Source organism: Odocoileus virginianus, unplaced genomic scaffold (genome assembly GCF_023699985.2).
Source record: "Odocoileus virginianus isolate 20LAN1187 ecotype Illinois unplaced genomic scaffold, Ovbor_1.2 Unplaced_Scaffold_21, whole genome shotgun sequence".
NCBI classification, from domain to species: Eukaryota; Metazoa; Chordata; class Mammalia; order Artiodactyla; family Cervidae; genus Odocoileus; species Odocoileus virginianus.
The window spans coordinates 765,779-828,467 of record NW_027224283.1 but is presented as its reverse complement, the minus strand read 5'-3'; the positions used below and the strand labels follow the sequence as shown (position 1 = coordinate 828,467).

The 62,689-nt window shown below is 36.3% G+C and overlaps 3 protein-coding genes and 2 pseudogenes across 4 annotated transcripts; 4 read left to right on the top strand and 1 right to left on the bottom strand.

Moving 5' to 3' along the window:
- The first annotated feature begins 4,512 nt into the window (after positions 1-4,512).
- Positions 4,513-5,098, top strand: LOC110124473 (olfactory receptor 10A7-like; annotated as a pseudogene).
- A 1,793-nt stretch (positions 5,099-6,891) lies between these two features.
- Positions 6,892-9,528, bottom strand: LOC110124472 (heat shock protein HSP 90-alpha pseudogene; annotated as a pseudogene).
- Positions 9,529-27,664: 18,136 nt separating this feature from the next.
- On the top strand, positions 27,665-28,603 carry LOC110124278 (olfactory receptor 6C4-like). Its single transcript, XM_020872786.2, has one exon. The coding sequence runs from the start codon at positions 27,665-27,667 to the stop codon at positions 28,601-28,603; it is 939 nt and encodes a 312-aa protein (XP_020728445.2).
- A 12,972-nt stretch (positions 28,604-41,575) lies between these two features.
- On the top strand, positions 41,576-42,511 carry LOC110132819 (olfactory receptor 6C76-like). The gene has a single exon (XM_020886368.2). The coding sequence runs from the start codon at positions 41,576-41,578 to the stop codon at positions 42,509-42,511; it is 936 nt and encodes a 311-aa protein (XP_020742027.2).
- Positions 42,512-55,559: 13,048 nt separating this feature from the next.
- On the top strand, positions 55,560-59,476 carry LOC110124745 (olfactory receptor 6C74). Of its 2 annotated transcripts, XM_070463019.1 has the most exons (2): positions 55,560-56,458; positions 59,467-59,476. In XM_070463019.1, exons 1-2 carry the CDS (start codon positions 55,560-55,562, stop codon positions 59,474-59,476), a joined length of 909 nt encoding a protein of 302 aa, XP_070319120.1. The 2 variants fall into 2 exon arrangements, with proteins under 2 accessions (XP_070319120.1, XP_020729040.1); XM_020873381.2 differs by lacking the exon at positions 59,467-59,476 and having other exon boundaries at positions 55,560-56,498.
- The last annotated feature ends 3,213 nt before the right edge of the window (positions 59,477-62,689 follow it).

Here is a 62,689-nt window from a genome sequence, read left to right as displayed (position 1 = left end):
TAAAATAGCCTTTGAAATTTCAAGGAGAATACATTCTGAGGATTAACAAAACAAAGAAAGAACTGTTTATCACTTTATGACAATAACCATGTTAGTTATTATAAGATATTGCTTTCATGAAACAGTATGTGAATCTTGGAACTGTTTACAGTTTTCTCATGGTTAAACAAAGCTGTAGGCAAACTATTTGCTGTATAAAACAATAAATGCATACCAATAATCATTTTAACTTGCACAGTTTAATCACTTAAAAAGGTTATTACTAAAAATATATATTTAAAAATAAAATTTTAAAAATGAATTAAAAAATAAAATTTTAAATCATTTAAATTTCAAGGATGTTGTACAAATATATTCTATCATTTTGTGGCCAAAATCTATCCTACAAAAAATTCTACAGGGAAAGCTAAAATCTGTGTTCCTCACATAGTCATGGTGTATTAATAATTGTAATCCCAAGAAATTGACCAGTGTGCCCTACAAACCCACCACAAATAGCTATTATTAAGAAATTCATATTGAATTGAAGCCATTGTGACTTAAAATATAAACAATTTCTTGAAAATTCGATATTCTCCCCTATAAGGTAAAACCGTTGTTTAATTAGCAGCAATCCCTTCTAATATCCCAAGGATCATTTTCCCCAAGGCCAATCACTCTTAAATACTATTATTGGAGTATATCAACCATTTAGTGCCAATGCAAAGTAGGTTAACCTGTCAAAGTTATCCGCTTAATTCTGAAAATTTGAGATGTGACAGATTTCAAGATCAGTTTACAATTCTCAGAAGATATTACTTATCTTTAAAAAATTATTAAACTTCAAATTCAGAAATATGAAGTTTTATTTGGTAAGATATAGCCAGATATTTCTGTATGATTTATTTTGTTCCTCAATTCTGCACTACCCACCCCCCCCCCCCCCCAAGCCCCGGCAAAAACTATTTTTATCTGTGCATCTATATACAACAAAATCATCTTAAGAAAAATGAACCTATAAGCTTATTTATACATGAAAAAAGGAATAGCTTGATGCTTTATTAAGTAAAACAAAAGACAATAGATTGTTTTTTTTTGTCTAGAAAGCTATAGAATTCTGAGGAAGAGAATATTAAGAAAACAATGGTTGTCTATTTAAGAAATTATGTGTATTATAATCATGAAATGTATTTTCAATTCAGGTATGAGGGTTATTTGCTTTCCAATTTTTATTAATTTATATTTTAGGTTCTTAGAATTGCTGTTGCAGTTAAAGAAGCTGAATGATTTGTAAAGATTTTTATGAGAAAACATATATTTATGAGAAAGCTGGCATATTTTCCAGAAAATTTTGAAGCTGGCCTGCTTAATAGCAAGTGAGAAACTCTTTGGTCTCAAAACATAGTCCAAAAATTAGTGGACTTAATTAAATGTCATTAAAATTTTAGAATTCCATGCAATAAATAAAATAATACATTCTCTAGATCTATGTAGCAATCCTGATAACTCATCTACAGTTTACAAGTTTTTAAGAAAGGTATCACTATAAATTTGTGGTAGTTACTGTGGCATCACTGCTGATAAATCTTTTGATTTTTAGAAGATATATGCAATGTAAACAGTATTTTTTTTTTTTTTTTTTTAGGATATAGAAAGAGGGGAGGGATATTTGGAGGTGTATTTTGTTACAGTAAAAATCTCTAGTTCTCCAAAACTTTATTGAATTTAAATATGCCTACACAGGGTAGAATATGTATATCATTGATTATCAAATAAAGAAACTGATAATCTTCTTGTCTTGCCTTATTCCTATCTCACAGTAGAGACCATGGATGTTACATTATAGACCTTGGTCACTCCACGACTAGATATTAAACCTGTTATTGTTTTCTGCCACTTCAGTATTAGAAATCTGAGAGGCAGAAGTGGTTGAGGTATTTTAGAGATACACTAAAAATTGTTGGACTACTATAAAATCTTGATACCTTATTCAGTTCTCATAATTGTTTTCCTCAGACAAATGATGGAGTGTATTTAGAGTCACAGTGAATTTAGAATTGTTACAAAATGCTGGTGAACATGATAATGCATCTGAAACTATTATGCTGCTGGTGGTTTATAGTTTCTCAGTCCTGTCTGACTCTTTGTGACCCCAAGGACTGAAGCCCACCTGGCTCCACTGTCCATGGGATTTCCCAAGCAAGATTGCTAGAGTCGGTTTTCATTTCCTTCTCCAGGTGATCTTCCTGACCCAGGGATCGAACTCACATCTCCAGCTTTAGCAGGTGGATTCTTTACCAGTGAGCCACTTGGGAAGCCACTGAAGCTATTTGTAAGTTTTTCTAAATATACCAGGAATACTGTTGTTATTGTTACTGTAAGTGTGAATGGTATTGAAGCAGAATTTGCAATAGTGGTGAAAGGTAGTGGTCACAATCACGGTCGGGTCTCTCAACCTATTATTCTGGAGTACCATCGGTGTGGGCAGCCTGGGATGACCAGTTCCTTTCCTTCTGTTGTAGAGGATATTGGTTTGAGAACTTGTGATATGTGAAATAGGTGACATATTACCAAAGTACATATATCATTGGAATAGAATTAAGACAGAATTCTTCAAATAGTCTGCATTTTCAACTCCTTACTTTCAGAGAAATCTGTGTTAAACCTGATTTGACTATAAAATAAAGTAAGATTTTTAAATTAAATTTGAAAAATGTTTTATAAAATAATTGTTCTAATACTTAGATCAGTTGCTTATCAATTTGACCTAATATCAATATTAGATCAAAATAATTGATGTAATACTTAATACTTACATAGCCCCAATATCTGAAAAGATGGAAACATTGTTCAGCTCAGCTCCAATGTAGCTTTATAAAATAGGTGTTTTCCAACATATATTTTTGTGATCCCTAACATTTGATATGCTGTTGTTGAGTAAGAACTGTACAGAAAATATTTATATAATTCTACTTTCAATCAAAATGATCTACTCTAAAGAAGATATTGTGTTTGAGATAATACTAATTGAATTAGTAATTCCATGAGTGGACTTTCAGTGGATACACAATAGTAAAGGACTAGTTCCCACTTTGTCCATGCAGTTTTGGAGAAGACTGACAGTCTGTTGAGAATTTAGGTAAATTAATTCATAATACTGCTGACTCATTATCGGTCCCTAATTTGCAGGGACCTTAAACTGATATTAACCCCTCCAGTGAACACTTACCCTAGATAACAGCCCAAGAGCCATAAGTAATTGTAACTTTCTGACATGATACCCCAAATGTCTTTGTTATAAACAGTCGCCCCTGTCTCCCAGGGAGGGCCTTTTCCTTGTGCCCCCTTAGGAAAAAAAACAAAACAACTCATGGGAAGCATACAAAAATTCTGCATTTTTTGGTTTGAATTAACAAATCTGGCCTCTGCCAAGGAACTTCTAAATATTCCACCTTTGGACCATAATAAAGGCAAAAACCCCACATTCGGCCTTTCTTTGTGCCTGCACTCTTGCCTTGACTTCCTCCTATAGCTCCTCCTCCAGAATCTGAGAGTAATAAACTCCATTTCACTTTCCTTTGTGATCTTTTGTTGAATCAGGGCTCACCATCCTACACCCCTGAGCTCCACTTAACATATGTTAATTTAACAAAGTCCCAACACAGTGGGAAGCAGAAATGTTTTGATGGATTGGAACTGAGATAAGTGCTGGAAGGAGGACTTCTGGATTGTAGGTTATGTTTGTTCAGAAGTTTGCTATTTTTATAAAGCCCAATTCAAATGATATGACTATACCGTTGTGCATAGTAAGAACTGGGGTCCAGTGATGTGAAATTATGGTTCAAGAAGCACCATGAAAAATCACATAAATAGCAGTCCCGTGAGGACTGCACAAGGTGCTAAAATCATAAGTACGTGTTATGTTTATTTGTTTACCTATGTTTATTTACTAAGGTTCCCTCATATATACATATATGTGTATCTACATGTGTATATAATTTATATGTGTATATACATATAAGATGTATATATGTGTATATATACTGGATGGAGTAGTGTATTATATAAGATGCACTCCATTTGATAGAAATGTACCATTTATAATCTAAGATTTAAAAAGTCAAACTAGCCCAATTTTTATCTTTTTGCCTCTTGGATACCTCTTGGATATATTTTTTTAAATTATTAAGTGATTCTATTTGAGTTATTAGCTGCTTAAACTCTTTCTACTTCATCTTGAAAAATAGCATGCCTCTGATGAAGAATATGAGCTGCAGACTATCATCACTGGTGAGAGACAAACTGCACCTCGGTGACAGACAATTAGTGGTATTCATGCAAATTATTTCTTTGCTCTGATTTAATCTTATTGTAGATATTCTGTTTTAGAGAAATAGAATGGTAAGACAACTGAGAACAAAGATACATTTATGTATTTTATTATTATATTTGATATTATATATACATTTAAAGAATATTCTTTGATCCTTTGACACATATACTTTGATTATTAGAGAGAAACTGGTTTAAGATATGATCTGTGAAAATCACACCCAAGTGACTGAATTTATTCTTTGTGGTTTTATAAACAACCCTGAGATGCAAGTTTCCCTCTTTGTTTTGTTCCTGGTCATCTATACAGTCACTTTGTTGGGTAACTTCCTTATTGTCACAGTTACCAGTATGGGTCCTGCTCTTCAAACACCCGTATACTTCTTTCTCAGGAACTTGTCACTTCTTGAAGTCTGTTTCACCTTGGTCATGGTGCCAAAGATGTTGGTAGATCTAGCATCCCCAAGGAAAAACATCTCTTTTGTAGGCTCTGGTACCCAGATGTACTTCTTTTTCTTCTTTGGAAGCTCTGAATGTTTCCTCCTCTCTATGATGGCTAATGATCACATTGTGGCCATCTGTAATCCTCTCCGCTATTCAGTCATAATGAATAGGTCCCTATGTTTGTGGATGGCAGTAGGTTCTTGGATGTCTGGTGTCCCATGTCTATGCTACAGACAGCTTGGTTGATGGCCCATCCTTCTGTGGACCAAGCACCATAGGCCACTTCTTTTGTGATGGTCCCCCAGTGTTGAAACTAGTCACCGAGGATACAACCTTGTTGTAAAAGAAAAATTAGGATAAGAAAATTAATTTGAAAACGCAAAGAGTTATGCAGAGGTGGTCCTGAGAATTTGAATTCATACTCTTTTGAATTTGAAACCCAATATCTTAACCACTGAAAATTCTCTAGTCACATTTTCATCATGATAAAGTCCCCACTTACATGGTAATTTGGCCTTTCAGGGATGAAAGCACCTTGAGACAGCATATAAAAACAAAATTAATAATTTAATTTTTGAAAAATCTCATATTTCCACTAGCATAAGGATATATTGACTTTGAATATGCAATTTATATATAATGATATCAGTTGCTCTAAGTCTTTGTTAGCCAGTGTTTTTTTTAAATTTTATAATTTTTTCTTTAAGCAATAATGACTCCCAATCATTGTTTGTCAATTCAAGAAAATTTAAAAGTCATCTCAAATTTCCAATTTGTGTTGACTATTTTAGTTTAATTGTGTTTCCCTGAAGTTTGTATCCATTGAATGTAACAGGAATTTGGGGCAGGAAATATCAGTTCCTTTAAATATTTCTCTTTCAGTAGCCTTTTAATTTCTTAAGCCTAACTCAAATATTTTAAAATTAATGTTACTAAGTTCAGTGACTCTCTAGCAAGACTATTTTGCAGTGGTTTCCTATTAGCTTTATGTGACTCAGAAGTAAATTGTGAGATTGTTAAATCTATTAAGTAGTGCATGTGTATGCATTTAATAAACTAGCATAATCAAATATAGAGAAGAATAAAATAAGCCATACATGAAAAGAATTTATGAGAACATCTGATGCATGGTAAACACTATCTGGTTGTTTGATAATATTACTGTTAGAATAACAGAAAATATGGAGTGGACCCCACATATTATAGGGTATGTTTTAGTTATGCATATACTCCCTTCTGATTGAAATGCAAATTAATTTCTTCTATAAGATGAAAGCAAAAATGTGCATAAATCATATACCTATTGCATATTCTGTGTGATTGATAGTCTACAAGTTTTTACAGAGAATTTATAATTGTTATGTTTCAAATAGTTTTATTAAAATTGATAAAAGTCACTTAACTGCAAGATCTTTACGGAGATGTTTTAAAAAAACTTTTCAGCCTCAATTTACAGGTTTATTTTTATGAAATTTTTATTTATTTATTTTGCCTGCAGTGGGTCTTCGCTGCTGCTCATGGGCTTTCTCTAGTTGTGTGAAGTGGGGACTGTTCCTCCTCGTGGTGCGTGGGCTTCTCATTGTGGTGGTTTCTCTTGTTGCTGGCTGTGAGCTCTAGAGGAGCTATGAAGCATGGGCTCAGTTGTTCCACAGGATGTGGAATCTTCCTCAACCAGGGATGGAACCCCATGTTCCCTGCGTTGGCAGGTGAATTCTTAGCCACTGCACCACCAGGGGCATTAGATTTTGTTTCTTCAAAGTTCCACAAGCTAGTTAACAAAGTCATTATTATATCTGGAGTTATAATTGAAAAGATTGATTTGATGAGTTTCTCTCTCTCTTTTTTTAAGAATTCATCTGTATTTGTTACAACTTTTTAAAGCAGAATGTGACTTGAGCACTACATTTCCATTCACAAAACTTGCTCCAAGTTACTTTTCCAGCGGCTTTACAACATGCCTGAGCAGGCTTATAATTTTGCTACTCTAAACAATATTTTTCTTTGGAAAACAAGCCCTATGTATGGACAGCGGCTCCAATCAAGTTGGTTCAGCTTAACACACTAACTTCTAGAGGCCTGGCACATGCAGTGCCAGGGGATGGAAGTTTTAAAAAGTATATCCCAGAAGATGAAAACTTGCTTTAACAAGTGTTTCTTTTAAACATCACGGTATATACTTCAGAACACTTCAGTGACAGAAAATTTTGGTCTACTAAAGAATCCGCTTGATAGCTAAACACTTCAGACCACAAAGTTAACACAGGTTACATACACACCTTACAACAAACGTAACTACTTCCATCTGTTAAAATAAGCCAACATGAAACTAGGAAAAAACAACTAGCTCTGCTTTAGTGCTAAAAGTATCACAGTATCACACTTAGTATAAAGGAATCTTATCCTCCCCTCATGTAGTTACCATGCCAAACGATTTTTAAATGTTAACAAAAATAAAGAAATACTTGAAAACATATTAGAGGGAATGGAGACAGAGTGCTGAACACACAGCAAAGTGATGCTCAGGCAGCGCTTAGTCTACTTCTTCCATGCGGGACGTGTCATCATCTCCTTCCAGGGGAGGCATTTCCTCAGTGACAGCAGCACTGCTGTCATCAGCAGTGGGGTCATCCTCATCAATACCGAGACCAAGCTTGATCATCCTGTAGATCCTGTTGGCGTGTGTCTGGGGATCCTCCAGACTGAAGCCAGAAGACAGAAGAGCTGTTTCGTACAGCAGGATGACCAGATCCTTCACAGACTTGTCATTCTTGTCAGCCTCTGCCTTTTGCCTCAAGGTCTCGATGATGGAATGGTCAGGGTTGATCTCCAGGTGCTTCTTGGCTGCCATGTAACCCATCGTTGAGTTGTCTCTCAGGGCTTGAGCCTTCATGATCCGTTCCATGTTTGCTGTCCAGCCGTATGTGCTTGTAACAATGCAGCATGGGGATGTCACCAACCGGTTAGACACAACCACCTTTTCAACTTTCTCTCCAAAATGTCCTTCATGATTTTGCAAAGGTTTTCAAATTTTGTCTTTTTCTCTTCTTGTTTCTTTTTCTCTTCCTCATCTTCTGGAAGTTCCAGGCCCTCTTTGGTGACTGACACTAAGGTCTTCCCCTCAAACTCCTTCAGCTGCTGCACACAGTACTCATCAGTAGGCTCGATCATGTAGATCACTTCCAAGCCGTGCTTCTGGAGATGCTCCACAAAGGCCGAGTTGGCTACCTGGTCCTTCATCTCACCTGTGATGTAATAGATGTGTTTCTGGTTTTCCTTCATTCTTGTGCAATAGTCCTTGAGAGAAACCATCTCATCACCAGAAGCAGAAGTATAGTACCTCAACAGCTCTGAAAGCTTCTTCCGATTTTGAGAATCTTCATGTATTCCAAGCTTAATATTTTTAGAGAACTGCTCATAAAACTTCTTGTAGTTCTCTTTATCTTCTGCCAGTTCAGTGAAGAGTTCCAAGCACTTTTTGACCAAATTCTTCCTGATAACTTTCAAAATTTTGCTTTGTTGCAACATCTCACAGGAAATGTTCAGAGGGAGATCCTCAGAGTCCACCACACCTCTAATGAAATTCAGGTATTCAGGGATTAGCTCCTCACAGTTATCCATGATGAAAACTCTGCGAACATACAACTTAATGTTGTTCTTCTTCTTTCTGTTTTCAAACAGATCAAAAGGAGCTCGTCTTGGGACAAAAAGAAGGGCTCTGAATTCCAACTGTCCTTCAACTGAAAAATGCTTGACTGCCAAGTGATCCTCCCAATCGTTGGTCAGGCTCTTGTAGAACTCTCCGTACTCCTCGTTAGTGATGTCATCAGGGTTTCTGGTCCAGATAGGCTTTGTCTTGTTCAGCTCTTCTTGATCGATGTACTTCTCCTTGATCTTCTTCTTCTTCTTCTTGTCCCCGTCCTTCTTCTCTTCCTCCTCCTCATCTGAGCCAATGTCTTCTATCTCAGGCTTGTCATCAGACTCCTTTTCTTCTTTCTCCTTCTCTTCCTCTTTGTCTTCCTTCTCTTCTGCCTCATCATCACTAACTTCTTTATCACGTTCCTTCTCCACAAAAAGAGTGATGGGATAGCCAATGAACTGAGAATGCTTCTTCACAATCTCCTTTATTCTCCGTTCCTCCAGGTACTCAGTCTGGTCTTCTTTCAGATGCAGAATAACCTTTGTTCCACGCCCCATAGGTTCTCCTGTATCAGTCCTCACTGTGAAGGACCCTCCTGCAGAAGACTCCCAGGCGTACTGCTCGTCATCGTTATGTTTGGTGATAATGGTCACTTTCTCAGCCACCAAATAGGCTGAATAAAACCCGACACCAAACTGGCCAATCATGGAGATATCAGCGCCAGCCTGCAAAGCCTCCATGAACGCTTTGGTCCCGGACTTGGCGATGGTGCCCAGGTTATTAATCAAATCGGCCTTGGTCATCCCAATGCCGGTGTCCACGATGGTGAGGGTTCGATCTTGCTTGTTTGGTATGAGATTAATGTGCAGCTCTTTCCCAGAGTCTAACTTACTGGGATCGGTCAAGCTCTCATACCTGATCTTGTCCAGGGCGTCGGACGAGTTTGAAATCAGCTCCCTCAGGAAAATCTCCTTATTCGAGTAGAAAGTGTTGATGATCAGTGACATCAACTGGGCAATTTCCACCTGGAAGGCGAACGTCTCCACCTCCTCCTCCTCCATCGGCTGATCCTGAGCCTGGGTCTCCTCGGGCATCTTGGCTGAAGGACTAGCACGTGCTCCACAGCGACGCAGCACCGGGACGCAGAGGCAACTGGAGTTTTTCTCTCAAATCAGTGCTGTCTAATGTTTTCCTTACTAACAGTAATTCCAGGATTTGTTTGTTCTCTCAGTTGTGTCTGACTTTTGCGACCCCTTGGACTGTAACCCACCAGGCTCCTCTGTCCATGAGATTTCCTAGGCAAGAATACTGGAGTTGGTTGCCATTTCCTTCTGCAGTGGAATCTTCCCAACCCAGGAATCGAGCCCGGGTCTCCTGAATTGCAGGTGGACTCTTTACCGACTGAGCTACAAGGGAAGCCCCAGGGTTTACTTTGGGCCATATATTTTTTATCATGGTTACTGTGCTGATATCATTGACTTTTTGCAGAAGACGTTTTATATAGAGTCCCTCCTTTGTTTTCAGTTTCATAGATGGCTTTCAAATATATGTCCCCACATTGTTATTTACAAGCAATTCTGGAAATATTTCCTTTAAATGTCCTTATGTTTGAGTATTAGAGGGTGTCCTCCAATGCCAAACCCAGTACACATAAGAAACGAATTAGCTAGATAGATTATAGTATGCAATCCTGTTACATATATATGGGAGCTGAAGTAAGAAGAAAAAGTGATCAAACATATTTCATATTTCAGTATAGCTTAAAAAGTTTGTGTGGTTTATTTCAGTGACACTCTAGTCAAATTAATGAATCCAATCCAATGTATAGCATAGTTTATATTTATATTTTAATGTGAAATAAAGAAAATTGTCCTAAAGGAATTTTAGATTTGGTTAAGAGACATAACTTAAGAACAATTAGCTAGTAAAAATACAATTATATAATGATGACATAAAGCAAAATTCTTAACCTCCAAAGTCAATATTACAATAACAAATACATGCACATTTATAAACGTATTATAAATACTGATAGTGAGTTCTGTGAAAGTTCAGGTAGTAGAGAGAATAAAATGTGTGTAACACAATGATTCACTGTGAAATAAAACCTACAGACTTGATAGTCAGATAGTCACTAATTTGAATTCAGAACCCAATACTGAGTATTTATCCTCCATGAATTTTCATTTCTGTCCATGTTTCTGGCAAAGTCATTTGAGTTTTTATTGTGCTATTACAATTTAATATATTCATAAAAGAGGGGACAGGAGTTATCTATAGATCACTTAGCCTCTGGACTCCTCATTTCATGATTCTAAGGACAAGGAAGAAACCATCTACCGTGGAGAAGAGATGAAGGCCGGATAGACCATGTATTACCAGGCTCCCTTATGGCTAATTTGAACATATGTAACTTAAGCTCAATTAATCATATTTTGGATTGCAATTTAACCATGTAAAGAGGTGGGGCAGTGGGGATTCACATGAATCCAGTGGTTCCCAGAGTCCAGGAACAAAGGAGACTGCAGTGACTGTGGCAGGGTGCAGTGTCCAGTACTTGGGGTGCAAGCTTAAGCCATGGCATTCAGATTATAGTTGTGCCACAGCAAGGTATTTACACAACTGATTCTGGAGTAGTAATTTAAATTTTCTCAACGATCCTGATTTTTCTTACATTTTCCTTTCCATTTGTATGTAGTAGGCTTCTAAATACGTTTTCAATATTTCTCCTATGTAAATCATCAAAAGTCAGTTTATTTTTTAAAAATTAAAAATTCTAATGAATAAAAAAATCAAACAATTCAGGAAGCAAATGTCATTTGACTGAATTTATTTGTAAGTTCCATCAAAATATCTTACACAGAAGCCTGTGGAATGAACATTTTTAAATGAGAGGCAAACGTTTTTGCATATACGCTGAGGTCCAGCCCCAGTGGGTCTAGGAATACCCAAGGCATGAGTGGCATTGGCGAGGAAGACAGACACACCCAGAAGTTTGTGTAGAAGGGGTAGCTTTTTCCTTAATTTTTAGGATAGCTCAGATTTTATAGAATGAGTGTTACCTCCCCCTTAAGTCACCACATATTACATCAGAGTTTGGTTTCATGCTTCTGTCAATATTTTTCTTTCCCATGTTTTTCCCCTATGCATTCATCTAGAACATTTCCAATTACAGGGTTTTTTCTTAAATGTCCCATACATTAATCTTCTTGCCTCAATGCCTAACATTTTCATTCTAACAAAACAATGTTCTACAAATCTCAGGTATAGTGTAAATTCTTTGGACAATAAAACAATACATGGGAAGGGTCACAGTAACATGTTTGACATTTCTGAGAATAGTACCATGAGAAAAACCTTGATATTTTTCTTTACCTAAAATTACAAAGTCTCAATTTACAATGATTAACTATTAAGCAGCAAAAACACCTCTAAAGCAGCAAAACACCTCTATTAATAGTGAGATAATGGCAGTGAAGCTGATTAACATAAATCTTCTATTGAAATCCTATGTACCCCATTTCCTAACTCTACAAAAATACCCACAATCTTCCATCTTGTTTAAAGAAAGGGAAACAATGAACAAATAGCAGCAAGGAAATAGCAATAATGAAAACCCTCTCAACCAAGGAGCAAGTAAACTGAAGCAGTATATCTACTTCTAAATCTAAATGCCTCTACTCTTTTCTATTCTAGAACATTATAATCTTTTAAGCAAGCAGCCAAACTATACCTGTGGCCTTTTCTTTTTTTTTTTTTTTTGACTTGATGTTTATGTTTGTGTCCTGAGCCAGAACCATCATGAGCATTTCCAAAAAGGCTTGGGCTTTTCCAGGGAGGCCTTATTACTATATATTTCCAAAAATTAACAGAAAGCCCAACAACAGTGAAACAGAAGGAGGAAAGGGACATACTGGGCCCCCGGGACAACCTCGAGGGGAAGAGCTGCCTTGCAGGTTCCTCTCTTGCCCCGTGACCTTGTCACCATTCGGGCATGTCCTGGCGGCTCCCGACACATATATATGTAACAATCATATATAAGAGAATTTGATTTCTCTTAAGCACTTTTGATAGAATATATATGATCACTCTTGTGGACTGACTTGTGTCCCCCAAAAGATATGCTGAAGTCCTACCTTATTTGGAAACATTTATAATCATGAAGATGAGGTTATAATGGATTGAAAGTGAAAGTCACTCAGTCGTGTCTGACTCTTTGCAATCCCATGGACTATACAGTCCATGGAATTCTCTAGGCCAGAATATTGGAGTGGGTAGCCTTTCCCTTCTCCAGGGGATCTTCCCAACCCAGGGATTAAATCTGTCTCCTGCTTTGCAGGCAGATTCTTTACCAGCTGAGCCACAAGGGAAGCTCTAATGGATTAGAGTGGGTGATAAATCCAATGACTAGTGTCATTACATAAGGAAAGATTTAGAGACACAGAGATATACAGACCTGTAGCAAACACAGCCTTGTGAAGATGGAGGCAGGAGCTGAAGAGATGTAGCTATATGCCAGGAACACTGGGGCTGTTGGCAAGTTCCCATCCTGCCCACAGCTTGATTTCAGACTTCTTGCCTCCTGATCTGTGAAAGAGTAAATTTCAATTGTTTTAAGCCACTCCTTTGTGGTAATTTGATTGCAAAAGCCCTAGGATGTACTAATATACATCACAATTTTGAAAGTAATTAGGTAATTCCTCATTAACTGTGTGGTGAGAATAGACAGATGGTAATATTCTTTAGAATGTGCTTCTTCCTCTCCATTGGAGAAATGCCTATTTTTTCCATCCTTTGAATCTAGTCTAGACCTGTGACTTGCTCTTATGAAAAGAATGTGACTATGAAAAAAATGTGCTAAAGCATAAGAGTCAAGAAACCAAGCACGCATCCTCTATGTCTTGGACCACGTGATTCTCACAAGAAACAAGACAAGGCTAACCTGCTGCAGAAAGAAAGATATACTTAAGCAGATCTCCTTTATCCCAACAGAAGCATTCTAGATCAGCTTATAGACAATTGATTCCCCCAAATGTGGGAAAATCCAGACCAGATCAGCAGAACCTCCTAGCTGAACCGTAGACTCATGAGCAATAATAGGAGTTTGCTGTTTTCAGACACTAAGTTTAGGAAAGATTTGTTATGTAGAAATGGCAAAGCGATAAAAGATGCATAACTAATTTCAGATAACGAAATTAAGAAAACATCTGTCAGAGCCACCCATATCTACCACTGAAGTCGCTTGTGCTGCGCACCATGGCACAGAGAAGCTATAAACGTTAGCATCTACAGCCACTGTGTGTGCGTGCGTGCTCAGAGGCTTCAGCCGTGTCCAACTCTTTGTGACTCTATGGACTGTAGCCCGCACCAGGCCCCTCTGTCCATGGGATTCTCTCAAGCAAACTGAAGTGAGTTGCCATGCCCTCCTCCAGGGGATCTTCCCAACCAGGGATTGAACCCAGGTCTCCTGCATTGCAGGCAGATTCTTTACTGCTGAGCCACCAGGGAAGCCCTTAGGTCCACTGTAGCAGAGCCTATTTCCTATACTTACCTTAATACTACCCACCTGATGTATTGAAATCTACCTCCCTTCATCTGTCTGTTTCTCTGAATATTAGCTCCATCTTCAAGCTTCAGATATTTTTTCTGTCTTCTACTTGGACTCTTTTACAATCTGGGTCTGAGTTTACATTGATCATGGCATGAACCACAGCTTTAGTTAAGAAATACGACAATCTCATTTACCCACAAATACTACTATTCTTAGTATAGTCTATATTGTAAATTACTTTTTAGAAAATAAAATACTCATTTACTAAGGTTTATAATAAAAAGTGATTGATAATAACTAACCAGAGATAGCATTTATTTAATTAGTGTTAGTCACTATATACTATATATTTAAAAACTATAGACAAGAAAACAAGGGTTGCACTTTGATATTGGCGTATTCATGGAAAATATGCAAAGAAGCAGAATATCAAAACATCTTCCTTTATGCTTACTATATGTAATGGAGAAATTAGAGTTGGCAGTTGATAAACATAGGTCCTCTATCCATTTCCTTCTGAATAACACTTAACTGCACAGTTGCGAGGAGAAGGCGATGGCACCCCACTCCAGTACTCTTGCCTGGAAAATCCCATGGATGGAGGAGCATGGTGGGCTGCAGTCTATGGGGTCGCAGAGTTGGGCACAACTGAAGCGACTTAGCAGCAGCAGCAGCACAGTTGCAAAGTTGATAGTTCCCTGATAGCTCAGTTGATAAAGAATCCACCTGCAATGCAGGAGACCCCGGTTTGATTCCTGGGTTGGGAAGATCCTCTGGAGAAGGGATAGGCTACCCACTCCAGTATTCTTGGGCTTCCCTTGTGGCTCAGCTGGTAAAGAATCTTCCTGCAATGTGGGAGACCTGGGTTCAATCCCTGGATTGGGAAGATCCCCTGGAGAAGGGAAAGGCTACCCACTCTAGTATTCTGGTGTGGAGAATTCCATGGACTATATAGTCCATGGGGTCACAAAGAGTCGGACATGACTGAACAACTTTCACTTTCACTTTTCCTAGTGAACCTATCTACTATGTGAAAGCCAGCTCAGAATAGAATATTAGAACTTAACACTTATATAGCACTGAATATGTGCTTATATATTCCAGTAAACTAAAGTAAATGCTAATATAATCTCCATTTTACAGATGAGGAAACTGCAGCATAGATGTTAGAAATGTAATTGTTATTTTCTTACTCACTTTTTTATGGCAAATTACCTATCAATCACTTCCTTGACCCCACCTTTCAACCCACACCCTATGACCTTATCTTCTTTCATAAGTGATATCAAACTTCCTTATTAAATACATTTAGTTTGTTTTCTAAAAAGAAACAATGCTAGCTAGTGAAAATAACAATTGTTTTCACCTCTCTTCTTGCTACAGTTATGGGAAGTGGTATGGAAGGTGTCCTGAGGCAATCTTCTACTTGAGAATGTCCACATCATAATCAGAGGGCTGTAGGTTTGCTAAAATGTTTGAAGTTAATTATTGACAAAAAAAAATTTGAAATGTGTATTTATGCAGTAGTGCAGAAGAATTGGATGCCAGCTATTATATTAGAAATAGTGTGTGGTTAATGGGGTGGTTTTCAATGAAGATAATTACAACATTAAAATGAGACAGATGTGAATATGTGATCATTAAATGTGGTACAAATGTGACATTACATGTTGTACAAATATATGAACATTAAATGTAGTACAAATGTGAACTTTAAAATGGGAGAAATATGGTGCAAAACACAGGCTTGATTCAGAGAGACCAATTAGGATATTACTGTAGCAGTTGGCACTAGTGATAAAGAACCTGCCTGCCAATGCAGGAGACACAGGAGATGCGGGTTTGATTCCTGGGTTGGGAAGATACCCTGGAAAAGGAAATGGCAACCCACTCCAGTATTCTTGCCTGGAGGATCCCACAGACAGAGGAGCCTGGTGTGCTACAGTCCATAGGGTCGCAAAGTCAGACATGGCTGAAGTGACTTAGCGCACACGTAGCACAGCAAGTGTGTGATGTCAACTACAGGTTATAGTAATAGGGGAAGACTGAAAATAAAAAGAAGAGTGAAAAAGAAATCACAAAGAAGATATTGATAACCCCTTGACTTTACAAGGCAAGAGAAAAAGAATAACAAGTATATTTTAGAGGCTAGGAAAGTAGTGGAGTTCATAACAGATTATAGGGATTATAACAGATTATAGGGATTTGGAGAACAGAGGATAGGCAGCAGTTGAAAAGACAATACATATGATGAGGCTTATAATCATAGAATTTTGTATCCATTAATATCTTTACATAAAGCTAGCCTACTTCTTTGGATACATGTATGTCCTGTGCTAAGTCACTTCAGATGTGTCCACCTGTTTGTGACCCTATAGATTGCAGCCTATCAGGATCCTCTGTCCATAGGATTCTCAAGGTGAGAATACTGAGGTGGGTTGCCATGCCCTCCTCCAGGGGATCCTTCTGACCCAGGGATCAAACCAACATTGCTTATGTCCCCTTCATTGACAGGGGGGTTCTTTACTATTAGTGCCAACATATGCATGAATATATATATATATATATATATATATATATATATATACACACTCATATATATATACATACTGATGACTTTTTCTTTAAATGCATAATATAAACTCTGTACTGAAGGATTTTTTTCCTTGTTCTATTCTCATATTTATTACTGTGTTCATGAATTGGAAGACTCAATGTTGTTATAATGTCAGTTCAACCAAAAATTGTTTCAATGAAATTCCAATAAAAAAATACCTAGGAATAAACTTAACCAAGGAAGTGGTTACTATACTATACTTTGAGAACTGTAAAAAATTGATGAAGGTATTTGAAAATGATAAAAGAAGGAAAGATATCCTGTGTTCTTGGATTGAAAGAATGAATAGTTTTAAGATAAAATACAAGTTTTTAGACTACCCAGTCTAAAGATTTAATGCAACCCTATCAAAATACCCCTGACATTTTCACTCAAACAAGAACTGATACTCCTAAAATTTATATGGAACCACAGAAGATCCCAAATTGCTATATTAATCTTCAGAAGAAAAATCAAAACTGGAAGCATAACTGTCCTAGACTTTAGACTATATTAACTTAAACAGTATGGTGGGAATTTCCTGGTAGTCCAGTGGTTGGAACTCAGCACTTTCACTGCAGGGTCCTGGGTTTGGTCCCTGGTTGGGGAACTAAGATCTGTAAGCTGCTTGGCACAGGCAAAAGAGACAGAGAGAGAGAGAGAGAGAGAGAGAGAGAGAGAGAGAGAGAGAGAGAGAGAGAGAGAGAAAAGTATGGCACTGGAACAAAAGAAAAAAAAAAAGGACACAGAGATTAATGGCACAGAATACAGAGTCCAGAAATAAACCCAAGCTTTTATGATCAACTAATCTGTGATAAAGGAGGCAAGAAGAATATACAATGGGCAGTTACATGTAAAAGAATGAGATTAGAACATTTGCTCACACCATATACAAAAATAAATTCAAAATGATGGATTAAAGACCTAAATGTAAGTCCTGAAACCATAAAACTCCTAGAAGAGAACTCAGGCAGAACACTTTGATGTAAGTTGTAGCAATAATTATTTTGATCTGTCTCCTGAGATACATACAGTGCAATATTCATAGCAGCGTTATTTATAATAGCCAAGATATGGAAGCAACCTAAATGTCCAACACCAGATGAATAGATAAAGACTGGGGATATATATATGTGTACACACACACACACACACACATATACACACACTCACACCCACGATAGAATATTACTCAGCCATAAAAAGGAATGGGCATTGGCAACAATGAAGGTGGGCCTAGAAACTTCTATAGAAATTCCTAGAATTCTGCCATTTGCAACAATGCAGATGGGCCTAGAACTTACTATACTTAGTGAAATTAATCAGACAAAGACAAACGCTATACATTATCTCTTATATGTGGAATCTAAAAGTAAAATGAATGTATTTAGCAAAACAGAAATAGGCTTATAGATGTAGAGAACAAACTAGTGATTATCATTGGGAAAAGGAAGGGAAGAGGTACAAGATAGGGTTATAGGACTAAGACATACAAACTACTATGTATAGAATAGGTAAACAGCAAGGATACATTGCACAACAAAGGGAAACATAGCCATTCTTATGCAATAATTTTAAATGGATAATCTATAAAAATGTTGAATTACAATGTTGTACAACTGAAACTATTACAATTTTCTAAGTCAACTATGTATGCATGCTAAGTCATTTCAGTCGTGTCCAACTCTGCAACCCTATGGACTATAGCCTGCTACAGCTCATCCATGGGTTTCTCCAGGCAAGAATACTGGTGTCAGTTGCCTTGTCCTCTTCTAAGGGATCTTCCTGATCAAACCCACATCTCTTACAACTCCCGCATTGGCAGGCAGGTTCTTTGCCATGAAAGCCACCTAGGAAGACCAAAATACACATGTGAAGTTGCTTCAGTCGAGTCCAACTCCGCAAACCCATGTGCTGTCGCCCTCCAGGCTCCTCTGTCCGTCAGATTCTGCAGGCAAGAATACTGGAGTGGGTTGCCATGCCCTCCTCCGGAGGATCTTCCCAACCGAGGGATCAAGCCCATGTCTCTTATGTCCCCTGAGTTGGCAGGCAGGTTCTTTACCATTAGAGCCACCTCGTCAGCCCCAAATCAATTATACCTCAATTAAAAAAAAAGTCCAGAAATAGACCCACAGAGATAGGCCTATTGATATTTCAAAATAGAAGTGCCAAACAATTAAAGATGAAAAGGATTACCAGATTATTATTTCTATAAATTTGTTAGAACTATTTTTAATCATATACAAAATAATAATATACATCAAATACCTTGTTCCTTGTATTACACCTTTTTATAAAAATTAACTTGTAATGGATAATAGGTTTAAATATAAGTCTTCAAACTATAAAACTTTGAAAGAAAACAAAGGATATTTCTGTTTTGGAGAAATTTTAGTGATACTTCGGCAAAGATTTCTTAAAGCACAAAAATATAGGAAAGAAACTCCATATAAATTGGACTTTAAAAACGAAAAATTTACTGTTCAAAAGACATTATAATGAAAGTGAAATGTTAGGTCAAAACTGAAGAAAATGGTTGTTAAATAGATCAAGGACTTCTTTTCTAAAATAAATGAAGAACTTTTGCAACATAATAATAAGACGAGCAACTCAATATAAATGGGCAGTAGATTTAAACAGACACCTCATCAAAAAACATGTACCCATAATAAATAATCACATGGAAAAATTTTTGACATCTTATTCATTAGGAAAATATAAATTAAATAACACTTAGATACCATTACAAACTCAATAGAATGACTAAAAATTAAAATGAATGACCATACCTAATTTTAGTGCGGATGTGGGTTAAATGGAACTCCTACACAAAGTTGTGGAGAACATAAATATTATGACCCTTCTGGAAACAGTTTTGTGGTTTCTTTAAAAAGTTAAACAGTCATTTTACTTTTAGGTATTTGCCCAAGAGAAATTAAAGCATCAATGGAGAAAAGGAAAGATATTCCCATCTGAATGCAGAGTTCCAAAGAATAGCAAGGAGAGATAAGAAAGCCTTCCTCAGCAATCAATGCAAAGAAATAGAGGAAAACAACAGAATGGGAAAGACTGGAGATCTCTTCAAGAAAATTAGAGACACCAAGGGAACATTTCATGCAAAGATGGGCTCGATAAAGGACAGAAATGGTACGGACCTAACAGAAGCAGGAGAGGTGGCAAAAATACACAGAAGAACTGTACAAAAAACATCTTCATGACCCAGATAATCACGATGGTGTGATCACTCACCTAGAGCCAGACATCCTGGAATATGAAGTCAAGTGGGCCTTAGAAAGCATCACTATGAACAAAGCTAATGGAGGTATTGGAATTACAGTTGAGATACTTCAAATCCTCAGAGATGATGCTGTGAAAGTGCTGCACTCAATATACCAGCAAATTTGGAAAACCCAGCAGTGGCCATAGGACTGGAAAAGGTCAGTTTTCATCCCAATCCCTAAAAAAGGCAATGCCAAAGAACACTTGAACTACCGCACAATTGCACTCATCTCACACGCTAGTAAAGTAATGCTCAAAATTCTCCAAGCCAAGCTTCAGCAATACGTGAACTGTGAACTTCCAGATGTTCAAGTTGGTTTTAGAAAAGGCAGAGGAACCAGAGATCAAATTGCCAACATCCGCTGGATCATCAAAAAGAGAGTTCCAGAAAAACATCTATTTCTGTTTTATTGACTATGCCAAAGCCTTTGACTGTGTGGATCACAATAAACTGTGGAAAATTCTGAAAGAGATGGGAATACCAGACCACCTGACCTGCCTCTTGAGAAACCTGTATGCAGGTCAGGAAGCAACAGTTAGAACTGGACATGGAACAACAGACTGGTTCCAAACAGGAAAAGGAGTACGTCAAGGCTGTATATTGTCACTCTGCTTATTTAACACTTATATGCAGAGTACATCATGAGAAACGCTGAGCTGGATGAAGCACAAGCTGGAATCAAGATTGCCAGGGAGAAATATCAATAACCTCAGATATGCAGATGACAGCACCCTTATGACAGAAAGTGAAGAAGGAACTAAAAAACCTCTTGATGATAGTGAAAGAGGAAAGTGAAAACATTGGCTTAAAGCTCAACATTCAGAAAACTAAGACCATGGCATCTGGTCCCATTACCTCATGGGAAATAGACAGGGAAACAGTGGAAACAGTGTCAGACTTTATGTTTTTGGGCTCTAAAATCACTGCAGATTGTGATTGCAGTCATGAAATTAAAAGAAGCTTACTCCTTGGAAGGAAAGTTATGACCAACCTGGATAGCATATTTAAAAGCAGAGACATTACTTTGCCAACAAAGGTCCATCTAGTCAAGGGTGTTGTTTTTCCAGTAGTCATGTATGGATATGAGAGTTGTATGGTGAAGAAAGCTGAGCTTTGAAGAATTGATGCTTTTGAACTGTGGTGTTGGAGAAGACTCTTGAGAGTCCTTTGGACTGCAAGAAGATCTAAACAGTCCACCCTAAAGGATATCAGTCCTGGGTGTTCATTGGAAGGACTGATGTTGAAGCTGAAACTTCAATACTTTGGCCACCTCATGCAAAGAGTTGACTCATTGCAAAAGACCATAATGCTGGGAAGGATTAGGGGCAGGTGGAGAAAGGGACGATGGAGGACAAGATGGCTGGACGGCATCACTGACTGGATGGACATGAGTTTGGGTAGACTCTGGGTGTTGGTGATGGACAGGGAGGCCTGGCATGCTGCAGTTCATGGGGTTGCAAAGAATTGGACACAACTGAGTGACTGAACTGAGCTGCATACAAAACTTGTAAAAATATTCATAATAGTTTCATTTGTGAAATGAAAATGTCCTGGAAATGTCCAAATGCACGTTATGTAAAAGAAGACTAAAGAAATAATGGTATATACATAAAATGGAATACCATTCAGAAATATAAAGAAACAATTGGTTCACAGAATGACATGAAAGCCTCAACTGTGCTGTGTAAAGGAAATTAGACAAAATTTATGATTCAGTTCAGTTTAGTCACTCAGTCATGTCTGACTCTTTGCAACCCCATGGACTGCAGCATGCCAGGCTTCCCTGTCCATCAAGTCTTGGAGCCTGCTCAGCTCATGTCCATTGAGTCGGTGATGCCATCCAACCACCTCATCCTCTGTCGTCCCCTTCTCCTGCCTTCAATCTTTCCCAGCATCAGGGTCTTTTCAAGTCAGTTCTTCTCATCAGGCAGCCAAAGTATTGGAGCTTCAGCTTCAGCTTTTTTTTTTCTTTTTTGATATGGAAAGCCTACCCTCAAACCCATATGTAACTTCAAACAATCCCAAATAGTCAAAAAATGATCATATAAAAGAAGAACAAATCTGGAAATCTCACACCTTTTGGTTTCAGAACATCCTAGGAAGCCACAATAATCAAAAACAGTTGTAGTACTGGCATAAAAGATAGATATAGAAACCAATGGAACAGAAAAGGGATCCCAGAAATAAACCCTCATACATATGGTTAGCTTATTTTCTAACGTTCTAAGACAATCTTTTCAAGAAATGGTACTAGAAAAACTGGATAGCCACATGCAACAGAATGAAGTTGGCCCCATACCTCATAATGTGTACAAAAATTAACTCAAAATGGTTCAAAGACCTAAATTTAAGAACTAAATACATGATTACCTTTACATAAAATTTTAGAAAATATGCATTAATTTATAGCTATAACAATAAGTTAGTTGTGTGAGAATGAGTAGAATCCCTGGAAAAAATGAAAAAGGAGTGTGTGGAAATTTAAGGTTCCATGGATACATTTATTATCTTCATTATGGTGGAGTTTGCACAGATAAAATCTGAAAACTTGATAAATTTTTATATCATAAATACATGAAATTTATTGTAAATAAATTATACCTCATTAAAAGAGTAACTTAGAAATCTAACTGGGCTTAAATTTAGAAGCTATCATGCTGTATGCCTTTCTGCACAGCAAACACACACATACACACACACACACCCACACACACACACACACTGATCATTAAAAAAAAAAAAAAAAACTAGTAGTTGCCAAAAACTTCCATAGGTATACAGAGAAGATAGTAAATATTTCTTATATAGGATAATACATAGAATATTGATGTTGAAGCAGAATTTCAAACAGAAAAGGGATTCAATGAAAGAGATGTGCAAAAAATGTTTGGCAGCATCCATGTGACATATACTGAAAGAAAGGGCCAAGAGAACATGGAAAGATAAGTTGTCATTTGAGTAATTCATTGTAATTTCACAATACTAGATTTAGTGCTAAAGAATTCTTATGAAGAGATAATATATAAAAGGAGGAAAGTATGTTATTTATGCATAGATTGATCAAGGGAAGTTCAATAGTGAAACTGATGTTTCCCTGAGAAAATATTGAAATCATTAAATTAGCATGTGTGTGAAAATGTTGCATCAGGCAAGCAATAAGTTGCTATCTGGAAGAAGTTCAAATTGCATACAATATTTTTTTAATATTTCTGTTTTGTATATAGAAATTTTTCATTGAGTACAATCATTTTGAGTCATGGATATATTTAGTATATATGTTATGTGTATATATATGCTTTATCACCTATAGGTATTTATATATATCTCATATGTATTAATAATCTATTGTATTTTATAAGTATTTCATACACTATTTATCTTATAGACCTGATTATTTTTAAACATATGCTTAGTTGAATATATTTCTCATCACTAAATTGAATTTATACTAAAGAGATACACATGTATATTGGAGATTAGAAGAATCATCTATATAATTCTTTAATTGTAATTCATCAATTAATTTATAAAAAATAGAATGGAGTTAGGAAAATAATCATAATTTCCCTGTATAATCCTGACATTCCATTTCATTTTTCTTGCACTCACTTTGCTTATAAAAATATTAATATTTTATTTTGATGTTTGTATGTGTTTTCACATGATTCAATTAGAAATATTTATCAGAATGATTTTTTAGACAGAGATGACAAATTTCTCTTGTTATTCCTTAAATACGAAATGTTAGAGTGAAATATATTTTCTTAAATGAATACTTCAGAGGTCCTTTCAGATCAGTATATTTCAAGTACTTGATATAAACCAAATATTTATTTGAAATTTGCTCTGCTTTTAATCTGTCAACCTTACTTTTTTCTTTGTTGAAGTATCTTTGGGTTGATTTAGAGAAAAGGAATTTAAAGACTACTGATCTCTCATGAAAATTTAAAGTAATATGACATGCTAGAATAGCTCAAACCTAGAGAAAATTGATATTAAATAAGATTCAGGTAAAAAAAGATGCAATTCACATATATTTATAGAATTAAATATGTACTGGCCACTTTCATAACACCTAGTGACTTAACGACCTAGCGTTAATAAAAGTCCTTCACTTAGTGTAGGTTACATTTTAGCGAGGATGATATGCAATAAACATGAAAGCAAATCAAAAAAGAGTAGAATTTAGGAGTGATGTTAACGATAAAAGAAAGTCTACTCTGAATGAAACATCAAGCAAGCTAAGGTGTCAGACGTGACTGAGTAGTGACTGTCCTGAGTGGTCTGGTCAGGGCGGCTTCCGCGAGGCGTGCCCACTTCTGAGATCTGAGGACCAGAGGGAACGCCAGTCCTGTGACGGCTGGAGAAAGAACGCAGAAAGACGGAAGAGCATCGAGCTGGTAATGCTCTTACGTGACCAGGAAACAGCAATATATACCCTCAGAGCAAAGTGAATATGATAAAGAGTGATAGATAATTTCTAAGAGCAATGAAATTGTAGGGAAGATTTGGCAGGGGATTGCAGCCTGGGTATACTCTCTACACAGGCCCGCCTTTTCCTTCTCCTACCTTCTAATTTGACCCACCTTTGTCAGGAGAGAAAACCAGGCTCTTCCGGAGTGTTTTGAAGCAGACAAATTCGCATGGCCCAGGGAGGATTTCCCAGTGGGTTCTAAAACTTTATATTCTCTCTTTCAGCCACAAAAGGAGCTGATGTGGAGTGAAGGTAGAACTGATTTACCTATTTGAGGTAGGAGAGAGCTGATGACTGCTGCATTTAATTAGAGATGTGTGGAGATGTGTCTCATTATTGTTTTGTTTGTATACCTTTCATGTTTACTTGTTGACATAACTGCACACACAGTCTTTTTCATAAAATTTTGATTGACTTAAATAAAGGTAAAATTTTTCGAAGCATTATATTTTATCAGCAAAAGGTATTTTCAAGCCAAAAAAATGTTATGCCACACTCACAGAATTAGAGCTTAAAGTGGTAAAATAAATAACTTTTTTCCTGTTTTTTGACTATTCCAATTCCTACTTTTCATGGATTCAGTTTTCTTAACATTCCTCCTAAATGTAATCGAGAACAATGTTTCATAAAGGGATAGAGGTTTCTAATGCTTAGGGTCCACTGCAGAAAGAGACAGAGACTAAATATGAGAGTTATATATAATTCATTGTGAAGGGATTCAAAACTAATGATATCCAGAAAAGTCTGGGAAAGTTTATCAAAGTCTTTTCAACTACAAATAAACCTTGTCTCTTTAAAATCAGTGTCTTAGCAGTATGCCTTTTAATGACAAATGTATCCTTTGCTAAATAAATCTGGTTTGAATGAAATATTATTTGATCACATGTAGATGCAATTTTATATATGAGTATATATATTCTTTTTCTGGAAATAACACTAATTTTAATCTTAAAGGATTATCGTCTTTTATTATGCTAAAATGTTTACTATAAAATTTTCTTCTTATATAAAAATATCATTTTGTTCATCTTTTATTTAATAGATGAGATCACTTATATAAAAGTGTCTTTGCTGTAGTTTTTAAAATCTTTTATTCATTCAGTGAAGTGTTTCTATTATGTGGGAATTATTTACAAAGTTTTTATTATGTCAAAAATGCTAAACAATGAAAATTTCAGAATATTGTTGTTGTTTAGTGAATATAATTGATTGATTAATGAATTTCTAAAGTAGAATTTTGAAGCTTAATAGCTAGAACCTCAAACCAGTAGATTAACATCGATATATTCAAATTATATGATACACTAGATATTTTTATGTAGAAAGGAGAAAATCATTACTCATTGCTCAAATCTCAAGATTTATTTCAGGTAGTTCTGGCAATATTACAATTTAATGAGCTAGCTTTTGATAGTGGAAGTACTATCCTAGTGTGTCTCTGAATATAAAATATTTCTGTGAAATTCATTATTTGTGCATAATTTTTAATTTCTCACACTCATTTATCTGTGCTCATTACAAAGTAGTCAAGATAATATATTCTGACATAGATAACCATAATCAATTAACATTTAAATTTATATTATTGGTCATTTATCTCATTATTAACATAAGAGGATTTTTAGTACACTAATACTGTATAACTGCATGGCATGTTATAAGTTCATGTTAATACATTAAATAGAGGTAGTTAACAAAAGAGACAATTCTGTACAAAAGTGCATATTGGTTATAGTTAAAATATCAGGAGACATGAATCTTCAAGTTTTCCGACATAATTCTATCATACAATAAATCCTCCCAACAAGTTACCCTTTTATGTGTATCAGATATTTCTGGAATTTTTACCTTGATAAGGATGTAATGTATTACTCTCACTGCCTTATTGCATATCATTATATGAATATATATCAACATAAGTAGTGAAACAATAGGTAAATGAAAAAGAAACCTCATAATGTTTTACTAAGAAAATCATTCTCATAGTGATATTTTTTCATGTCTGATTATGGAAAATATTAAAAGAAAAATCTGAGAAGCTGTATGCATAAACTTAGTTGGAGTTTCGATTTGCATAAAACTCTATAGTATTCAGTTAAATAGGTCTATGAATGGACTGTAGGCTGCCAGGCTCCCCCATTCATGGGATCTTCCAGGCAAGAATACTGGAGTGGGTTGCCATTTCCTCCTCCATGGGATCTTCCCAGCCCAGGAATTGAACCTGTATCTCTTACATCCCCTGCATTAGCAGGTGGGTTCTTTACAACTAGTGCCACCTGGGAAGCCCCATGAATATAAAGAGAAGTAAAAAAAAAATATTTTGCATTGAAATTTTTACCAAATCTGTGCAATTTTCTAGCCTCTCTAAAAAAGATATAAAGAAAACTGGTGCCTGTTCTTGTGGGCTATAGGTTTATGTAAAAGTTGGATAAAGTGTACATATTTGGTATAATTAGAAAATAATTTGACTTTATGACCCAGTATTACTTTCTGATAAATTTTTATAAAGGAGAAACAATTATTGCTAATTGTGTTTGTCAGATAAAGTTGTATGGAGAGCAGAGTTTGAACTGACTTTTAAGGAACTGTAATAGGTTGATGGGAAGATTCTGCTAATAGCAAGAAAGCACAATATTTTTTTTATATTTAATATTTCACCAAGGGCAGATTAATCCATATGTCTATATTAAATGGTGATGTCATTTATTGAACAATTTTCATGACACAGAAACTGTCAGTATTGTAAGTTCCAAACACTTCAGAATTAAAAGAAAAATCTATCCTCTCTTTGAACTTTAGTAGGTATACAGAATTATTGTTCAAAATGAGAAATCTGAAATAAGAGAAAACGCAAAACAGCAAAAAAAAAGTGAGCAAGTCCAATTTTATTCCTAGAGTTGATACCTTGGATTATATATATATATATTTTTTGGCTAATAAACTGAGTTAAAAGGCTAATTTAAGAAATCCCAAATAAAACCTACTTTCTAAATTTTCTTTATATTTGTGTATGTATGTGTGACAGCATCCAGTAGTTTAGAGAAGAAAATTAAAATAGACAGAATATAAAGGAAAGTGCAAACAAGTGGGACAATGATGAAAAACAGATATTGATACATTTTAGAAGAAACAATTGAAAATGTCTCTAAGAAGCAGTATCTTTGTTATTTATGAATCAAAAGAGGAAAATGTGTAAATTGTTTCACTAAAAGATCTGACTGAAGAAATAAGGGGAAGAGAAAGAGTCTGAGTTTTAAATTTTACTTCTAATTGTTTTGAGTTTGATTTTATTTTTCAATAAAACCTTATAACTTTTATTCCAACCGTTATCATTATTATTTTATTCTTCCTTAACTTGTCATACGTTAACTATGGGAAACCAAACATCAGTGATAGAGTTCATCCTTCTTGGACTGACAAGTGATGCCAAGCTTCAGGCGGTGCTTTTCCTTTTTCTGCTGTTAACCTATGTCTTAAGTATCACGGGGAACTTGACAATCATCATTCTGACCCTGCTGGGCTATCGCCTTCAGACTCCTATGTATTTCTTCCTCCGGAATTTCTCTATTTTAGAAATATCTTTTACCTCTGTCTTTGTTCCCAAAATGTTAGTCAATATTGGAACTGGAGACAAGACTATCTCCTTTGCTGGTTGTTTCACTCAGTATTTTTTTGCCATCCTTCTGGGAGCAACCGAATTTTACCTTTTAGCTGCCATGTCCTTTGATCGCTACGCTGCCATTTGCAAACCGCTACATTATGAGACTCTAATGAGCAAAAGACTCTGCATTCAACTTGTCCTATGTTCCTGGTTCTCTGGCTTTTTAGTTGTCATTGTGCCCCATGTAATGACTCTCCAGCTGCCTTTCTGCGCCTCCAACGTCATCAATCATTATTGCTGTGACTATACGGTACTGTTGCATTTATCTTGTTCAGACACTCGTTTCATAGAAGTAATTGAGTTTGTCCTTGCTGCCGTTACCCTCATCTTCACCTTGATGCTGGTGATTCTTTCCTATACATACATTATCAGGACAATTCTGAGAATCCCATCTGCTCAACAAAGAAAAAAAGCTTTTTCTACATGTTCTTCTCACATGATTGTGGTCTCACTTTCTTATGGAAGCTGTATCTTCATGTATATAAATCCCTCTGTGGAGGATGCTGCAACTTTTAATAAGGGAGTGGCTGTGTTAAATACCTCAGTTGCCCCTCTCTTGAACCCTTTCGTCTATACACTAAGGAACAAGCAAGTGAAAATAGCCTTCAAACATTTGGTCAGTAAGATAATAACCTTTTCAAGAAAGTAAAACTGAGTTTCATTATTACATAATAAATGTTTGGAAGACCATAGACGTACATTATCTTAATTTAAAAATATTTTCTATATTGTTAATATTCCTATCCAAACACTGAAACAGCATAACTACTTGTTTAATTAAGCTGACTTTATCACCTCTTTATGTTCTTAAAACTTTAAAGGTCTTTCTGTGTGTGTATGTATATGTGCATGTGTCCTCTAACACTTGCCTTCTTTTTTCTTCATCTGTATTTCACTTAAAAGAAAAAAGAAGATTTGACGAAAGTCAAATTGGGAATATGATTTCTAATAGTTTGCTTTTTACAAATGAACTTTTCTTCTCTTGCCCGTTACCATGTAGTCATCAATTTCTATACTTGTACCTGAATCATACTTACATCAAAGAAATTTATATTAGCTTGTTGGCAATAGTGTAATCAATATATTAGTGAACTGATATAAAGTTGATTATTTTCAAGTTATTCAGAGTTAAACTTAGTCTTTCTACAATGATTTTTTAATGAGAACCTAAGCATTACTCAGTAGTTGAGGTAAAACATTTCTGAAGAAGAGAAAATAAGCATATGTTTGTTTTAACATGGATGGGGAAATGCTTAATGAAGATTTGTATACAAACTCTTGGAATAAACCCATGAAAGAGGTAGAAGGATATTTCAAATGTAAGCTAATAGGAAATGTCTTTATAGCAAATTTCATATAATTTAGTGTCCTGCATAGTTATTGTTCTGGTTCGCATTTACAAGAATATAAAACTATGTTAACATTGTCTATGATATTAATGATTTTATAGTCTTAACTCCTACTCTTTCTAAACTGCATGCTGTTGCTGCTGCTGCTGCTAAGTCGCTTCAGTCGTGTCGGACTTTGTGCGGCCCCATAGACGGCAGCCCACCAGGCTCCCCTGTCCCTGGACTTCTCCAGACAAGAACACTGGGGTGGGTTGACATTTCCTTCTCCAATGCATGAAAGTGAAAAGGAAATTGAAGTCGCTCAGTCCTGTCCGACTCTTAGCGACGCCGTGGACTGTAGCCCACCAGGCTCCTCCATCCATGAGATTTCCAGGCAAGAGTACTGGAGTTGGGTGCCATTGCCTTCTCCATCTAAATTGCATACTAAACTTTAAATCTTGATAATCTGATATCCTTAGGCAAAGTCTCCACAAGTAAAAACTGACATTTTCTGATCATTTCTTGACTGTGTTAACTTTTTCAGAATGCATGGATCAGATTCACAGTATGAATAATTTTGAAATTTAAAGAAACTCCAGATACTTCTATTATAATCCCTTTAATATACAGGTGAAAAAATTGAGTCTGAGAAATATTAACAAACTTTTACTAAAGTACATAGTTACTTAGTGCCAATTTTGTACTCTTGAATTCCTTGTTTATCCATTTAATAATGATGAATTTACCCAGTAGGAGAGATACTAAAAGAGTGCCTTGGGAAATCATGAAGGAGAAAAATGATTGAAAATGTAGAACTTGTCAGTTTTTATACGCCTTGTTATGACTAAATCAAAACACCTAAATACCAAACACACAATTGATGTTAACAAGTGAGTTAGCTTGTTTCTTCATTGGTTATTTAGATCAACAGGCAATTGACTCATGAATTGACTCATTGGTTGCTTTAAACATCAGCAGCAGTACATTAATCATAGTCATTCAGTATGTTTGCTTACCCTGTGGTGGTTGCTTGTTTTTTGGAAATATATATAATGATGTGTAGCTAAACTTAGATTGACAGAGATAATTTCTTTTAAACCATGCAAATACAGACATAGATGCGAAATTTAAATAGACAATTCAGAAACTCAGCCTGGATGATTTTTCTGGAAGAAAATTGGTAACTAACAAAAATTGCACAAAACATTAATTAGCATAGCAATATATCAACCTGAAATCTCTTTGAACCAAAGATTCTTAGTCTAAAAACCAGTAATATAAATGATATTTAAAATTATATGTATACAAAATTCAGGAAAAATATAAGAATACTTATAGAGGTTTAATGTTTAGTATCTCATTTTTGCTTCTTCATGGATCACAGCTTGTCATGACAAAAGGGCTTGCATAACTCAATGAAGCTAGGAGCCATGCCATGCAGAATCATCCAAGACAGATGGGTCATAATGGAGAGTTCTGACAAAACATGGTCTACTGGAGAAGGAAATGGCAAGCTACTCTGGTATCCTTGCCATGAGAACCCCATAAATGGTATGAAAAGGCAAAAATATGTAACACCAGAAAATGAGCCCCCTGGTTGGAAGGTGTCCAATATGCTACTGGGAAAGAGTGGAGGGCAGTTACCTAGTAGCTCCAGAAAGAATGAAGTGGCTGGGTCAAAGCAGAAATGACACTCAGTTGTGGATGTGTCTGGTGGTGAAAGTAAAATCTGATGCTGTAAAGAACAATATTGCAAGGAACCTGAAATCTTAGGTCCATGTATCAAGGTAAATTAGATGTGGTCAAGCAAGAGATGGTAAGACTGAACATTGACATGTTAGGAATCAGTAAATGAAAATACACTGGTCATAGAAAATACCCTTTTTCAATAACTCAAGAGATGACTTTACATGGACATCACCAAATAGTCAATAGTGAAATCAGATTGATTATATTTCTGTGCAGCCAAAGATGGAGAAGCTCTATGCAAGTGCAAGTTGCTCAGTCATGTCCAACTCTTTGGGATCCCCTGTACTATACAGTCCATGGAATTCTCCATGCCAGAATACTGGAGAAGCTCTATACAGTCAGCAAAAGCAAGACCTGGAGCTGACTGTGGCTCAGATCATCAGCTCCTTATATCAAAATTCAGGCTTAAACTAAGGTGGGGAAAACCACTAGACCAGTCAGGTATGACCTAAATCAAGTCCCTTACTATTATACAGTGGAAGTGACAAATCAATTCAAGGGATTAGATCTGATAGAGTGCAGAAGAACTATGGATGGAGGTTCATAACATTGTACAGGAGGCAGTGATCAAAAACATCCCAAAGAAAAAGAAATGCAAGAAGGCAAAATGGTTGTCTGAGGAGGCCTTACAAATAGCTGAGAAAAGAAAGAAGCAAAAGACAAAGGAGAAAGGAAAAGATATACCCAACTGAATGCAGAGTTCCAGAAGAATAGCAAGGAGAGATAAGAAAGCCTTCTTAAGTGAACAATGAAAAGAAATAGAGGAAAACAATAGAATGGGAAAGAAAATTGGAAATACCAAGGGAACATTTTGTGCAAAGATAGGCACAATAAAGAACAGAAACAGTATGGACCTAAGAGAAGCAGAAGAGATTAAGAAGAGGTGGCAAGAATACCCATGGAAGAATTGTACAAAAAGACTCTTAATGACCAGATAACCATGATGGTGTGGTCACTCACCTAAAGCCAGACATCCTGGAGTGTGAAGTCAAGTGGACCTTAGGAGGTAGTGCTGCTAATAAAGCTACTGAAGGTGTTGGAATTCCAGCAGAGCTATTTAAAATCCTAAAAGATGATGCTATTAAAGTGCTGCACTCAATATGTCAGCAAATTTGGAAAACCCAGCAGTGGCCACAGGACTGGAAAAGGTCAATCTTCATCCCAATTCCCAAGAAGGGCAGTACTAAAGAATGTTCAAACTACTGGACAATTGCACTCATTTCCCATGCTAGTAAGGTTATGCTCAAAATCCTTCAAGCTAGGCTTCAGCAGTACTTGAATCAAGAAGAGCCAAAGGGATCGGGTGGAGAGGGAGGTGGGAGGGGGGATCGGGATGGGGAATACATGTAAATCCATGGCTAATTCATGTCAATATGACAAAAACCACTACAATATTATAAAGTAATTAGCCTCCAACTAATAAAAATAAATGAAAACAAAAACAAAACAAAAAAAACCTTGCAGATGTACAAGCTTGGTTTAGAAAAGGCAAAGGAACCAGAGATCAAATTGCCAACATTCAATGGATCATAGCAAAAGAACAAAATTCCAGAAAAACATTTACTTCTGTTTCATTGACTGTGCTAAAGCCTTTGACTGTGTGAATCATAACAAACTGTGGAAAACTCTTAAAGATACAGAAATAAGAGATAATATTTCCTGTCTCCTGAGAAACCTATATGCAGGTCAAGAAACAACAGTTAGAACCTCACATGGAACAGCTGACTGGTTCAAAATTGAGAAAGAAGAATGACAGGGCTTTATATTGTTACCCTGTTTATTTAACTTACATGGAGAGCACATCATAAGAGATGGGCTGGATGAGTTCCAAGCTGGAATCAAGGTTACTGGGAGAAATATCCACAACCTCAGATAAGCAGATGATGCCTCTCTAATGGAAGAAAGTGAAGAGGAACTAGAGAGCCTCTTGGTGAGTGTGAAAGAGAATAAAAAAAGCTGGCTTAAAACTCAGTATTAAAAAAAAACTAAGATCATGGCATCCAGTCCCATCACTTCACAGCAAATAGAAGGGGAAAAGTAAAAGCAGTGACAGATTTCCTCTTCTTGGGCTCTAAAATCACTGTGGATGGTGACTGCAGCCATGAAATTAGAAGACAATTGTTTCTTGGAAGGAAAGCTATGACAAACCTAGACAGTGTATTAAAAAGCAAAGACATCACTTTGTCGACAAAGGTCCATATATAGTCAAGGCTATGATCTTTTCAGTAGTCAGGTACGAATGTGAGAGTTGGACCAGAAAGAAGTCAGAGTGCCAGAGAATTGATGCTTTCAAATTATGGTGCTGGAGAGGACTCTTGAGAGTTACTTGGACAGAAGGGAGATCAAACCAGTCAGTCCTAAAGGAAATAAACCCTGAATATTCATTGGAAGGACTGATGCTGTAGTCAGTCCTGAAGTTCCAATATTTTGGCCACCTGATGGGAAGAGTGGATTCATTGGAAAAGACCCTGGTGCTGGATATCTTGAGGGCAGGAGGAGAAGGGGGCAACAGAGGATGAGATGATTGGATGACTCAATGGACATGAGTTTGAGCAAACTCCAGGAAACAGTGAAGGACAGGGAGTCCTGGCGTTTTGCAGTCCTTGGGGTTGCAAAGATACAACTTGGTCAGATATGACTTGGAGATTGAACAATGACAACAACAAAAGTGAAACATTCTATTAAGAAGTCAACAAAAGAGGATTTTAGCATCCCTCAACCAGTAATATTTTATCAGTTAACAAATATTTAAAATCTTTGTCTGTATAATAGCAGTATGTGTTAGTCACTCAGTCATGTCCAACTCTTTGGGACCCCATGGACTGTAGCCCACCAGTCTCCTCTGTCCATGGAATTCTCCAGGCAAGAATACTGGAGTGGGTTGCCATTCCTTCTCCAGGGGATCTTCCTGACCCAGTGATTGACACTGAATCTCTGCATTGCAGGCAGATTCTGGAATATTATCTGTCTGTCTGTGCTTAGTTGCTCAGTTGTGTCTGATTCTTTATGACCCCCTGAACTGTAGCCTGCCAGACTCCTCTGTCCATGGAATTTTCCAGGCAAGAATACTGGAGTAGGTTGCCATTTCCTACTTCAGGGGATCTTGCTGACCTAGGGAAGATCCCCTGGAGGAGGGCATGGCAACCCACTCCAGTATTCTTGCCTGGAGAATCCCGTGGACAGAGAAGCCTGGCGGGCTACAGTCCATGGGGTCACAAAGAGTTGAACATGACTGAAGCAACTTAGCAGCAGCAGCAAGGTATGTGTGTGCAGCTAGAACAACTTAGCTGCTGCTAAGTTGTATAATATACATATATATATATATGTGTGTGTGTGTGTGTGTGTGTGTGTGTGTGTAAAAATATTTATAAAGTTCTGTGCTTTTAAGATTTCTGAAAGCTAGATAATGCTTCAGGATCACTTCCTGATAATGGGGAAAAAAAACCCTAAATTATCAGGAAAAACAAGTAATAATTTGTTTGAATAACCATCTTTTCTAAAATCATATTTATGAACAAAACAACTTTCAGTTCAGTTCGCTTCAGTTCAGTCGCTCAGTCGTGTCCAACTCTTCGTGACCCCGTGAATCACAGCACGCCAGGCCTCCCTGTCCATCATCAACTCGCGGAGTTTACTCAACCTCATGTCCATCGAGTCAGTGATGCCATCCAGTCATTTCATCCTCTGTCGTCCCCTTCTCCTCCTGCCCCCAATCCCTCCTAGCATCAGGGTCTTTTCCAATGAATCAACTCTTCGCATGAGGTGGCCAAAGTATTGGAGTTTCAGCTTCAGCATCAGTCCTTCCAATGAACACCCAATACTGATCTCCTTTAGGTTGGATCTCCTTGCAGTCCAAGGGGCTCTCAAATCAAGATCTAGTAAATTCTACAAATTGTACAGAAACATGTAAAATTGTCCAGTCAATTATATATTACATGTTTCTTCCTGCCTATATTTTATTCTGCTTCTTTAGACAGTACTTTTCAAATGTACTTTATCCTAAATACTGAGTTACTATAGAAAGTACTTTAGTAAAACAATCATATATTTTAAATAGACAGACATTTCAAAGATATGAATCAACATTGATGACTAATCTCTGAAACTTTCTTTTAATTACTTTGAGTAAATGTGCATCAAAAAATTCTTAGTATGACAAATAATATAAATGAATATTAGTTTTAAGTATATTGTCACTGATCACAAGTAGAATATTAACCTTTGGATTGTATGCTACATTGAATGTAATTAAGTTAAACAATATTTTGTAGACTTGATTAAGTAAAAATCAAAGAAAAAAGATTGAAAAATTAGTGCAATTGGAGGAGTTACTCCACGTTCAAGGTCAGGAGGGGTGGCTGTGAGGAGATACCCCTCGTCCAAGGTAAGGAGCAGTGGCTGCGCTTTGCTGAAGCAAAGTGATAAAGAGATACCCCACGTGGGGTAAAGAGATACCCCAAGTCCAAGGTAAGAGAAACCCAAGTAAGATGGTAGGTGTTGCGAGAGGGCATCAGAAGGCAGACAAACTGAAACCACAATCACAGAAAACTAGTGAATCTGATCACATGGACCACAGCCTTGTCTAACTCAATGAAACTAAGCCATGCCGTGTGGGGCCACCCAAGATGGACGGGTCATGGTGGAGAGGTCTGACAGAATGTGGTCCACTGGAGAAGGGAATGGCAAACCACTTCAGTATTCTTGCCTTGAGAACCCCATGAACAGTATGAAAAGGCAAAATGATAGGACACTGAAAGAGGAACTCCCCAGGTCGGTAGGTGCCCAATATGCTACTGGAGATCAGTGGAGAAATAACTCCAGAAAGAATGAAGGGATGGAGCCAAAGCAAAAACAATACCCAGTTGTGGATGTGACTGGTGATAGAAGCAAGGTCTGATGCTATAAAGAGCAATATTGCATACAAGGCAAATTGGAAGTGGTCAAACAGGAGATGGCAAGAGTGAATGTCAACATTCTAGGAATCAGCGAACTAAGATGGACTGGAATGGGTGAATTTAACTCAGATGACCATTATACCTACAACTGTGGACAGAAATCCCTTAGAAGAAATGGAATAACCATCATGGTCAACAAAACAGTAGAAACTGCAGTACTTGGATGCAATCTCAAAAAAGGCAGAGTGATCTCTATTTGTTTCTAAGGCAAAACACTTAACACCATGGTAATCCAAGTCTATGCCCTGACCAGTAATGCTGAAGAAGTTGAATGGTTCTATGAAGACATACAAGACCTTTTAGAACTAACACCCAAAAAAGATGTCCTTTTCATTATAGGGGACTGGAATGCAAAAGTAGGAAGTCAAGAAACACCTGGAGTAACAGGCAAATTTGGCCTTGGAGTACGGAATGAAACAGGGCAAAGGCTAATAGAGTTTTGCCAAGAGAACGCACTGGTCATAGCAAACACCCTCTTCCAACAACACAAGAGAAGACTCTACACATGGACATCACCAGATGGTCAACACTGAAATCAGATTGATTATATTCTTTGAAGCCAAAGATGGAGAAACTCTATACAGTCAGCAAAAACAAGACCGGGAGCTGACTGTGGCTCAGATCATGAATTCCTTATTGCCAAATTCAGACTTAAACTGAAGAAATTAGGGAAAACCACTAGACCATTCAGGTATGACCTAAATCAAATCCCTTATGACTATACAGTGGAAGTGAGAAATAGATTTAAGGGACTAGATCTGATAGACAGAGTGCCTGATGAACTATGGACGGAGGTTCATGACATTGTACAGGAGACAGGAATCAAGACCATCCCCATGGAAAAGAAATGCAAAAAGGCAAAATGGTTGTCTGAGGAGGCCTTACAAATAGCTGTGAAAAGAAGAGAAGTGAAAAGCAAAGGAGAAAAGGAAAGATATTCCCATTTGAATGCAGAGTTCCAAAGAATAGCCAGGAGAGATAAGAAAGCCTTCCTCAGCAATCAATGCAAAGAAATAGAGGAAAACAACAGAATGGGAAAGACTAGAGATCTCTTCAAGAAAATTAAAGATACCAAGGGAACATTTCAGGCAAAGATGGGTTCGATAATGGACAGAAATGGTATGGACCTAACAGAAGAAGAAGATATTAAGAAGAGGTGGCAAGAATATACAGAAGAACTGTACAAAAAAATCTTCATGACCCAGATAAGCACAATGGTGTGATCACTCAGCTAGAGGCAGACATCCTGGAATGTGAAGTTAGTGGGCCTTAGAAAGCATCACTACAAACAAAGCTAGTGGATGTGATGGAATTCCAGTTGAGCTATTTCAAATCCTGAAAGATGATGCTGTGAAAGTGCTGCACTCAATATGCCAGCAAATTTGGAAAACCCAGCAGTAGCCACAGGACTAGGAAAGGTCAGTTTTCATTCCAATCCCTAAGAAAGGCAATCCCAAAGAATGCTCAAACTACCACACAATTGCACTCATCTCACATGCTAGTAATGCTCAAAATTCTCCAAGTCAGGCTTCAGCAATACGTGAACCATGAACTTCCAGATGTTCAAGCTGGTTTTAGAAAAGGCAGAGGAACCAGAGATCAAATTGCCAATATCCTCTGGATCATTGAAAAAGCAAGAGAGTTCCAGAAAAACATCTATTTCTGCTTTATTGACTACGCTAAAGTCTTTGACTGTGTAGATCACAATAAACTGTGAAAAATTCTGAAAGAGATGGGAATACCAGACCACCTGATCTGTCTCTTGAGAAACCTGTATGCAGGTCAGGAAGCAACAGTTAGAACTGGACATGGAACAACAGACTGGTTCCAAATAGGAAAAGGAGTCACCCTGCTTATTTAACTTATATGCAGAGTACATCATGAGAAACGCTGGGCTGGATGATGCACAAGCTGGAATCAAGATTGCTGGGAGAAATATCAATAAACTTCAGATATGCAGATGACACCACCCTTTTGGCAGAAAGTGAAGAGGAACTGAAAAGCCTCTTGATGAAAGTGAAAGAGGAGAGTGAAAAAGTTGGCTTAAAGCTTAACATTCAGAAAACTAAGATCATGGCATCTGGTCCCATCACTTCATGGGAAATAGATGGGGAGACAGTGGAAACAGTGACAGGCTTTATTTTTTGGGGCTCCAAAATCACTGCAGATTGTGATTGCAGTCATGAAATTAAAAGAAGCTTACTCCTTGAAAGGAAAGTTATGACCAACCTAGATAGCATATTAAAAAGCAGAGACATTACTTTGCCAACAAAGGTCTGTCTGATTAAGGCTGTGATTTTTCCAGTGGTCATATATGGATGTGAGAGTTGGTCTGTGAAGAAACTGAGTGCTGAAGAATGGATGTTTTTGAATTGTGGTGTTGGAGAAGACTCTTGAGAGTCACTTGGGCTGCAAGGAGATCCAACCAGTTGATCCTAAAGGATATCAGTCCTGGGTATTCACTGGAAGGACTGATGCTGAAGCTGAAACTCCAGTACTTTGGCCACCTCATGCAAAAAGAGTTGACTCATTGGAAAAGACCCTGATGCTTGGAGGGATTGGGGGCAGGAGGATAAGGGTACGACAGAGGATGATATGACTGGATGGCATCACCGACTCGATGGGAATGAGTTTGAGTAAACTCCGGGAGTTGGTGATGGACAGGGAGGCCTGGCACGCTGCGATTCATTGGGTCGCAAAGAGTCGGACACGACTGAGCGACTGAACCGAACTTGATTACGGTTTTATGCCCATTACATAGAACCATGCTTGACACATTTCAAGCACATGACAAATGTGTATTCAAGGAAGGAATGAATAAATTTATAAATAAATGAAGGTCAAAAGAGTGCATGGTGACTTCAATATATTTTTGTTGTTGTTGCTGAGAAACTCCTGAGAATGTAGTTAAAGGAGATAGGAAAAAAGTCTGTATCCATATTGACATCTGTTTGGTTTATTGTTTGCTAACACACCAAAGATCCTCAGGGAAACTTGTGCCTTTGGATCTGAATGTCTTGGAGAGATTTGCTTACTCTTTAGGATATTTCCTGGAAATAATCATAATCACTTGCTAAGATAAATAGTTGTTTAATTTTAGTACTATGCTGTATTATTATTAACTTAAAATATAGTGAATAGAAAGAACAAAGGAGATATTCAGATAGTCTATAATTTGCTGATCTGAGCTACAAATGGCTAATCACAAAATGTCCACATGTGTTAAATTTATTTTAAAAATTACCAATTTCACTGTGACTCCATGGAAGGAAAAAGAAAAATCTGAGTTCTTCATTCTTCAATAGAAATATAAGGAATGTGAACATTAACAGAACATTTTTTTGCTTAAGTAATTCTATTTATTTACCATTCAGGGTAACAGTTTGTAAGTTTCAGTATATTTTGCAAGCTGATATATAAATCCACATATTATTGAAAATAAATAAAACACTCTAGGAGTACTTAATGTTAATAGATTTACATCTAATTATTCTGATTTTATATTAATTGTAGGTGGTCTGAAATTGATTTATTAAATGTCACCTTTTAAAAATAAGTTTTATCATGATTTTGAAAGGAGGGGATTTCCTTTCAGTTTTTAATGTAAATACAAATAAGATTAATAAACTTTCTATATATATTATACACATGTATAAAATATATAAGCACAGTTCCAGTGTATATCGAGTGTTAAGGAGCAAAAGGAAAGCTAGATCCAATTAAATTCTGACTTGGGATGATAGATCTGTTTCTGACTCAAGTGACTATTGCCATTACAATACAGTTAGTTTCCTCAGAAATTATCCCTTAGATTTGTGAAAATGTGTGTAAATACTAGGAAGATGTTACTATATTTTGATACTAACAGCCAGAATCTCCAAAGCCTTAAATATTCCCCGGAGAAAACTTTATATTTCATAATGTCTCTGGTAAATTTTTATTAATTCATGAGTTTTCATTCTTATGTAGCTTTGTTGACACTATTTATCCTACATAAAAGACTTTATTCTACTTCCTACTCTGTCTCCAATGCCCAACTGAGGATCCATCCTCTCTTTTAACATTCTCTCTTGTTCATCTCCCCAACAGCCCCAAGCCCCAGAGAAATCTCTCTCCTAGTCTCCTATGCCATATAGCAAACATGAGTGTTATTTACCCTTAAGTTCATGGAGCACTGTACACTGCTACATGCACACATGCATCCTTTCTCCTCAAAACATTGGTAAACTGCAATTCTTTTGGACAGTGCTTATACATTTACAATGTACAACAGTGCATTCTCCATAGACCTATAAAAATTGCTTAATTAATGTCTGTTACTGATGGTGAAGTCATGAAAGAAGCATAGCTGATAATGAAGTCATCAAAGCAGAGGCTTCCTCTCAAGGGATGACATTTTTATACCTAGGAGGATTCATGACATTTAACTTAGTAAGAGCTTATAAAATTCTCAGCCACATAATCAATTTCATCTGATGTGGCTTGACTTTTGATTCACCATATTTTCCGGGCAGTCAGTATTACCTGTAATACTGCTCAGACACAGATCATTAGAGTAAAATTTACTAGAGCTTCTCTTTTTTATTCACCTCAGTAAAGGTAAATTACATATTTGCTGCCTTGATCTATAGATGAGTTTAAAAGCCAAGGGTAAATAGAATTCTTATCTGAAGAGAAATTCAATCTTAATGGTAGGTCTTCATCTTTATTATCTTCCCTTTCTGCTTTGCCTCTATTCTCCTTTTTCTCTTACTTTTATTCTTCTACCCTATTTCATTTTCCCTCATGCCGAACCCTTGCTAATTTTGCATATTGATTTATTATTCTTTTCCTATTTTCAGAACTATAATCTGAAGAAACATTAAATCTGATTAATTTTGTTCAAGTCAGGTTCTCTATGTAGTATTGGAATAGGACATGGTAAAAGAGAAGAGTGACAGAAAAAGAGAAGTGATGGAAACAGGGACAAAATACATTACACTAATTGACCAAAAAAAAAAAAAAAATCAGAAAGAATTGTACAAAAGAGTTTTATTAGTTGAGTAGATTGGTAAAAGGCCAAACTGAAGACGTATGGACATTATTATACTGAATTATTTCCACTATGTATCTTAAGCCTAAAGCTGGGTTTCTGTTTTCAACTGTCACACACATTTATATACCACTTGCTTCTTGTTTCTCTGTTGCCCCCACTGTCAGCTTATTGAGGCAATGCTGTTTATGTAATCATCAGCAAGACTGAGTGTAAGTAATATGATGTTCTCATACTTAACACATTAAGAAAAAATAAATCAAATTTTTTCACATACATAGTCATCTCTTCACTTCATTATCATAAATATAACTAAACCAGAATATAAAAATGACATAAGGTACTCTTATTTCATCAAATTCATACACCATATTTGCCTTTACTCAAAAGAAAAGTAACAGCTTTCTCTAATTTATCTTACAATAATCATATCCAAAAAGTACTCCTTTAGCAATTAGTAATGTTTTGACATTGTTATCTTCATGGTTTCTGGTCCCCTTGCATAATATGTTTTTCTCAATATTTTCACCAGACTAGAAGCAGATCAGGAGGCAATAATGGAAAACCATACATCAGTGACAGTGTTTATCTTAGTAGGATTGACAGAGGACCCCGAATTGAAGATTGTGCTATTTATCTTCCTGCTTCTCACCTATTTGTTAAGCATCTCAGGCAACTTGACTATCATTACCCTCACTTTGCTTGATTCTCATCTCAAGACTCCTATGTATTTCTTTCTTCGAAATTTTTCCTTCTTAGAAATTTCCTATACAACAGTTTGCATTCCCAAACTGCTTGTTAGCATGGCAACGGGTGACAAAACCATCACCTATAACTGTTGTGCAGCTCAGTTATTTTTTGCCTTCCTTCTTGGTGCATCTGAATTTTATCTCCTGGCTGCCATGTCCTATGATCGTTATGTTGCCATCTGTAAGCCCTTGCATTATACAACCATCATGAGCAACAAAATCTGTATCCAGCTGGTCCTTAGCTCTTGGATGGCTGGTTTCCTCATCATTTTTCCAGGACTCATTTTAGGCTTAACCTTGGATTTCTGTAGCTCCAATGTCATTGATCATTTCTACTGTGACTCTGCTCCTCTCCTGAAAATCTCCTGCACAGATACACATTTGTTTGAGATGCTGAGTTTCATCCTAGCCCTGATGACTCTACTGATCACGTTGGTGTTAGTGATTCTATCATACACATATATTGCCCTGACGATTTTAAAAATTCCTTCTGCCAAACAGAGAAAAAAGGCTTTTTCCACTTGTTCCTCTCACATGATTGTCATCTCCCTCTCATACGGCAGCTGCATCTTTATGTACGTGAAACCTTCAGTCAAACAGAGGCTCTCCTTAGTGAAGGGAGTCGCGGTTCTCAATACCTCTGTTGCCCCAGTTTTGAACCCCTTTATTTATACTCTGCGGAACCAGCAGGTGAAGCAAGCATTTAAAAACTTGCTACAAAGACTTCTGTTTTTATTCAAGTAAAATCATAATGACTTATATGAGGGAAATTAATAATTAAGGAAAATAGTGAAGGAGGAACTTGGATTTGTTCCCAGCTTCCCTATTGTACTATTTATTATTTGTCCTTTCACTTCTTTCCGAAGTGTCATGGTGTATTATATATATGGTGTATGATGTATTAGCTGTTTTGGGTCAATCATGTTTTCCATTTAAAAATATCAAAACTTAAAAAAAAAAAATAAAAAAAAAAAATAAAAAAAAAAATAAAAATATCAAAACTTTCTTTTTCTGTTCCACATTAAACAACTCAAATTTGATCCCTTCCACTCTTCTTTCACTTAAGTGTAACAAATATTTAAAAGGTTATTTCAATAAACTTTATGTATTTCTCATGGAGACTTAAAGTATTTCTATATATGTTCAGAAAATTTTGTTCTCATATTTGAGTTTCTGTAAAAGTTTAATGTTTTCCAAACAATGATATGATAAGGCTTCTCTGAGACTGTTTATTCCTGGCTTTCTGTCCTTTGCACATTTTATATTGTTTTTAAATAAAGATATTAAAAGGGGGACGTTGAGATTAAACTTTGATTTTTGTTTATAGACAAAACAATGTTACTTTTTGTCTTGAGAATTTTTAAAAAATCACTCACACTAGGCTAGTGTAATAAAAAATCATACGGCATATTTCTGCTACATTTTATTCTATGTAGTTAGTAAATATTGAGTCATATATGTGCACTATATATAGGTAACTTTGATTAAGAATAAAATGCAGCCTAGTAAGATCACATTTAGTACCTTATCAGCTATTCCCTATTCATTTTGGAACTATGTTCCTTAGATTCTACATAATAGCATAAGTATATAACTAAAAATAATAATGTAATGATAACCAGCTTATTTTGAGATATTATAATGTCTAATTGAAAGTATAACTATTGATTGCAAAGAGTAATGTAAATTATTAATTCATTTATACTATTGCATATATTTAGCATACACTGTTAGGAAAACAAAAGCAAAGTATAGCACATGAGTTTTTTTTTTTTTTAAAGAATCATGTAATCCAGTTGTAAATAAGAATAATCATAACAGAAACCAGAATATCAAATCAATTTATTTAATTGTACTAAGGAATAAGCAACAGTTAGAACTGTACATGGAACAATAGACTGGTTCCAAATTGGGAAAGGAATACGTCAAGGCTGTGTATTGTCACCCTGCGTATTTAACTTATATGAAGAATGCATTGTGAGGAATGCCAGGCTGAATGAAGCACAAGCTGAAATCAAAGTTGCCAGGAGAAATATCAATAACCTCAGATATGCAGATGACACCACACTATGGCAGAAAGTGAAGAAGAAGTAAAGAGCCTCTTGATGAAAGTGAAAGAGGAGAGTGAAAAAGTTGGCTTAAAACTCAACATTCAGAAAACTAACTAAGATCATGGCATCTGGTCCCATCACTTCAGGGCAAATAGATGGGGAAACAGTGGAAATAGTAGCTGACTTTATTTTTTTGGGCTCCAAAATCACTGCAGATGGTGATTGCAGCCATGAAATTAAAAGACGCTTACTCCTTGGAAGGAAAGTTATGACCAACCTAGACAGCATATTAAAAAGCAGAGACATTACTTTGCCAATAAAGGTCTGTCTAGTCAAGGCTATGGTTTTTCCAGTGGTCATGTATGGATGTGAGAGTTGGACTATAAAGAAAGCTGAGCACAGAGGAATTGATGCTTTTGAACTGTGGTGTTGGAGAAGACTCTTGAGAGTCCCTTGGACAGCAAGGAGATCCAACCAGTCCATCCTAAAGGAGATCAGTCCTGAGTGTTCACTGGAAGGACTGATGCTGAAGTTGAAACTCCAATATTTTGGCCACTTGATGCAAAGAGCTGACTCATTTGAAAAGACCCTGATGCTGGGAAAGATTGAAGGCAGGACGGAGAAGGGGACGACAGAGGATGAGATGGTTGGATGGCATCACCGACTCAATGGACATGGGTTTGGGTGGACTCTGGGAGTTGGTGATGGACAGGGAGGCCTGGCAGTTCATGGGGTCGCAAAGAGTCAGGACACGACTGAGTGACTGAACTGAACTGAACTGAACTTAAAGCTAATATTCATTAATGTTCCTTTGTAATACTACCAATATACTTGTACATAGTCCATTTAATTTAATGAAAAATTTGTTGCAGAGATTAACCCTTAGTGTTGATGATCAAACTAGAGATGCTTATTTTTAAAAAATAATTGTTATTTTAATATAATTTTCATAGAAACTAGTTGCTTAGTTTGTATTTGAGAATTGGTAGCATTTATAAGTATTTAGATTGGAGATGAAAATGTATTATTTTACTAGCCTATTTTAAAAATTAATAATAAAACATAATAGTTTTTTGGTGTTTCCACATGTAAAAAGACACCTTCCAGTAACTTGGGATACTTCTGAAACTTATTGAAAGCTGCTTGTAAATAACTGTTAAATAAAGAAAACAATGCTAGTCAATATATTATTTTCAGATTATCATAAATGTAGATGCATAGTTACATAGCTATATCTTCTATCAGGGAAAGCAAGAAGACAGAATAAACTAAGGTTATTTTTAAGGATTTTAGAATTCTGAGTCATAAAGTGAGTGGAATTTGGGGAACTCAAGTCAATTTGTGTGTCATGACCAAAATTTGAAAATTTAAATAGAGTAAAAAAGGTTTTCCCAGGTACACATCATTTTCATAATTTTTTTCTAGAAATGTTTGTGCATTTGACTATAATATCTTTTTCATTTTCTTTTAATATTAACTATGGGTTTTGATTTGAATAAAATATGTTTGAAAAATGCTGTCTTATTACAGACCAGAAAAATATATAGCCAGGGAGAAAAATATATATAGTATATAAGTGACAGGACAATTTTACAGGTTTCAGTACAACCAGTTAATGAATTATATCTTAAAAGATATGTGTCATGAATATGATTTCGGGAATAACGTTTTAAAAATTTGTTATCACTTTACTTCATCATTAATTCATTTTGAGAAAATATATCTAATGATCCTGGAACACTATTTAACTTTTTGAAATTTTAAGAGCACAGAATGTGAAAAAAAAAAAAAACGTGTAACATATTGGGACAATCTTATACAAGTAAAACCTAAGGCTCTCTCGGTGTTCTTTTTAGTTTTGATTCTGTTATGTGTGAGTCAGGAAGAATTTGCTTAAAAAACACTATCCAAGTTAAACCAGTAACTTATCATGGAGCTATTCTGAAATGTTTCACTTATATATTTTTAAATGTCTGTCATTTACTACTTATATTGCACAGATGCTCTACAACTCAGGGTCTAGCACTTCTAAAATACAACTTCCCCAATCCTATTCTGCCCACTCCCAGGAAGATTAAAGTTATGTTATCTGTCTTCTCTGCATTTTGCTTAGTCTGTATCATATCGCATCTCTTTATATCTAATAGACCTACAACCGTTGGCATCTGAATTTGAATCTCCAGATAGTTTAATAGTGCTTTAAAAAAAAAATCTGTTCTTGAACAAGTAACACAGTTTCTTCAGTACAGGGCCAGCTGAGCTGCTACGTGAACTATTGAAATGCTTTACCTTGAAACACGTTCAGCTTTTCTGCTGGACAGCAAACGTGATATTAAAATAAGACTTCCGTTTTGTTGAGAACTCAATAAAGGCATTGGTAGGGGTTTTATATGTAATTCTAGAAACAACAATATATTATAATAATTAAAATTTCACATTACAGCAAAATGCTAGTTCAGTAAGCATAAGATAAGATCATTTTGAAGGGGACAGAGCTAAGAAATAGAATCATGCATGTCAATGTACGGCAAAACCCACCACAATATTGTAAAGTAATTAGCCTCCAATTTAGATAAATAATTTAGTTTAAAAAATAAATAAAATGAAAGGTGTTGATGATGAGAAAAAACAGAATCATGAAAACAAATTTAGAAAGATTTTAGTCTTCAGTACTCTTTTTGAGGAGTACTGAATTATGTAATGATTAGTAAGTGATTACTAGTAGTAAAGATTAGAAGTAGTGATTAGTGAAAGTCACTCAGTCATATCCAACTCTTTGTGACCCCATGGACCATACTCCATGGAATTCTCCAGGTCAGAATACTGGACTGACTGAGTCACCGGGGAAGCCCGGTGATTAGTAAGAGGAGAAGTATAATACATGGGGGTGGACCAAGAAAAGTGGGAAAATAATACTAAAATTATTTTCCACAGATGCTTAAATTCAGACCTTAGAGAAAACAGTTAAATAAGTACCAGCTTCCCAGGTAGCCCAGTGGTAAAAGAATCCACTTGCTAAACAGGAGACGTGGGTTCGAACCCTGGGTTGGGAAGATCCCCTGGAGAAGGAAATGGCAACCCACTCCAGCATTCTTGCCTGGGAAATCCCATGGACAGAAGAAGCCTGGCGGGCTACCACTACATGGGTTCACAGAGTTGGGCATGACTTAGAGACTAAACAAAGACATCATAGAAACACTGGATATAGAGTATCTGTAATAGAAAATCAAACTGTTAAAAATAACATGAAAGTAATATGACTAGTAAAATTGATAAGTATAGAACTCAACAATTTTCAACCATTTTAACTTCCATGATTTCTCAGTTAAAACATATTAGAAATGTCTGTGTGACTAAATCTAACCAGTTTATAAATGGCAAAATACTCAAGTGTAAAAAAACAGTAGAACTAAAGAGTTAAAGGAAATGTAGATATTTCAAAAAATACTACAGTAAGTGCCATAAGAAGTTATAGAAGACTGCTGCCTCTTGGGGAAATAACCAACATATTAATGACAACAAATACTTAACCCAGGTTTTGAAAATCACTTGGATATACAAACCTACTTCCTATGGTTTGTACAACAATAAATGAGTTTAAGGAATTACAAATTATATAAATAATACACATATTTTCCTATGTATCATAATGAAGATGATAAAGGAAAGCATTTTTGGTTTCTGTTTCACTCAGCTTTCTTAAAGTTTTGTCCTTTTATATGATACAGATTTTGAAAGCATAAGCTCATTACTTGGACTAAAGATAAAACAGTAAAATAAATATATCTGCAGGTTAATATATTTAGCAAAAAATAAGATACTTATTAAAAAATAATAAATGAGATTTTCTGTGTTAAATGAACACTGTTTGGGGGTTATAAGGGCTGTAAGTTAAATTTAGATACTGGATGGAAAAATGAAATGTGAAAAGTATGAAGTGAAGTGAAAGTTGCTTAGTCATGTCTGGCTCTTTGCGACCCCATGGACTATACACTCCATGGAATTCTCCAGGCCAGAATACTGGAGTGAGTAGCCATTCCCTTCTCCAGGGGATCTTCCCAACCCAGGGTTCAAACCCAGGTCCCCCGCATTGCAGGTGGACACTTTACCAACTGAGCCACCAGGGAAAACTGTGAAAAGTATAACATGTGTAGAAACAACATGGAATTAAAAGTCTATTGTTTAGAGGAGCCCTTTGGACCATAGATTATAGTTGACTTTAATATTTCAAATGTATTTCAGTCATTTTTTCTTAGATATCACTCTAAGTGATTAACATGTTCTTTAAAATAACTCTTTAAAATATTCATAGAGTAAGGAATCAAATTGTAAACAATAAGGTAATTTATGTATTGGCAACTAGAGCTGTACAATTCCTAAAGAGGGGAATATCTGTTAGAATATAGCAATCTCTAGGTCTGTCTGTTATACGACTTCAGCTATTATGTGACATTTTATGCAGGGAACAATACTTCCTCATGGTTAAAATTCTGCAAATATGCCTTTCTTTGGTTGTCAACCTCAAAAAGAAAAAAAAAAAAACCCACTGCTATTGCCACTTTAATCATCTTTATTGTGTAGTTTTGCTAAGATTCACAAAAGGAAAATAAAAATCAATCACGGAAATAGAGTTCATTTGACTTGGACTGATAGCTTAAATTTTACTGAAAATTGTTATTTTACTGTTTCTGTTTCACAAGTAGGTGGTTGAGAATAAATTCTTGAGATAAATCAAGAATTTATCCTCTTTACAATGTTGAATCCCTACCTAAAAGTTTTAATGTAATTTTTCTTTCAAAATTTCTCTTTTTGGAACATATATTCCCAAAGTTTTATAACTACTGTGAGGAATACTAAACAATTTCCTCAGTCAGTTCAGTTCAGTCTCTCAGTCATGTCCGACTCTTTGCAACCCCATGAATTGCAGCACGCCAGGCCTCCCTGTCCATCACCAACTCCCGGAGTCTACCCAAACCCATGCCCATCGAGTCGGTGATGCCATCCAGCCATCTCATCCTCTGTCGTCCCCTTCTCCTCCTGCCCCCAATCCCTCCCAGCATCAGGGTCTTTTCCAATGAATCAACTCTTCGCATGAGGTGGCCAAAGTACTGGAGTTTCAGCTTCAGCATCAGTCCTTCCAATGAACACCCAGGATTGATCTCCTTTAGGATGGACTGGTTGGATCTCCTTGCAGTCCAAGGGACTCTCAAGAGTCTTCTCCAACACCACAGTTCAAAAGCATCCATTTTTCAGCACTCAGCTTTCTTCACAGTCCAACTCTCACATCCATACATGACCACTGGAAAAACCATAGCCTTGACCAGATGGACCTTAATTTCCTAGAGTGTAGCTAATTAATTTTTACCACTTTTGGGGATCTTCTGAATTTTATGTTCCTATATCCTATGACAGACCTTTGTTGAGGCTATGGTTTTTCCAGTAATCTTGTATGGATGTGAGAGTTCAACTATAAAGAAAGCTGAGCACCAAAGAATTGATGCTTTTGAACTGTGATGTTGGAGAAGACTCTTGAAAGTCCCTTGGACAGCAAAGAGATCCAACCAGTCCATCCTAAAGGAGATCAGTCCTGGGTGTTCATTGGAAGGACTGATGTTGAAGCTGAAACTCCAATAATTTGGCCACCTGATGCAAAGAGCTGACTCGTTTGAAAAGGGCCCTGATGCTGGGAAAGATTGAGGGCAGGAGGAGAAGGGGACGATAGAGGATGAGATGGTTGGATGGCATTACCGACTCAATGCACATGGCCTTGAGTAGACTCTGGGAGTTGGTGATGGCCAGGGAGGCCTGGCGTGCTGCGATTCATGGGGTCGGACATGACTGAGTGACTGAACTGAATTGAACTGATGTCCTATGACTACTCTGTTGTGGTTTAGACCATTTCATTACCTGATCATTATGCACAGCAAAATGTGCTATCACCTTGTACTTGGCTTCTGGTAACTGGATTACTAAATTAGTCTTTTGATAGTTTGAGCATAATTACTTTGATGGTAGTTGGGTATCCATTTTTCCTGTAGTATTGGGTTGGCCAAACATTTCATTCAGATTTTTCTATTGGATGTAACATCTCAGAAATACAGACATATCCAGCCAAAATTTCAGAATCAATTATTTTGGAACTCTGGACACAAACAAGTGCTTATAACAACAAAACAAGGGTTGAATAAAGAAAAATAAACTGAAAACCATAGGAGAGGTTGGCAGCATTTTTATTTTCCTTTGTCCAGCCCCCTCACTGTGTTTGTATTGGTCCTGATGGTGGCAACCCTGTGTTCACTATGTGGGACCTTGTTTACTAAGTCTATGTAAAGTAGAACAGGCCTTATTCTCACTTTCTGCATTTTATTATTTTAATAGTTTAATTAATGTGTGGCTCACTATGATTTTCCTTATTCTAATTAACATTAATGTATGTTTCTAATTCCATATTTACAAATTTTGCACTCATAATTTTGTTATTGCTGCCTTGAAGAATGGCACTTTAATACTAGGAAGTTAAAATATCCCCCAAACATGTAACTTGGAAGGAAGAGAAAGGGAAAAGTACTCTTAATGTATATAGGAAACAGGCATTTCAATACAAGAGTTGTGCATCGAACCTAGAAACAATCCATACTGACATGGCTGGGAGCAAAAAGTGTTCCAGAACAGATGATGCTGAGGAAAGAGAAAATGAAGATGGAAGCTTGCCTAATGTATTTGTTATTTTTGAGGATATAGCTGCACTTCTGAATTCTAGCCTGAGTTGGGAATACTGAAAAGTATGTAAATACTTATGCAATTATTTTAATGGAAATTGATCCCTGTGGATACAAAATATTGTTAAATACAGAAAAAACATATAGACAAAGATGTTGCCCAGCTTGAAAAATAATTTCATTTCAAAATAGTGTAAATTAAGATGAAATTGATGATCATTATAAAAGTATGAAAAATATATTAAAAATGAGAAATATTAATAGAAATGATTTTGTGGTGGTGATTTAGTCTCTAAGTTCTGTCAGATTCTTTGCAACCCCATGGACTGTGGCCCACCAGGCTCCTCTGTCCATGGGATTACCCAGGCAGGAATACTGAGAAGTCTCCTCTGTCTCCTGCATTGCAAGTAGATTATTTACCCACTGAGCCACTGGGGAAGCCAACAAGAATACTGGCGTGGGTTTCCATTTCCTTCTCCAGGGCATGTTCCCAACCCAGGGGAGGAGTAACGGATATAAGAAAATAAATAACTAATTTTTCCTACTAGAAATCCAATAGCCTCAAGTGAAAATGTTATTTAAGAGATAGTAGTATATATCAAAGGGGACAAAAACTAACACTTGAAGTCTCAGGAGAACAAGATTTAAGGATAGGTGAGGGATGAAGCAGGAGGCTGCTAATATTCATTGGCAGAGTTCCAGAATTTTTCACTTTTTGAACTTTGCTTATGTATATCTTTAATTTTTTTAAAAAAGAAATTTTATTAAAGTAGTACTTCAGGTTGAAAAAATAGCACAATAATTAAACCACTTTTAAAGTATTTTTAAAATTTTTTTATTTATTTGGCTGTACCAACTCTTAGTTATGGCACATGGGATCTTTGATTTTTGTTGCAGCATGCAAACACTTGGTTGCAGCATGTGAAATTATTAGTTTTTTTTGAAGCATAGGTCATCACAGAGTATTGAGTAGAATTCCCTGTGCCATCTCCTCTAAGTTCCCCCCATTCTTACTGCCCAGACTTCTTGTTGCTATGCTTGGTCATATTTAGTTAACTTGCCTTATTTCTTGTTCTGTTCTATCTTCGTCAAAATTTTAGAATAAACTTCATCAGCTCTCCTATCGAAATAATTCAATTTTTAATTTATTACATATATTTATTCAGTTACTACTTAGTACCAGGGTTATTCCAGATCCTAAAACTATATGGACTAAAAATAGACAAGATTCTGTTATGATGCAACTGGAATTTTGTAGGAGAACCAGATTAAAAAAGTGAAGAAATGATATGTAGAAATATTGACAGAATTATAAACAATAAAAGTCTTTACATAAAATCCATCAGAAGAGAAATGTCTCCTCACAAATGGTTACCTTGCAAATTGACATTTTTATGGAGATATATTGGGTTGGCCAAAAAGTTCATTCAGGCTTTTCCATAAAACTGTTATGGAAAATCTGAATGAACTTTTTGGCCAACCCAAAATAATCTGAGGTCTGAAGTTTGGTGATGGAGTGAGAGCGGAGATAGGGAGAGAGGTGACAAAGAGCTCGAGAATGAAATATAATAAGAAAAGAGTGGAAGAGCATGAAGATAGGATAGGAAGTTATACCAAGGATTCTTTGCTAGCCTCTGGTACCTTGCCATTCGATTAGGTTTCAGGACATAATTTTAGCAAAGATGTGGGATAATATGAATTAAATTTTAGAGAACATATTTTTATCTTTCCTGTAGAAAATGGATTGGATGAGGGGAGGAAGCAAAGATTATTTAGAAGTCTCCTATAGGCTATTATTAAGACTAGATGGAAGGTAATGATCTATTGGATTAGAATGGTGGCAGTTCTAGCAGACACTGTCTTCTAATTACACAATGTTTCCTGCTGGACTGAAAATAGATAGGTGCCTTTCACTTTTCTTTTTTTCTTTTTCTTTTTAATGTATATTTGTCATGAACATGTAGGGTAATTTAGTAAATTTTTAAAAATTCCTATGTTTGCAGCTTATGAAAGTGAAAAGTGAAAGTGTATTCCCTCAGTCATGTCCAGCTGTTTGCAACCCCGTGGGCTGTAGCCCACCAGGCTCCTCCGTCCATGGGACTCTCCAGGCAAGAATGCTGGAGTGGGTTGCCATTCCCTTCTCCAGGAGATCTTCCCGACCCGGGGACTGAATCCTTGTCTTCCACATTGCCAGTGGATTCTTTACCATCTGAGCCACCGGGGAAGCTCTCTTACAGCTTAGAGCCACCTCAAAAAAAAAAAAAAAAAAAAAAAATTTGTTTTGTTCTATATGCAGCTTATGGATTATAATTTCTCCATTCAGTCATTTTTCATATAGTTTTAACATCTTGTGCAGTGTTCTCCAGGGAAAACTTTCCTTTAAAATAAATATTTTAAATCAGTTAATCCTCTTGAGACATATGACATACTGCTTAAAAAAGGATGACACCTATAATCTTAAAACTACAACATAAGCAACTGGGCTTTCCATGTAAGACAGATCATTTCAAAATAAAAAGGAGCCTGAAATCTCCTTTTATTCATTTTTTTCTAAACTGCTTTAAAAAAAGAAAAAACTATTTGTTTTACTCTGATCTTGAAAAATATGCTCCAAGTTAAATAAATCATAAATTGGAGAATATTTCCTATCTTAAAAAACTGAGAAGAAATGAAACTAATGAGTTTCTTACTGTGACAAAATCCTTGAATTTACACATCTGAGTGTGTATTACTGAAGCTAATGCTGTTTGCATCAAAATGCAAAATAAATGTATGGGTTAAAGCAAAATATAAAACCATGGTGGATACGCACATTAGAAATTGCCTCTATCCTGGAACTCATGTCAAAAGAAGAAAGTCAAGAATGAAATTGCTGCTAAAGACATTAAGGTTTGGGGGAAAAGTCTGTTTTTATTTTAATTATAATAACTTTATTGCATGAAATGAAGAAATACTCGATCCCTGTTTATCAGTTGAAATAGGATGGCATGCAGTTAGAAATACTTTTCTTTCACACAGTAAACATTAAATTGTCTGCTTTAAAACTTACACTGAAGCAATCAATTGTTCAATAAGAAATCTTTGAACCTTTCATTTCCTAGAATCTGACTTTCAATAGATATCCTTCTCAGCAGCAAATAGAATCTCAGAAATGCTCTTTATTAAATGAGTGTTTTGTTTACCTCAGATAATCATAAATGTCTATTCCTTTAGTACACAGAGTCAGTCTAGACAATGTGGATTATGACACTGGACTGAACATGGGAAATTATTTTTTTATTTATCAAGCAATAATATTGAATTTAATAGAATTTGAGCCTTTCAAGAACTGTCTAATTTTAATATTATAAGAGAATCTCTTATCTTGTACTTGTAAATCGTCAAAGCAGTTACAGAAGCCCTTGGGACTATGTGTTTGTGCTTGGTCACTCAGTTGTGTCCGACTCTTTGCAACCCCATGGACTGTAGCCCACCAGGCTCCTCTGTCCATGGGGATTCTCCAGGCAAGAATACTGGAGTGGGTTGCCATGCCCTCCTCCAGGGGATCTTCCCAACCCAGGGATTGAACCTAGGTCTCCTGCATTGCAGGCAGATTCTTTACCAGCTGAGCTACCAGGGAAGTCTCCCTGGCACTGTAATAGTGTTTAAAAACAATGACTATTTTACTTTTACCAAGCAAGAATTTATTTGAGGAACTAGGAAGAAAATAATGTTGTCAAGTAGTTCAGAATACTTATTTAGAATGCCATAATTTAAGATTAGGGTAATGTGTGTGCCTAGTTGCTTAGCTGTGTCAATTCTTTGTGACTCCATGGACTGTAGCCTGCCAGGCTCCTCTATAATGGGATTCCCCAGGAAGGATACTGGAGTGGGTTGCCATTTCCTTCTCCAGAAGATCTTCCTGACCTAGACATGAAACCTTGAAGAAGATGAAAAAATAAGAAAACAAGATGTTCAACAGGGTTTCAGATTGTCATGTATTGAACCAGAAAGAAATGAGGTTAGAGGTGAATAAGTAAGAAGTGGCTCCCATGGAGAAAGGGAGAGACACATGGAGCAGTGATGTACCAGGCATGTCTAGATAATCTTTTCCTGTTTTAATACCATATTCTAGAACCCTGCTCATTACTTCAGATATTTAGTAAAGTGTGCTATATAACATACTCCATGCAGTATGATATACTTTGTATCTGCTTGAGTGAATTGGAAAAAAGAGCACAACCAGAGTGAATAAAATGAAAGTAAATTCAACTCTTCAGGAAAAATGGGAAAAGCAGAACTAAAAGTGGTCATGAGGATTTAAATATTGAAGTTTACAGAAGTTTGATAAAAGTAATTCCCACTTCATTTAGGGTAGGGATATTTAGGTCAAGTTATGTTAATTTTCAAAGACAGTTACCTCAGGTGAAATCTGACTCTAGAATTATAAAGTTTACTTAAACTGTAATAAATACAAAAAAAAATGTTTGGTAGAGTAGAATTAATCATCATTCTATAAAATGAAGATAATGACACTTAACCTTTCTTAAGAAAATGGCTTTCTGAAGATCTTTGGAGTCTCTGTATAGCTTTAGAATCTGTGACCCCCAAGAAGATAGTTTCATTGTTTTGTATTTTCATCAGTATAAACATAAATGATTCTTTTAATAAAGAAAGAAGAAGAAAGTTAGATAAATAATTTAATGTATACTAAATAGATTGGAAACTTTAAAAAATACAGACAATACAAGTTAAATACTATTTTTTCTCTTTTTTTTCTATTTTTTTATGACTATCAATGTACTGTGTTTTCCTTTGGGAATGCATGAATTTATGACACTTGAGAAAACAAAATTAAAAAACCTCAAGGATTGCATTCAGTGAAATTTTGAATAAAATTATATGAACAAATATTTTTATTATTTTTAATTAATTAATTAATTATATTTTACAATATTGTATTGATTATATGAGCAAGTTTTTATAGGTTATTATTCCTTTTTGATTCTTCTTTCTTTCTTTTTTTAAAAATAGAAATCAGCGATGAGAAACCACACAAGAATAACAACTTTTATTCTCCTTGGACTAAGCAATGATCCACAATTACAAGTGGTTATTTTTTTTCTCCTTTTTTTCACTTACTTGTTGAGCGTCACTGGAAATCTAATCATCATCACCCTTACCCTGCTAGATTCACACCTCAAGACACCCATGTATTTCTTTCTTCGAAATTTCTCTTTTTTAGAAATCTCATTCACAACTGTCTGCATCCCCAAATTTCTGGTCAGTATGGCAACAGGTGATAAGACCATTTCTTATAACAATTGTGCAGCACAGCTGTTTTTTACTATTCTCTTGGGTGCAACCGAATTTTTTCTTCTGGCTGCCATGTCCTATGACCGCTATGTGGCCATCTGCAAACCCCTGCATTACATGACCATCATGAATGGCAGAGCGTGCAACTTACTGGTCTTTGCCTCATGGTTGGCTGGTTTCATAATAATTTTTCCACCACTCCTCGTGGGTCTCCAGCTTGATTTCTGTGCAGCCAACACTGTAGATCATTTCTTCTGTGATGTATCTCCTATATTACAACTCTCTTGCACAGACACAGATAAAGTAGAAATTATGATGCTTCTCTCAGCCATTTTAACTCTCCTGGTTACTCTGGTGTTAGTGATTCTCTCCTACACAAACATCATTAGGACTGTTCTGAAGATACCTTCTTCTCAAAAGAGGAGGAAGGCCTTTTCTACATGTTCTTCTCACATGGTGGTTGTGTCCATTTCTTATGGGAGCTGCATCTTCATGTATGTGAAACCCTCTGCCAAGCAAAGAGTGTCTTTAAATAAAGGGATAGCTCTGCTCAGTACTTCTGTTGCCCCCATGTTAAATCCTTTTATTTATACACTGAGAAACAGACAAGTGAAATATGCTTTTAAGCTCATGATCAAAAAGATTGAGGTTTTCTCAATGAAGTGAACATTAGTGACATTCCTGAGTTGATAAGTAAAATAAATCAAGAAATGTGGAGTGTGTTGTACATCTCTTCTATGTTGTGTTCTACATAAAATTATCTTACATGACTTACAATGTTCATTGTGACTTGCCTAAAAATCCTAGTCTAACAGATATTTGTAAGGGCCTCCTCAGACAAGCCATTTTGTCCTTTCTGCATTTCTTTTCCATGGGGAAGGTCTTAATCCCTGTCTCCTGTCAGTGTCATGAAACCTCCGTCCATAGTTTCATCAGGAGCAACTCTGTCCTATCAGATCTAATCCCTTCAATCTTTTCATCACTTCCACTGTATAATCATAAGGGATTTTATTTAGTCACACCTGAATGGTCTAGTGGTTTTCCCCACTTTCTTCAACTTAAGTCTGAATTTGGCAATGAGGAGTTCCTGATCCGAGCCACAGTCAGCTCCTGTCTTTGTTTTTTGATGACTGTGTAAGAGCTTCTACATCTTTTGGCTGCAAAGAATTATAATCAATCTGATTTCGGTGTTGACCATCTGGTAATGTCCATGTGTAGTCTTCCTCTTGTGTTGTTGGAATAGGGTGGTTTGCTATGACCATGCCATCCTCCTGCAAAACTCTATTAGCCTTTGTCCTGCTTCATTCTGTACTCTAATGCCAAATTGCCTGTACAGCAGGTGTCCTCTTGACACTAAGTCTCCTGTAATGAGAAGAACATCTTTTGAGTGTTAGTTCCAAAAAGGTGTTTGGTAGATTCTTTCATAGAACGGTTCAACTTCAGCTTTCTTCAGGGCCTTACTGTTTTGGGGCATTTCTGCATACTCGTTTTGGATACCGTGGATATTGATCAGTATATCTCATACACATACATCAGGAAACGAACAGAGATTATCCTGTCGTTTTTTGAGATTGCATCCAAGTACTCGTTATCTTAACTTGCATTTTCAGAACTTCTTGGGTGACCAATGTGATACTCCCAATTTCTTCTAGGATTCCTGCCCACAGTAGAATGGATCATCTGAGTTAAATTCCACACCCATTCCAGTCTATATTAGTTCGCTGATTCCTAGAATGTCACTCTTCACTGTCACGTTTCACATCTTACACACACACACATCCTGTTTGAACACACTTTCCAAATTTGCCTTTGATTCAAGGACCTAACATTCCAGGTTTCCTTATGCATTACTGCACTTTACAGCATGCTTGGGGACCCTTGCGTCTAATCCCAGACAATTCCACCACTGGTAATTGTTTTTTGAGTTTTGGCTCCATCCCATGCATTCTTTCTGGGTTATTTCTCCACTGATCTCCAGTACCATATTGGGGGGTGCGCGGGCTCTACCGAGTTTCTCTTTTCAGTAAACCTATCATTATGCCTTTTTCATACTGTCCATACGGGGGGGGGGTGTATCTGCAAGCAGGAAGCTGGTGCGGTAGTTTGTGCCATTGTCCCTTTCCTTCCAGTGAGCCACTGTTCTGTCAGACCGGAGAGGCTCACATCTTGTAGCTGGTGAAAAGTAGAGAAGCATCTCTCTATCTCTCTCTATATTTGAAAACGGAAAGATATTACCCTTCTCTAAAATGCCCAAGTTCCAAAGAACATCTAGCTAAAATGGACAGATCAAGAAAGAGCCTTGCCCTCACTGATCAATTTGCGAGAGGAGAAATAGAGGAGATGCAACAGAATGGAAAGACTAGAGATCTCTTCAAGAAATTAGAGATACCAAGGGAACATTCATGCAAAGATGGGCACAATAAAGGAAAGAAATGGTATGGACCTAACAGAACGAAGATATAGAAGAGTGGCAAGAATATACACAGAAGAACTATACAAAAAAGATCTTCATAACCCAGAATAATCACGATGGGTATCACTCACCTATGAGCCAACATCTGGAATGTGAAGTCAAGTGGGCCTTAGAAATCATCACTACGAACAAAGCTTAGTGGAGTGATGGAATTCCAGTTGAGGCTATTTCAAATCCTGAAAGATGAGCTGTGAAAGTGCTGCTCTTCAATATCCAGCAAATAGGAAAACTCAGCAGTTGCCACAGAACTGGAAAGGTCAGTTTTTCATTCCAAATAGCGTCTCTCGAAGAAAGGCAATGCAAAGAATATTTGAATACCGCATAATTGCACATCATCCCACACAGTAAAGTAAAATGCTCAAAATTCTCCAATGCCAGGCTTCAACAGTGCGTGAACTGTGAACTTTCAGATTTCAAGCCAGATATAGAAAAAGGCAGAGGACCCAGAGATCATTTGGCCAACATCCACTACTACTACACACATAAAAAGCAAGAGGAGTCTCCAGAAAAGCATCTACTTCTCTTTAATTGACTTATGCCGAACCTTTGACTGTGTGGATCACAACAAACCTCTGGAGAATATTCCTGAAAGAGATAAGAATACCAGAACACATGACCTGCTTCTTGAGAAATCTGTATGCCGTCAGGAAGCAAAAGTTAATAACTGGACATGGAACAACAGACTGCTTCCAAAAAGGGAAAGGAGCACATCAAAGGCTATAAATTGGTCACCCGGCTTATTTAACTTATATTGCAGAAGTACATCACGAGAAACACTGGGCTGGAGAAGCACAAGCCTGGAATCAAGATTGCTGGGAGAAATATCAATAACCTCATATATTGCAGATGCGCCACCCTTATGGCAGAAAGTGAAGAGGAACTAAAAGAAAGCCTCTAATGAAAGTGAAAGTGGAGAGTGAAAAATTTGGCTTAAAAGCACAACATCAGAAAACAAACGATCAAGGCATCTAGTCCCATCACTTGTGGCCAATAGATGGCGGGATATCAGTGGAAACATGTCCAACTTATTTTGGGGGCTAAAAATCAACTGCACATGGTGATTGCAGCCATAAATTAAAAGACGCTTACTCCTTGGAAGGAAAGTTATGAACCAACCTAGATAGCATATTTAAAAGTAGAAGCATTACTTTGCCAGCAAAGGTCCGTCTAGTCAAGGACTATGGTTTTTTTTTCCAGTGGTCATTATGGATGTGATAGTTGGACGGTGAAGAAAGCTGGGTGAGAAGAATTGATGCTTTTGAACTGTAGTGTTGGAGAAAGACGTCTTGAGAGTCCCAATGGACTGCAAGGAGATCCAACAAATCCAATCCTGAAAGGAGAATCAGTCCTGGGTGTTCATTTGGAGAGGACGATGCTGAAGCTGAAAGATTCCAATAACTTGGTGGCCACCTCATGCGATGATTGACTCCCATTGAAAAGACCTGGGATGCTGGGAGGGATTGGGGGTAGGAGTGAGAAGGGGACGACAGAGGATGAATGGCTTGGATGGCATCAACTGGACCTGATGGACATGATTTTTAGTGAAAACTCCGGGAGTTGGGTGATGGGACAGGGAGGGTGCTGGCGATTCATGAGGCCCCAAGGAGTCTGACACGACGGTGGAGGGAGCTGAACTGAACTGAATGGTTTAATAATTTTATGCATTTAAGCCCTAAGATACCTCCATGGTTTCCTATAACAAGCTATGTTCTCCATCTAAATGTTTCTTAATGAATCGTATTTTATGATGTATAATAAATACTATTTCTCTTTCTCACCTCTACAAATAGTTGATCGTTATAGCCTGGGAGTTACTAACATGAATGTGTGAAGGTGCAACATATATTAGGCAAATTAATATTTTAATTCTTTGGAAAACTTCTAAAGTAGTTGTATATCTATACATATATTAAATTATTTATGCCTAGAGAAGAACACTTATAATATACAATTTTGCGTCCTTTGGAAATGGTGTTCATGAAGCTCATCCTCCTGAGATTCTCCATCATCTTTAGTATATTTTCCTCAGGGCACAGAAGCATGAAACACTACAGTGGTCAAGAGTTTTTAATTTGTATGGCTCTGGTGGTAAAGAACATGCCTGCCAATTCAGGAGACATAAGAGATGTGGGCTCCATTTCTGTGTTGGGAAGATCCCCTGGAGGAGGGCATGGCAATCCACTCCAGTATTCCTGTCTGGAGAATCACCATGTACAAAGGAGCCTGGCAGGCTACAGTCCCTAGGGTCTCAAAGAATCAGACGTGACTGAAGTGACTTAGCAGCAGTGTCTTGGATATCTCATTGTTGAAACAGGCATGCGGCTCATTAAGAGTGAAAATTAACCTATATGATAAACAAATGCTGGCCATTGTGTTAAATAAGATAACTGGAAGTGATTTTCAGGACACATATGCTATTCCATAGTAAATTGTAAGCGTGGCTTCTTTGAGAACAGATCAGTAGCATTCCCCAAATTCACCAATTGAAAAAAGCGACAATATTTAAATGTCTAATAAAGATTGCATTCCTTATTTTATATAAATTGTGAAACATGAGTGGGAAGCTTTCCAAATTCCACAGTATAATTGGAAACAAATTAGCTTCTCACATTCTCTATGTTTACTGAATTTTCTCTTCTTAACGTAATGAACTCCTAAGGAAATCGTAAGTAATTCTATGAACACATTTAACCTAAAGAGTTTGCAACCCTTCATACTACATAGTACTTCACTACCTTATCTTTTCCTTTCACTTGAGGATCTTTTTCTGTGGGTGTTAGGTTTATAAGCTAGAATAATTTTGTCAAAGAAGAGAACAGAAACTTTATTAAATTTGAATATCTTGGTTAATAGCTTGGTTTTATAACAACCCTAATCTTTTTCTAGAATGATTGTTTCACTCCTGATTTGTGTTTGCTGACATCTAATACTATGTAAGAACATCATCATGACTGTATGGGAAAAAAAAAAAAAAACTCATAAGATTCCAATTTAGATTATTTTCAGATATTACTTTAAGACTTGCCTTTGACTAGTCCCTAACAATTAGTTCAGAATCCTGTTCTCTAGTCTTCCTAGTTAAAAAAAAAGTCCTTGTATTTTTCTTATGGAAAAGGGAAATAATATATCCAAAGCACCAATAAGTATGATAGGAAATAATGAAGGAAAAAACTGTAAAGACCTAAGTCACTCTCAAAACCTTTATATTTATCTAGCAATGTTGCTTCTCATCCTAATTGTCTCAGGTTTAGACTATATCTATGTCTGAAGAAAATTTTTTAAACTTAAAAAGGAAATAAATTCTATAAAAATATGACATCAGGACATTAATTTTAGTTAAAAATGTGTGAGACTATTATGGTTTTGCATCTTTCCCAAGAGAAATTAGTAAAAATACAACTGCTCTGATTATAGGTTTTCTTTTCCATAATAACCATGACAAAATAAGTACATGGAATTATTATGAGGGCTATTTAATTAAAAGAAAGGTAAATTACTTAAAAACTTTAAAAGCATGTATACCCACAGAGTAAATACATTTTTGTTATTATTCCTAAAAATAAAATCAATTATTACCTTTGAGGAAGATGATCCCAAAATAAAAAATAATAGTCCATATTGAGGAAACTCCCCCCGAATGTATAAATCAATACTAAGAAAAAGTTGTCATTGGCTTTAACTTTACAGGCTTACCTCTATTTGTTCAAATGCATCACTTCAGGTGACTGAAGCTATTTTAAAAAATTGGTAACTATATCAGTTTTAGGATAAGATATTAAGCATTTCTAAAAATTCTCTATTCTCAACACATTTTGGAATATCTTAAAAAAAAAAAAAAAAAAAAAAGTAAGGAAAAAAAAAAAAAAGAAAAAAAAAAAATTTCTATAGCTAAGTTTTTTTTATACATTTTACATGGAAGCCATGGGAGCAAAAAAACAGTGAAGGGAAGCAAGACAATGGAGTTACTGTGGTCCTTTCTGGTCTGATCTTCTTCTGTATGAATTTAACCTGTATTAGGCCAAATGTTTTTTGCTTTATTCCACCCTGTGGCCAAGCTCATGGAATACCCAGCGAAACACATGTGACAACAGGGCCAAGAGGAAAATACACCAAGGATTATAAACCTGTTATCAACACTTATACCACTGCTGAAACAGAAAACTTGGCACATAATATCCAGACAGATAGAAAAGCATGAGAGCTAGGCCAGAAGCATCTGGATTATTTTGCTTACTATCTATGTGAAGCTATCGAAATGTACAAGATTTTGGAAGAGATTTCTTGAATAATCCTAAATCAACCATTCTCTGAAAGATAGACACTTTCGCCCTTGATGACTAAAATACTGTGATGAATGAATCTTATGTGAAAACATTACATTTTC

What these genes read in the sequence shown, in the direction of transcription:
- LOC110124745 (XM_020873381.2), top strand. Translation starts at nt 55,560, where the DNA reads ATGAGAAACCACACAAGAATAACAACTTTTATTCTCCTTGGACTAAGC.
- LOC110132819 (XM_020886368.2), top strand. Translation starts at nt 41,576, where the DNA reads ATGGAAAACCATACATCAGTGACAGTGTTTATCTTAGTAGGATTGACA.
- LOC110124278 (XM_020872786.2), top strand. Translation starts at nt 27,665, where the DNA reads ATGGGAAACCAAACATCAGTGATAGAGTTCATCCTTCTTGGACTGACA.